At 45.4% G+C, this 72,089-nt stretch overlaps 1 protein-coding gene across 3 annotated transcripts; it reads right to left on the bottom strand.

Annotated features, from left to right (window-relative positions):
• Nucleotides 1–33,844: 33,844 nt before the first annotated feature.
• On the bottom strand, nucleotides 33,845–71,771 carry ANKRD46 (ankyrin repeat domain 46). 3 transcript variants are annotated; one of them, XM_073550444.1, is made up of 5 exons: nucleotides 71,614–71,771; nucleotides 68,579–68,906; nucleotides 67,540–67,773; nucleotides 37,530–37,625; nucleotides 33,845–37,178 (listed from the first exon to the last, which is right to left on the bottom strand). In XM_073550444.1, exons 2-5 carry the CDS (start codon nucleotides 68,887–68,889, stop codon nucleotides 36,962–36,964), a joined length of 858 nt encoding a protein of 285 aa, XP_073406545.1. In that variant the 5' UTR covers nucleotides 68,890–68,906; nucleotides 71,614–71,771; the 3' UTR covers nucleotides 33,845–36,961. The 3 variants fall into 3 exon arrangements, with proteins under 3 accessions (XP_073406545.1, XP_073406544.1, XP_073406546.1); XM_073550443.1 differs by lacking the exon at nucleotides 71,614–71,771 and adding an exon at nucleotides 71,436–71,605; XM_073550445.1 differs by lacking the exons at nucleotides 37,530–37,625; nucleotides 71,614–71,771 and adding an exon at nucleotides 71,436–71,605.
• Between the last annotated feature and the right edge of the window lie 318 nt (nucleotides 71,772–72,089).

Genomic DNA, 72,089 nt, shown 5'->3' with positions numbered 1-72,089 from the left:
AGCAGATTAATAGGGTTAGGCACAGGTTTTTTCAAATAAACAGTCCATTTTGGTTTATTCAAGCATCATAAAGCACTGTATGCCATGTTACACTTCACAGGCTTAACACATAATCCAAAACATTCACAGGTTATGGCTTTTCCTTGCAGTCCCTAAACAGGCTGGACCTCTCTGTCCAGTGACCGTGGCCGACCGCACGCAAAACAGTTCATTAACGTTCATAGAGCCTCACAAGCACCAACAGTTATTTCCCCCTGTCAGGGGTTACCTCTTAGGAGCTCCTGCTCCGCACGCTGACTCCTGTCAGTACTCTCTCTCTCTCAGGGAAGCTGCCGAACGGGGGTCACCGTCCCGGACAACGCCTTGCTGATCAGGCCACCTGACAGTCCAGATCCACAGATGGACAGTAGCTCCCCCAATGCAGTGCCGTCACTGACTCTGCCAACACACGTGGCCTGTCTGTGTGCCATTCAGGATGTTCATCCCCACTTTGGAACCGTCCAACACACAGGCCTCACCAGGTGCTATTCAGGGATCCAACCCTCCTCCCAGGGTCTCTCAACACACCGGCCACCAGGTCCAGGGCCTCAGTGGGTGCTATTCAGGACGTCCGTCCCCTCCTGAGACCGTCCAACACTCACGCCTCACCAGGTCCAAGGTCGCAGCATGTGCTCCAGGGATCTGATTCTTCTCCCAGAATCTCCCAACACTGACCCTCCAGGACCTTGCACCCTGAACCACTCAGGTACACACTCTCTCTCCTTGTGACCAGACCTCAGGCACATTATATGGTACATAACCACACCCACAGGTGAGATATGGATCACAAGGTCATGACCTCACTACAGGTCCTATTCCACACATACAGCCACACACACACACACAGGTTTTACTTTGGGCATTCAGACACATGTCCCTGGGTGGGTTTGTAGGTGACTGGTCCTACCCATCTCACCAAGTCACCTGGAAGCTTCCCTTATACACAGTAACAAACCCTCAGCAGTACCTCTGCTGATAAATGCATTGCTGAATTTCCACCACTTTCTCATGCTCCTGAATGCCCTATGTGAACTGCATTGTATTCTATATGGTATGCATAGCTTACCCATCTTCTTGTATCCATAATTGTACTCCATCTTGTTATCTTTGCCACACATCTAAATGGTCTGTATAACCCCTTCCCCCTTTTATGACCTCTGCTTAACTCTGTGCATTTGGCCTGGGCAGTCACACCCCACTTTCACTCACACCAGATTGTCTTTAGCTGCACATATATTCACCACCATGGGTCTCCTCCAGAAGTAGTCGGCTCCATCAATTTCAAAGTACTAATTTCTAAGTACTTTGAATTAGACTTGAATTGGACTGGAATTGACTGTAAGGTAACGGACTATAACACCACAACAATGTTTCGCCTTCTTTTTACTATCACCCCCATACTACTCTATTTCTCCCTAACTCCTGTAATCCATCCACCCAGTAAGGAACTAGTCTTTTCCCCCTCCATCCTTCACAGCCATCTCACCTCTTCGTCACAACTGTTCCTCCACATACAATCCTTTTTCTCCAGACACACACGGCCACATCATGTCCTATCCTGCTCCCACCTTCTAATGCTCTGTCTACTACTCCTTATTGCTGGCGACGTATCCCCAAATCCTGGCCCTCCTCAACACCTCCCTACACTCACTTCTACCATCCTGCCACGATCCTCTACACGTCTTTGCAACCATGATAACCTCATACCCATTAATCCAGCCCCGACTCCCTCAACTCCCTTACCTGGAGCCCTAGGGAACGCACGCTCTGTCTGCAACAAGCTATCATTTATCCATGACCTCTTTATCACCAACAAACTCTCCTTCCTCACCATCACTGAAACCTGGCTCACTCACTCTGACACAGCCTCTCCAGCTGCGCTTTCCTATGGCGGATTCCATCTCTCTCACACCCCTCGCCCCAGCAACAAACGTGGTGGAGGAGTTGGCTTGCTCCTGTCTGATACCTGCTCCTTTACCCCAATTCCTTTGCCACCCTCCGCTACTCTTCCCTCATTCGAGGTGCACTCCATCCGCATCTATTGCCCCTCCAACCTCCAACTGGCTGTCATCTACCGCCCCCCAGAACTAGCCATCTCCACCTTTCTCGACCACTTCACCACCTGGCTACTCCATTTCCTTTCTGCTGACATCCCCACCATCATCATGGGCGACTTCAACATCCCCATTGACACTTCCACCCCGGCTGCCTCTAAACTTCTATCACTCATGGCTTCCCTCGGCCTCACTCAATGGTCCTCTGCGGCCACTCACAAAGATGGTCACACGCTGGTCCTTATCTTCACCCGACTCTGCTCCCTCACTAATCTCAATAACTCACCCCTCCCCCTGTCTGACCACAGCCTACTGACATTCTCCTCCCTCTCCTCTCCTACTGCGCAACCCCCGCTCCATAAACTCATTCACCCTCGCAGGAATCTCAAACACCTCAATTTACAATCACTCTCTGAATCCCTTCTCCCTCTTACAGACATAGCTTCCCTTCATGAAACAGATGCTGCTGCCACCTTTTATAACACCACAATAACAGCAACGCTTGATTCGGCTGCCCCCTCACGCAGAGCAAAACTCGAACAATCAACAGGCAGCCCTGGCTCACCAGCCTGACCAAAGAACTGAGACGGATTTCCAGGGCCGCTGAGCGGAGATGGAAGAGAACCCATTCTACTGAGCACTTCAACGCATACAAGCAGTCCCTTGCCAGCTTTAAGTCCACGCTCTCTGCCGCAAAACAAACTTACTTCGCATCTCTCATATCCTCCCTGTCTCACAACCCTAAACAGCTCTCCAACACTTTCAATTCTCTACTCCGTCCCACAGCACCTCCTCCCCCTCCTCTCATTTCTGCCGAAGACTTTGCCTCCTTCTTTAAGCAGAAGATCGACACGATCAGACAAAACTTTGGCCCGCAGCCCTCAATGCCCCTCTTAGCCGCTCAGCCCTGTTCTGCAAAAGCCAGCTTTTCCACCATGACAGAAGATTAGCTCTCCACCCTTCTGTCAAGATCACACCTCACCACTTGTGCCCTCGACCCACTCCCGTCTCACCTCTTCCCTAACTTGGCCACAGTCCTCATCCCATCTCTAACACACCTTTTCAACCTTTCACTTACAAATGGTGTCTTTCCCTCATCCTTCAAACATGCCTCAATCACACCCATCCTCAAAAAGCCCTCCCTTGATCCATCCTCTGTGTCTATCTATCGCCCAATATCTGTTCTCCCTTACGCCTCAAATCTACTGGAACAGCATGTATATCTTGAACTGTCCTCCCACCTCTCCTCCTGTTCCCTCTTTGACCGGTTACAATCTGGCTTCCGACCGCATCACTTAACTGAAACTGGCCTAACTAAAGTGACTAACGACTTACTAACCGCCAAGAGCAAGCGACACTACTCTGTCCTCCTCCTGGACCTGTCCTCTGCCTTCGACACCGTAGACTATTCCTTCCTGCTACAGACTCTCTCATCTCTTGGCATCACAGACCTGGCCCTATCCTGGATCTCATCATACCTAACAGACCGAACATTTAGTGTCTCCCTCTCACACACCACCTCCTCACCTCGCCCCCTGTCTGTCGGTGTTCCCCAAGGCTCTGTCCTAGGACCCCTACTATTCTCCATCTATACCTTCGGCTTGGGACAGCTCATAGAATCTCACGGTTTGCAGTATCACCTCTATGCTGATGACACGCAGATCTACCTATCTGGACCCGACCTTGCCTCCTTACTGACTGAAATCCCACAATGTCTGTCTGCTATCTCAGCATTCTTCTCTGCTCGCTTTCTCAAACTGAACATGGACAAGAGTATTCATCATCTTTCCCCCATCTCACTCTACCCCTCCACCAGACCTATCCATCAATGTCAACGGCTGCTCTCTTTCCCCAGTCCCGTACGCTCGATGCCTTGGGGTGATCCTCGACTCTGCGCTCTCTTTCAAACCACATATCCAAGCCCTCGCCTCCTCCTGCCGCCTCAAACTCAAAAATATTTCCCGGATCCGCTCATTCCTCAACCATGAAACCACAAAAACACTAGTGCATGCTCTTAACATCTCCCGCCTCGACTACTGCAACCTCCTACTCTCTGGCCTCCCCTCTAACACTCTGGCTCCACTCCAGTCCATCCTACACTCTGCTGCCCGACTAATCCACCTGTCTCCCCACTATTCCCCAGTCTCCCCCCTATGCCAGACCCTTCACTGGCTTCCTATTGCCCAGAGGCTCCAATTCAAAACCCTAACCATGACATACAAAGCCATCCACAACCTGTCTCCTCCATACATCTGTGACATGGTCTTTAGATACCTACCCGCACGCAACCTTCGATCATCTCAAGATCTCCTTCTCTACTCCCCCCTTATCTCTTCTTCCCACAACCGCATACAAGACTACTCCCGTGCTTCCCCCATACTCTGGAACTCCCTGCCGCAACACATCAGACTCTCACCATCAACAAAAACCTTCAAGAAGAACCTGAAGACCCACCTGTTCCGACAAGCCTACAGCCTGCAATGATCCTCGGTCTACTGAACCACAGCATGACCTGCTCTACCCTCTCCTACTGTATCCTCACCCATCCTTGTAGACTGTGAGCCCTCGCGGGCAGGGTCTCCTCTCCTTATGTACTTGTGTGTCCCTTGTCTTCCACATGTTTACTATACTTGTCTATATTTCCCCTTTTCACATGTAAAGCGCCATGGAATAAATGGCGCTATATAAATGCATAATAATAATAATAATAATAATAATAATAAATACACGTTCCAGCTTCCATCACAAGGCACCCACCCTTGTGATACATATCGGCCATTTACAATCCTGCCGCTCACCATTTCCCCATCACAATAAAGGAAACGTCTGCATGCATGTCCTTGGAAGCCCATACAGCGCCCCCTAACTGTCACAGGGGTCACTGCATCACAATGTATATATATCTATTCTATGACTGTACGCGGCAGATGAATTGCTGGCTTTTCTAAGGACATGGGGGATCTTACGCCTTTTTATTTCCGAAAGGAATTTATTTACTAAAAAAAACCATGTACAGTAAACTACACGCAAAGCACTGATTATATATCTCATGTTTTGTGTATATATCTATCTATCTATCTGTATTTATATCTAATCTCTTGCTCTCTATATATGTACATCTTCAAGAATATTTTCTTGGAAAATGATGAGTGAATGACAGAGAATTAATGTTAAAATCCCATTGCAATCTGATGTAAATCAGATGCTCGGTGTGAAAAATTGGATTGTACTTACATGAAAGACGCATGACACACATCGGACTTTGCAGGAACAAAATCGGACCAATTTTAAAATCGCTAGTGTGACTCCGGCCTGACTGTGCGTCTGAGGGTGCATATTCGGCCGGGGTCACACTTGCGAGTGCAATGCGAGAAACCCACGTGAGTCTCTCACCTCAATACCCGGCACTGCCGCTGGCACTCGGGACCGGAGTGTGCGGCTGCATATCTTTCTATGCAGTTGATCGCTCCGGTCTGAACCGCTGGCGGCAGTGTCGGGTATTGAGGCGAGAGACTCATGCGAGTTTCTCGCATTGAACTCGTGTGACCCCGGCCTTCGGCTGAAAACGGCACTGGTGTCAGCATGACCCATGATACCATGGGCCCGGTTGCACCCATTGCGACAACGATCATTACGCCCCATTATAGATAGAAATAGACAAATAGCTAATATTATGCCACCAAATCTACATAATTATGCCAAGCTTTGGCACCCAGGACATGACGCTATTTCCCAGTGAACTGCCAAAAATCAACAACTTTTTTATATAATTAATTTCTTATCTATGTTCACATCATGTTCTAACTTACGTTCAGTGACTCCGTCTGGGCTTAAATCGGAAACCCTGCAAAACAGGATTTGGGCGTATGCGCCAACTGGGCCATTGACTATAATGATGCAGATGGAGTCACAGTGTGCTCTGTCGTATGTCATTTTCAGCCTTTTACGCCTATTGGAGGCGGACAGCAATACATAGTAAATTATGTCTTTCTGCCTGCCTCTACTAGGCATGTATGCCCAAAAATGATGACAGAGCATACCTTGACTCCATGTGTATCATCACAGTCTAAGGTCCCATTCCCGTGTTTGAGGGTTCAGATGTAAGTCCCAACGGAGCCTCTGGGCGTAGTGGCAAACACCACGTGAACCCAGCCTTAGTTATAGCTACACCTGGGAATGTCGGGGAAGAAACAAGCTCATCATCACAATGGCTGCCACAGGCGTTGATTTTCAATTAACAATAGATCTATTTTTTCCAGTTAATTTTGTACATTTTTACTTAATTATCTTTTATAATAGAATATCCCTGATGCTGGTTGACTTCAATGACTACACTTGGCATGTTGGGCTTACTGCGCCCTTGGGGTATTAAAGAATTTTTCATGCGCCAAATATTTTTAATTTGTGAGTCTAGAGGTATGAGAGGATTATCCATTTAATTAAATATCCAAACAAAGGTACTAAATAAAGCAGATCAAATGTCAATTGGATTTACCATGTATTATCCACAGGAATGTGACAAAGTATTATGTCCAACTCTGTTACACGAGTGCAGCCGTTTTTTATGATTCTTTAAGGCATTTAAATGAAACATAGGAACCAATTCAAACTGTCTAATAGTATTAGGCCGGCGTCACACTAGAGAGGAATGCGGACGAGTGAGAGGCGATAGAACAACGCATTGCACACCAATGATTCTCTATGGGGCAGCTCCCATCAGCCGTATTTTTCACTTGTATTTTCTACGGTCCGTGACAATCGCAGCATGCTGCGATTGTCAGCGTATTACGACCGTAGTACACCAATGCAAGTCTATGGGTGCGCAAAAACATCGCATTACACACGGACCACCCGTGTGACTTGCGAGGAATACGCCAGACTTTTCCTGGTGACAGGAAATGGGCCAATCCATCATCAGGAAGCCTAGACATGCAAATGAGCTCAAAAAGCGCTCCAGACATACAGGAAGTACGCCTCCACGGAGTACAGTATCATGGCACCCTACCAGAATCTCAATGTGGAGATGCTAATTGTTCTTGTGCATGATCGCCCGGAATTATGGGACCAACGGGATGCACATTATGCCGACCGGGCAAAAAAGGAGGCTGCATGGAGGCGCATATGTTGCAAAATGTTCCCTGATTTTGGTGATCGGCCACGTGAGGAGCAGCAGCACATAAGTACGTGCACATAAATTATGTAAGTCAAATTACTTGCCATCACAAAAAAATGTTATAAGTAGGCCCCCCACATCCTGTGCTTCTGATATTGGGCTCTTGTGTCTTGTAAATTATTTTTGGACACACTTTGACCCTGAGAGAAAGTTACCCTGTCCCCAAGCTCCTCATAATGCCTAGCAAAAACAGTTTAAAGAGTTGCTAATTGCCACATGAGCTACTGTGACCCTGTGCATCTGGCCTGGTTGCACCAATGCTATATGCCACCCTGGGTAGAACTCACACCCTAGTAGGCCACATGACTTTGATACTAGTTCAAAAACTTGTTTTACGCAAATTGTAAGTTTTCATTCTTTTATGTCACATTGCAGTCGAAGATGTGATGAGACGCTGGTGCAGCATCTGTGACCAGTATCGCCGTGAGCGCCAGCAGCGGGCAAGAAGTGGTTCAGGGGCCCACACAAATCGGAAATATGTTTATTTCGACCGCCTCTCGTTCCTCGCTCCAATTATGGATCTCAGACCGTAAGTATGACAAAAACACCACATGACACAAATGCTTTATAGGGCCCGATCAAAAATTTCCTTTTTCTACATTTTATATTTAATCACAGAACTCACTCTAACATCACGGAAAGGGAGACAGGGTCTGAATCAGAGGCCATCGATCCTGTAGGTGGAGGGGTTGAGCTGTCTCCACCATCTTGTGAGCTTCCAAGTAGCCAGGCCCAGGTCACTTCTCCGGCTTGACCTGATCCTGCCCTAGAACCTGGGCCGCCACCAGAAACACCACCACCAGGAACAGAGCCACAACAAAGACCGTCAGCTGCATCACCACCCAACATCCATGATGAACAGGGCAACAGCAGCAGCCCAACTGTTTGCCTAGAGGGCTCCCCCCAGCCTGCTGTGCCATCCAGGCGACGTAGACAAAGGCGCCATATCCCTGCCACTGATACCACGACCAATGTGGATACAGGGGTCCAAAATTCTCATAACAGAGTTGCCACTGATGATGGGGAGGAGGAGTACTCACGCAGCCTTGCCCATTATCTACGTTCCCTTCCCCGTGAGGTGCGGCTACATGTGCGAGGATCCATTCAGATCCTAATTGACGCAAGCACACCCCCCAATACCCCTTATGAGCTGTTTGAGTTTCTGGAGAGGTGGCAGCTGTCACCCAGAAATCTCATGCGTCTTAACCCACACCCCCAAGTGCTTGCTCATTCAGGGTCTGAGGATCCTCCTACACGTGGGCCTACACCTCCCCCCCTTCCAAACATTGGCAACATCATTCCCAAATGTCAGGGTATAACCCAACACACCAATATGGCCACTTGGTCCAAGCCAATGTCAGAGGCTGGTCCCAATCTGGTTGGGGACGACATGGCCATTTTGGTAGTTTAGACTCACGACCCTACCAGCCTCAACAGGAGAGTCCTCTCCAATATAGTGCCCAGTATCCACCTCAAGCCCATGAGCCGGCCAACTACCTCCATCATGGGAAAGAGTATGCCCCCACACAGGCCGAGGGCCAAGGTGGACACACTAGCCATCAGGCAACACAGGCTGGGCCTTCTCCACCCCCTACATACTACAATTTATAACTTTGTGTGTGTTTTTGTGGTTAAATGCTGTATTTTAACATTGGAAACATTTGTTTGTGTTCTAAGACCAATTTTGGCCATTTTGATAAATAACATAAGGCTTCACAAGGCCTTTAAAAAAGGATTCTTAAAAAGTTTTCACTTTCAATTGTTGTTGTGTTTATCAATGATGCAAGAAGTTTCCCCCTCAGTTGACATAAAGTAATTTGTGAAAATATCAGGCACTTTGAGCCCAGAGAGCGTTCTACGTTGATAGGTGGTCTCGCCCTACGTACATTGTCTGACCCACGCACAACACCAGCAGAGGAGGAACAATCAGGTATCCTGGTGAAGTTATGGCCAACGCCACATGCTTTAATTACTTCATTTACATTTTGTTCACTCAGCTGAATGGCAGACTGGAGGACCCGCCATTTTGGCCAATGAATGCCAAAGGAACACTCCACCAGTCGCCGAGCATGTGATAGGCGCAAGTTACAAATTCAGCGCCGGTGGTCCAGCTTGCGCCGGGGATATGGCCTCATGACATTGCGCGTTAACTGAAAAGCCTCATCTGTGACAAGGACATAAGGGACTGGTTCTTGAGTGGATCCTGGTAGCTGGCGTGGTGGTGGTAGATCCAACTGGTTGTTGCATAGCCGCGACCCATGATGGAAGTATTGAAGACTCTGAAGTCTCCCGTCCTTCCATAGGCCCCAATGTCAACAACTATAAACTTGTATAGAGGGTATACCAGAGCCAACAATACAACAGAAAAGTATTGTTTCTAATTGAAGAATTGGGAGCCAGAGTTTGGCGGCTTACGCACCCGGATATGTTTGCCATCAAGGGCCCCAATACAGTTAGGAAAGTGGCATTCCTCCTCAAAGTCCCTTGATATCCTCAACCAGTCTTCCATCCTGGGCTGGGGCATGACGAGTTGATGTAGTGTTGACCATATTTGACTACATGTCGACCTGACTATGCCAGAAATGGTAGATCTTCCAATGAGAAAATCATGGTGGAGGGCGGCAGAAGACAGGCCAGTGGACAGGAAGCTGAAGAACAACAGAAATGGAACATTTTAGAATGCACAAATTAACAAAACACCAGGTACATACATACCAAACTTGTTAGTGATTCATATCTACTAACACACATATATTTGGTCGCACAATCACTACGTGATATTCAGTACATATTACACATAACATTCTGGTCTGTAAGTTTATATATATCTGGAATAAGATGAGGGCATTAACCCCTTCCTGACATGAGACGTACTATCCCGTCCACGGTACCCGGGCCCGTATGACCGGGGACGGGATAGTACGTCTACCGCGATCAGCGGCGCCCACGTGGTGAGCGCCGCTGATCGCGGCCGGGTGTCAGCTGATTATCACAGCTGACACCCGGCACAATGTGTCAGGGGCGGTCACGGACCGCCCCCGACACATTAACCCCTTGCACACCGCGATCAAACGCGATCGCGGTGTACCGGGAGTTAAAGGGAAGCATCGGCAGGGAGGGGGCTCCCTCCGTGCTTCCCTGAGCCCCCCACGGCAGCGCAATGTGCAGCGCTGCTGCGGGGGACTCCTATCCTCCAGGCCCCCGAATCCAAGATGGCGACGGGGGCCTTCGGGGGCCTGGGGAAGCTGGCTTCCTCAGTGCCTGCAAAGCGCAGGCATGAGGAAGCCTTGTGCACTGCCTGTGACAGATTGCTGATCTGTCACAGTGATCTGTGATGTGACAGATCAGCGATCTGTCACAGGACAGTGATGTCCCACCTGGGACTATGTAATAAAGTAAAAAAAAATTTTAAAAAAAGTGTAAAAATAAATTTAAAAAAATCGCCAAATAAATTAGTAAAAAAAAAAAAAAATATTCCCCAATAAATTCATTTTTTTAAAATAATAAAAAAAAAAAACAATAAATGTACACATATTAGGTATCGCCGCGTCCGTAACGACCTGCCCTATAAAACTGTCCCATTAGTTAACCCCTTTAGCGAACCCCTTAAAAAATAAAAATAAAAAACGAAGCAAAAAATAATGATTTATTATCATACCGCCAAACAAAAAGTGCAATAACGCGAGATCAAAAAGACGCATATAAATATCCATGGTACCGCTGAAAACGTCATCTTGTCCCGCAAAAAACAAGCCGCCACACAGCATCATCAGCAAAAAAATAAAAAAGTTATAACTCGCAGAATAAAGCGATGCAAAAATAATTATTTTTTATATAAAATAGTTTTCATTGCATAAAACCGACAAAAACATAAAAAAAGACCTAAATGAGGTATCGCTGTAACCGTACTGACCCGAAGAATAAAAGCGCTTTATCAATTTTACTGCACGCGGAACGGTGTAAACGCACCCCCCCCAAAAGAAATTCATGAAACGCTGGTTTTTGTTCATTCTGCGTCCCAAAAATCGGAATAAAAAGCGATCAAAAAATTTCACGTGCCCGAAAATGGTACCAATAAAAACGTCAACTCGTCCCGCAAAAAATAAGACCTCACATGACTCGGTGGGTCAAAATACGGAAAAATTATAGCTCTCAATATGTGGTGATGCAAAAACTATTTTTACAATAAAAAGCGTCTTTTAGCGTGCGACAGCCGCCAAACATAAAAACCGCCATAAATAGTAAATCAAACCCCCCGTTATCACCCCTTTAGTTAGGGAAAAATAATAAAATAAAAAAAATGTATTTATTTCCATTTTTCCATTAGGGTTAGGGCTAGGGTTAGGGCTAGGGGTGTGTTGGGGTAGGGTTAGGTTAGGGCTAGGGTTAGGGTTAGGGCTAGGGTTAGGGCTAGGGTTAGGGCTAGGGCTAGGGTTAGGGCTAGGGTTAGGGCTAGGGTTAGGGCTAGGGTTAGGGGCGTGTTGGGGTTCGGGTTGGAGTTAGAATTGGGGGTTTCCACTGTTTGGGCACATCAGGGGCTCTCCAAATGCAACATGGCGTCTGATCTCAATTCCAGCCAATTCTGAGTTGAAAAAGTCAAATGGTGCTCCTTCCCTTCCAAGCTCTGCTATGCGCCCAAACAGTGTTTTACCCCCTCATGTAGGGTATCAGCCTACTCAGGACAAATTGCAAAACAATTTTTGGGGTCCAATTTCTCCTGTTACCCTTAGGAAAATAAAAAATTGGGGGCAAAAATATCATTTTTGTGGAAAAAAAATGATTTTTTTTATTTTCACGTCCGAGTGTTATAAACTTCTGTGAAGCACTTGGGGGTTCAAAGTGCTCACCACACATCTAGATAAGTTCCGTGGGGGATCTAGTGTCCAAAATGGGGTCACTTGTGGGGAGTTTCAATAGTTTAGGTACATCAGGGGCTCTCCAAACGCACATGACAACTGCAGACCATTCCATCAAAGTCTGCGTTCCAAAACGTCACTGCTTCCCTTCCGAGCCCCGACGTGTGTCCATACAGTAGTTTTCTCCCACATATGGGGTGTCAGCGTACTCAGGACAAATTGGACAACAACTTTTGGGGTCCAATTTCTCCTGGTACCCTTGGGAAAATAAAAAAAATGGTGACTAAAAGATCATGTTTGTGGAAAAAATACGAATTTTTTATTTTCACGCCCGGGCGTTGTAAACTTCTGTGAAGCACTGGGGGGGTCAAAGTGCTCACCACACATCTAGATAAGTTCCTTGGGGGGTCTAGTTTACAAAATGGTGTCATTTGTGGGGGGTTTCCACTGTTTAGGTACATTAGGGGCTCTCCAAAGGCAACATGACACCCGCAGACCATTCCATCAAAGTCTGCATTCCAAAACGTCACTACTTCCCTTCCGAGCCCTGACGTGTGCCCATACAGTAGTTTTCTCCCACATATGGGGTAGCAGCGTACTCAGGACAAATTGGAAAACAACTTTTGGGGTCCAATTTCTCCTGGTACCCTTGGGAAAATAAAAAAAATGGTGACTAAAAGATCATGTTTGTGGAAAAAATACGAATTTTTTATTTTCACGCCCGGGCGTTGTAAACTTCTGTGAAGCACTGGGGGGGTCAAAGTGCTCACCACACATCTAGATAAGTTCCTTGGGGGGTCTAGTTTACAAAATGGTGTCATTTGTGGGGGGTTTCCACTGTTTAGGTACATTAGGGGCTCTCCAAAGGCAACATGACACCCGCAGACCATTCCATCAAAGTCTGCATTCCAAAACGTCACTACTTCCCTTCCGAGCCCTGACGTGTGCCCATACAGTAGTTTTCTCCCACATATGGGGTAGCAGCGTACTCAGGACAAATTGGAAAACAACTTTTGGGGTCCAATTTCTCCTGGTACCCTTGGGAAAATAAAAAAATGGTGACTAAAAGATCATGTTTGTGGAAAAAATACGAATTTTTTATTTTCACGCCCGGGCGTTGTAAACTTCTGTGAAGCACTGGGGGGGTCAAAGTGCTCACCACACATCTAGATAAGTTCCTTGGGGGGGTCTAGTTTACAAAATGGTGTCATTTGTGGGGGGTTTCCACTGTTTAGGTACATTAGGGGCTCTCCAAAGGCAATATCACACCCGCAGACCATTCCATCAAAGTCTGCATTCCAAAACGTCACTACTTCCCTTCCGAGCCCCGAAGTGTGCCCATACAGTAGTTTTCTCCCACATATGGGGTATCAGCATACTCAGGACAAATTGGACAACAACTTTTGGGGTCCAATTTCTCCTGGTACCCTTGGGAAAATAAAAAAATGGTGACTAAAAGATCATGTTTTTAGGGAAAAAATACGAATTTTTTATTTTCACGCCCGGGCGTTGTAAACTTCTGTGAAGCACTGGGGGGGTCAAAGTGCTCACCACACATCTAGATAAGTTCCTTAGGGGGTCTAGTTTCCAAAATGGTGTCATTTGTGGGGGGTTCCACTGTTTTGGTACATCAGGAGTTTTCCAAACGCGACATGGTGTCCGATCTCAATTCCAGCCAAAAACGTCAAATGGCGCTGCTTCCCTTCCGAGCTCTGCCATGCCCCCAAATAGTGGTTTACCCCCACATGTGGGGTATCAGCGTACTCAGGACAAATTGCACAATAACTTTTAGGGTCCTGTTACCCTTGGAAAAATAAGAATTGAGGGTGAAAAGATCATTTTTGTGGAAAAAATATGATTTTTTAATTGTATGGCTTTATGTTATAAACTTCTGTGAAGCCCATGGGGGTTCAAAGTTCTCACCACACATCTAGATAAGTTCCTTAGGGTGTCTAGTTTCCAAAATGGTGTCATTTGTGGGGGGTTTCCACTGTTTTGGTACATCAGGGGTTTTCCAAACGCGACATGGTGTCCGATCTCAATTCCAGCCAAAAACGTCAAATGGCGCTGCTTCCCTTCCGAGCTCTGCCATGCGCCCAAATAGTGGTTTACCCCCACATGTGGGGTATCAGCGTACTCAGGACAAATTGCACAATAACTTTTAGGGTCCTGTTACCCTTGGAAAAATAAGAATTGAGGGTGAAAAGATCATTTTTGTTTAAAAAATATGATTTTTTAATTGTATGGCTTTATGTTATAAACTTCTGTGAAGCCCATGGGGGTTCAAAGTTCTCACCACACATCTAGATAAGTTCCTTAGGGGGTCTAGTTTCCAAAATGGTGTCATTTGTGGGGGGTTTCCACTGTTTTGGTACATCAGGGGTTTTCCAAACGCGACATGGTGTCCGATCTCAATTCCAGCCAAAAACGTCAAATGGCGCTGCTTCCCTTCCGAGCTCTGCCATGCGCCCAAATAGTGGTTTACCCCCACATGTGGGGTATCAGCGTACTCAGGACAAATTGCACAATAACTTTTAGGGTCCTGTTACCCTTGGGAAAATAAAAATTGGGGTGAAAAGATCATTTTTGTGGAAAAAATATGATTTTTTAATTGTACCGCTGTACGTTATAAACTTCTGTAAAGCCCTTGTGGGTTCAAAGTTCTCACCACATATCTAGATAAGTTCCTTGGGGGGTCTAGTTTCCAAAATGGGGTCACTTGTAGGGGGTTTCCACTGTTTAGGTACATCAGGGACTCTCCAAACGTGACATGGCGTCCAATCTGAATTCCAGCCAATTTTGCATTGAAAAAGTCAAACGGCGCTCCTTCCATTCTGAGCTCTGCCATGCGCCGAAACAGTCGTTCCCCCCCACATATCAGGTATCTGCGTACTCAGGACAAATTGCACAATAACTTTTGCAGTTCAATTTCTCCTGTTACCCTTGGTAAAATAAAAAAAATTGAACCTGAAGTATTTTTTTTATGAAAAAAAGTTAGATGTTCATTTTTTTTTAAATATTCAAAAAAATTCCTGTGACGCACCTAAAGGGTTAATAAACTTCTTGAATGTGGTTTTGAGCACCTTAAGGGGTGCAGTTTTTAGAATGGTGTCACTTTTGTGTATTTTCTATCATATAGACCCCTCAAAGTGGCTTCAAATGTGATGTGGTCCTAAAAATAAAATGGTGTTGTAAAAATGAGAAATCGCTGGTCAACTTTTAACCCTTATAACTTCCTAACAAAAAAAAATTTTGGTTCCAAAATTGTGCTGATGTAAAGTAAACATGTGGGAAATGTTAGTTATCAAGTTTTTTGTGTGCCTTATCTCTGTGATTTAAGGGCATAAAAATTCAAAGTTGGAAAATTGCGAAATTTTCAAAATTTTCGCCAAATTTCCGTTTTTCTCACAAATAAACGCAAGTTATTTGAATGAAATTTTACCACTAACATGAAGTACAATATGTCACGAGAAAACAATGTCAGAATCACCGGGATCCATGGAAGCGTTCGAGAGTTATGACCTCATAAAGGTACAGTGGTCAGAATTGTAAAAATTGGCCCGGTCATGAACGTGCAAACCACCCTTGGGGGTGAAGGGGTTAAACTTCCGACCAAATAAAAAACAGAGTTTGGGCAACACATCCTGAACATAGAGAATGTGGTTGTGTAGTACATACCGTAATGTGAGAAGTCGCCCCTCTGCAGATCTAGCTTGGCGCATCCTTGTGTCCTGAAAGGTTATCCCAGGGCGCACTGTCTCCAAGAGTAGATCAAATGTTGCAAGGCTCATGTGACAGTATTTGTAAAATTTCGCCGGGTGATCCCGCAGAGAAGAATAGAGGGGCTGAAAATGACCTCTTGTGAGTCGTTGCCTCAAAAGTGGATAGACCCACATGCGTCGTCTCCTCCTCGGATCCACAATCACTGGGTAGGGCTGGCCAAAGCGCCTGGACAAAACCCAGTTGAAGAGAACACGGTCAGTTGGGGTGAACTGAAGTGTGTCAGACATGTTTGCTAACAACCAGAAAGCCCCCCACACAAGCAAAGCACCAAAATGGGTAGATTGGAGGCTGCCACCTGATGTTGAGGCAATAAATAGGGTTGGTGCTGATGATTTAAATTATGTGCAGGCCTCAAAAACTGTTAAATGTCCGTTTTGCAAGGTCGCAAGAAAAAAACGGTATACGGATGCCATACGGATGCTTACATGAGAAAAATACGCGGCCACACCCTGACAACATACGGAGCACTATTTAGGGACCATTTATGCGTATTACGGACGTACAATACGGTCCATATTGTTCTACGTTGTGTGTGACTCCAGCCTTAATTGCATAATTTACATAATTTCATATCCTTAGGATGGGTCATCAATATCAGACCGATGGGGGTCCAGCACCAGACAATTGAATCGGAGATGAACTGCAGTTCTCGGCAGCGGCCACTACGCAGGAGACAGAACCGCACGCTTCAAACACCATCATCACTATGCCCATTGGGGCTTATATTCTAAGTTCCCTTTCAATATGTTTTTGGAAAAACTGCTAGTTTTTTTCTTTATTATTGAATGATCCAAAAAATACCAGTAAAAGCAAACGCACCAGAAACACTAGAAAAATGCTGGTGGTTAAAAACGTTTAAAAAAAACCTCTCAGGAAACTACAAAAAAAAAAAGTAAAAGACTCCATGTGCACATACCCTAATGTTGGCACATTCCAGGAGGCAATATTTTCTTTATGTTAAGGTTAAAATAGCTTTATTGGCCTTGTTTTGTAGGACAAGTTTTTTTTTCTCCCTTACAAGACCAGGCAATTTTCATTTTTGTGCTTTTTGTATTTTTATTTATTTTTACTTTTTCCACTGACATAGCTAAATGAGGGCTTGTTTTTTTGCAAGACAATTTGTATTTTTGAATAACACTATTAATTTTACCGTGTAACGTACCGAAAAATGGAAGAAAAATCGGAGGTGGGGTGAAATGGTTATAAAACCCCTGCAATTGTTCTTTTTTTGACTGGGAATCGTATATCTTCTTGTGTTGACGTTTTTCTGAGATGGGTAACGTTTTGAGTGCCAACCTGAGATTTTTATTAATACCATTTTAAGCTACATTTGACGTTTTGATTACTTTTTATTGCATTTTTTTGGGGAAGTGTGACAAATGACAAAGGGCAGTTCTGGCCTTTTTTTTTTTTTTACCTTTTTGGCTTTTAACATTCAGTTTAAATAATTTTACATTTAGATAGGTCAGAATTTTTCAGACGTGATGATGGCAAATATGGTTTTATTTATTTTTGAACTGAGGAAAACATGGGTGATGTAAATTTTTAAAAATATTTTTTAACACTTTTTTTTTTTTACTTTATTTCTTAGTGCCCTTAAGGAACTTGAACCTACAATCCATATACCCGCACCTGACTTACGACGTAATATTATTAAAAGGTTAATAAAATTCATTTTGGGATATATAGAATGTATTGAATAAATTTCTTTTTTTTTGGATCCAAAGGCTTTTTCTTAAATTTTATATTTATTCTATTTTTCTTTTAGAATTTCAACAAGACTTAGTTCAATTTTGCTTGTGGTTGCAATCCAGTCCCAAAAATCTCTCGTCTTAATAAAAGTACCAATCGCTTCTTCCCTCCCCCTGTGTTTGCCTAATAGCCATTTTTGGAAAATGTCTTACAAACCATGTCAGATCTCACCAAAGAGACAGTTTTCTCAAAGATGTTTACAGAATTATTGCAAATCTATTGTGCTGGCGGGAACCAACAAGACAAAGAGCGAAGCGGATGGTTGTGTCTGCCTGACACACAAAGGAAGAAAATTAAATATCTGAGGCTTGCTAAGTTGTGTAATGGGCGATTTGTCCTCGGGCCTCACTCCGTAATGTATTGCATAATTGGACTTCTTTTGTCCCCACCGTAGCGGCCTCAGGAGGTGACCCACTTCATAATAAAGATTTATCGAAATCAACTTCAGTTTGTATGGTTTTTCTTTTTATCTCCACATTTACGTTTCTATGTTGTTCAAATTATGGTGGCAGTAACAGAGGACACAGTGACCCACATTTAACACGACCTGTTCTTTGGCGTGTTTTGAGCAAAATTTTAAAGCCAAGCGTTCTTTAACTTTTGTGCCCAAAAAAGAGGGACCTTGTGTGCCACGCTCAACACTTTTCTTTTTGTTTTGGACAGAATGCGATTGTGGCAAAGCAGAGCCATATTTGCGGTGAATTTCAAATTGTTATCCGCCATTTTTTACTCAAATTAATGGCCTAAAGTAAGCTGAGTAAGGTAGAGAAAGACCCTGATTTATTGAGGACTTTTCGCCAGCTTGCTTGAAATTTTCTCAAAACTTTTTGCACAACATCAGGCTGCGCAAAAATCTGGAGTTTTTCTTTTTTTTAACATTTGTGCTACAATTCTGGCCAGCTCCACCAACTGTTAAACCACTTTGCGACCTTTGACGTACTTTTACATCAAAAGTCGTGCCCATGCCTTAACACGTGTCGGCAGGGGCGCACATCATTCCGCACTCTCATCGACATGCCCATGGCACCATTGTGGGGCACCGATAGGTTTTCATGATAGCCAGGGGTCTGCTGAAGACCCTAGTGCCTGTAAATTACGATCCTTCCGAGAACATTGGCTCCTGGCCGGCGTTCATAGGAAATGGTGATTTCTCCATACATAGCAGGGCTGAAGCACTGCTATGTGTAGCATCGCTTCAAGTCCCCTAAAGGGACTATTAAATACAGTTTAAATAGAAAAAGTTTTAAAAAGTATGAAAAAAATGAAAAACCCCCCACAAATGCTCAAATCTTCCATTTCCTCAATTCCCACAATTAAACAAAAAATACACATATTTAGCATCACTGTGTTCAGAAATGTCCAATTAAGCAAAAATAAATTAATCCAATTTGGTAAATGGAGTAACAAAAAAAGGAATCAAATTGCCAAAATCAATTTTTTTTTGGCCACCGCAACATTGCAATAAGAGGCGATCAAAACCTAATATCTACCCCAAATTGGTATCAGTAAAAACGTCATCTCAAGGCGCAAAAAATAAGCCCTCAAACGGCCACAGATCCAAAAAAATGAAAACATTACGAGTCTCTGGAAAAATCTCCAATTTTTTTTCCACCATTTAAATGAAAATTAGTAACCCCCCCCCCCAAAAAAAGATATAAAATATGATTAAAAATGCACTCAAGTCATGGAGTGGAGTTACATTTTTGGCGGAGACGCACAGAAGTTGAAACATGCGTCAAATTTATTAAGAGGCACTCACTCGCCTCATAATGAATTTGGGCCATCTTATGCCAATAAACATGTCCTCAAGGCTTGGGCGCACAACACCAATCTTAATGAATTGCAGCAAAAGTGTGTAAACGGCCCGTTACACACAGAGATCTCGCCGTCGCTGATTTTGTGACACATCAGCGATCTCTCCAGTGAGATCGCTGTGTGTGACATCCAGCAGCGATTGCCCCCCCCGCGGGGTATCGCTGATCGTGCTGGATTGTCCTGGCCCGTTTTTTCATCGCTGGTCTCTCGCTGGCCAGCGCGCATCGCTGTGGCAGCGGGAGCCAGCGATGAGCGATGCTGCATGCTGGTTACCAACGTAAACATCGGGTTTCTAAGGGCCGCGGGGCCCTTAGAAACCCAATGTTTACCCTAGATACCAGCGTGCACTGCAGGCAGGGCAGGAGGTGGAGGCAGAGCGGCGCACAGACCGGAGTAGCAGATAGCAGAGCTACGCCGGTCTGTCTGACAGCTCACCAGCGATCAGCTAACAATGTCGCAGCGATCCCATCCACGTTGGATCGGTGGTGGGATCGCTGGGACATCGCTATATGTAACGGTACCCTAACATCTATTAAAGGATATTACTGTAATTACGATTAGCAAATGTGGGCCCCATATCGCTATGTCTGTAAGGCCTCATTCAGACGTACGTTTTCGCATACGAGTGCTATCTTTGGTTTTCTTACAGTTTGCATTTGTACTTGTGAAAGTGAATGGAGCCCTTCCCTTGTCCATGATTTCCGTGGTCCATGGAAAAAAGCAGAAACATGTATAATTTTGATCCTAGAGTCAAATCACAATCCAAAATACAAGTCTACAGGTCCATGATAAAATATGACAGCACTTAGATGACATCCGAGCGTGGCCCGATTTTCACGGACAGTCACATAAGAGAGGGTGGAAAACCTTTTTTTTTTGTTCTCTGCGCACGAGAAAAACTGATGACACTGATTAAAGTCTGATCAAAATAATCGGCCCATTTTATTTTTCTCACATTTGAGAAAAACAGATGTTTGATTGAAGCCTAAAGGCCCCGTCTCACTAAGCAATCTCGGTAGCGAGATCGCTGCTGAGTCACAACTTTTGTGACGTAACAGCGATCTCACCAGCGAGATCGCTGTGTGTGACAGCGATCAGCGAGCGGCCCCCCTGCCGGTATCGCTGATCGCTGCAAGAAATCTCTGGACATTTCTTTGGTCGCTGGTCTCCCGCTGGCCAGCACGCATCGCTGTGTGTGACAGGCGGGAGACCAGCGATCAGGTGTAAAAAATAATTAAAAAAATAAAAAATATTGTTATTCTCACCTTCCGACGTCGCGTTCAGCCATCCCGCCTCTCTCCACGCTCCGGCCCCAGTGATCCTTTGCACGAATGACCGCGAGACTTTGTTATCCCGCGAGACCGTGACATCTCGCGGTCATTCGTGCAAAGGATCACTGGGACCGGAGCGTGGAGAGAGGCAGGATGGCTGAACGGGACGTCGGAAGGTGAGAATAACTATATTTTTTATTTTGATTCTATTTTTTACAGCGATGGCCAGCGATGCCGGGAGCTCGGCATCGCTGTGCTGATCGCTGGTGAAGCTGTCTGTGTGACAGCTCACCTGCGATCACATAGCGACTTACTAGCGATCCTGACACCTTGATATCGGTGTCGGGATCGCTGGTAAGTCGCTTAGTGAGACGGGGCCTTTAGAGTCTAACTGGGACTTAGTGCATTGAAGCTTGTGTGGGGGGAGACATACTTAGGTGTCACCTTTGTTAAAAAAGAAACAGAAGCAGAGTAGATCACCTGCCTTAAAGGGGTTGTCCTGGATTAGGTTACAAATCTGCAGTCATTCTCTGTGACTTCAGACTTGTGAATATTCACATCACACACTGCTCACTCTGAGCATTTTCTGGTGCAGGGAGCGGGCGGTCATGTGACCGCAAATATGTGATTTTCATATTTCTGGCTACATTCCAACTAGACTGTGTCCAGTCTCGCTCACTGCAAGTCTTCCATCTAGTCTGCATGTGACCGTATATATGCAAATCACATACTTGTGGTCACATGCTCGCAGCTCCCTGTGCCCTACAACTTTACAATATACTGTGTCTTATCAGAGAAATCTGCTTCTGTCTCCATTTATGAGCCACTTCTTGCCCTCCATCATCATTGACAACTTTTCAGTAAACTTTACTATTCCTCATGGCAACAAGGAGGGATAACACATGGATTGGACCGTGTCAGAGGGTGTAAGGGACAAGGCAAAGAGGATGCCAGAGAGGTGATTCACAGTGTCACCCACCATTCATCAGGGATGAGGCTGTCTGTGGGTTGTCATGTTTGGTGGGAGAACAATGAAAGACAAGTTAAAATTGTGAAGCATATGGTCATATCTTACAGGTGATTACCCTGTTAATAGTGAGAAAAATAAATCTAATATTTTAAAATCCTCCTCAGTTCTGTTGCATCAAATGAGTTGCTAGATAATGAAGGACATACTATTAGTAATACTGAGGTATAAAGAAAGTAATTATAGCGCTCCCTCTTGTGGAATTAGCAGGGGATTTCTTGACAATCACCTATCCATTTAAAGGAAATTTGTTGCTAACCCATCTGAGAGCAGCATGATGTAGGGGCAGAGACCCTGATTTCAGGGATGTATCACTTACTGTGCTGCTTGCTGCAGTTTTGATAAAATCAGTTTTATCTGCTGCAGATCTAGCAGTTCTCTAAGCGTTGGCCCATGTATAACCCCGCCCACACCACTCATTGGCAGATTTATGCCTACGCACAGAAAGCTGCCAATCAGTGGTGGGGGCGGGGTTATACAGAGCTCATGAACCTGGAGGACTACATGGCAGCAGGTTTACTAGTCCTCAAGAAATAATTTCCTGCCAATAAAAGGGATTTTGATCAAGCAAGCAGCCCAGTAAGTGATACATCACTGGTATCTGTCTCTATAATATTACTTCTCAGGTTTTTAATTCATTCCCATTGCGACCAGGGTATAACCCTCAGCTCCTCATCATGCAGTCTGTCTTTACTAACACTTAAAGAGGTTGTCCACTACTTTTACCTTGATGGCCTAGCCTCAGGATAGAGCATCAATGTCTGATCGGCCAGGGTCCAGCACTCGTCATTCCCACTGATCAGCTGTTATCGGTGCCAGCGGTTGGGAGTCGCCGGCTGGCAGTACTTACTTGCGGAGCTTGGCCGTCTACATGTAGCGTCCACCGTAGAGTACTACACATCTGCCTACTATTCAATTCAATAGGAGGCGGATGTGCAGTAAAAAGCCCTGGCCACTACAAGTAGATGCCGCCGGCGGCACCAATAACAGCTGATCAGCGAGGGTGCCGAGTGCCGGACCCCGGCCGATCAGACATTGATGTCCTAACCTAAGAATAGGGCATCGATGTAAAAAGTAGTGGACAACTTCTTTAAGAGAGAATGGCTCATTCTATAAAGCTCACGGATTCCCAACTGGTCCTGTAATAGGAGCCAATGGTGTAAGATAACATTTCTTACCATCATCAGTGAACGGTATTGAAAAGTGGAAGAGACTGCAGCAAAGCAGCCACAAAGTGGAGACCATTGGGGTCACCACTGCTCTGCTGACTCCATAACTGCAGAGCCCAAACTTCCTCTGCTATTAATGTCAGCTAGGTGCTTCGTATTATGGATTTCCATGGCCAAGCAGCTACATGCAAGCCTTACATCACCAAGGACAATGCCAAGCGTCGGATGGAGTGGTGTAAGGCTAAGCTCACACGTACCGGAACTCATGCGGAAATTAACATAAACATAGTGTTTGACGTGTGTGACCAACTTTTTACTATTGAGGTCGCCTATGGGCCATAAATAGTAAAAGATAGCATGTAAAAAATAATTAAAAAAAAAAATGTTATTCTCACCTTCCGATGTCCCGCGCTGCCTTCCCGCCTCTCTCCACGCTCCCGGTCCCAGTAGTCCTTTGCGCGAATTACTGCGATGACGTCCGTTCTCGCGGGATCGCGACGTCTCGCGGTCATTTGCGATGAAGTCGCGCGAATGACCGCGAGACTTCGCGATCCAGCGAGAACGGACGTCATCGCGGTAATTCGCGCAAAGGACTACTGGGACCGGGAGCGTGGAGAAGCGTGGAGAGAGGCGGGAAGGCTGCGCGGGACGTTGGAAGGTAAGAATAACAATATTTTTTATGTTAAATTCTAATATTTACAGGGATATGGTACCCAAAGCCCGGAGGACAGTCTCCTCTCCTCCGGGCCGTGGGTACCATCCGCAAATGTTCTGCTTACTTCTCGCATGTTGTGCACAGCCACATGCGGAAAGTAAGCGGAACAATGCATTCCTATGGGTGCGGGATCGCTGTGATTCCGCAAAATTAATAAGCATGCTGCGGTTTTTACCGCGAAGCAATGCCGCCGTGGTAAAAACCGCAGCATTAGCACAGCATTGCGGAATCCCATAGGAATGCATGGGATACTTATTTTTCGCGTTTTCACGGCAAAATCGAGCGGTTAAAACTGCCGCGAAAAAAACGCCACGTGTGAACTCAGCCTTAAGCTGAATTAGACAGGAGATTCTGAGTCTGACCCTCTCCCTCAACATCAGTGTCTTACCTCAAAAATGCTCTCCTGGACGAAAGGGTAAAATTTCCTACAGACGCCTCCAAAATCTTGCAGAAAGCCTTCCCAGAAAAGTGAACGCTGCAAAAGGGACCAACTCCATATTATCGCTGGAAGATTATTATGGTATGGCATGAAAACTTCTGCAGGTGAAATGTATGGGTGTCCCAATACGTTTCTCCCTTTAGTGTAATATAATACACACAGAGGCTGTATATATATATATATATATATATATATATATATATGTGTTTTGTATACATACACCATGACATTAATCATCCATGACATTAAAAGCACCTGCCCAACATACAGTGCGGAAAATAAGTATTTAATATACACTGCCGATTTTGTAAGTTTTCCCCCCTACAAGGAATGGAGAGGTCTGTAATTTTTATCGTAGGTACACTTCACCTGTGAGAGAATCTAAAAAAAAAAAAACAAAAAAAAAAAACAGAAAATCCCATTGTATGATTTTTACATAATTATTTGCATTTTATTGTATGAAATAAGTATTTGATGCAATAGAAAAACAGAATTTAATATTTGGTACAGAAACCTTTGTAATTACAGAGGTCAGAAATTTCCTGTAGTTCTTGGCCAAGTTTGCACACACTGCAGCAGGGACTTTGGCCCACTCCTCCATACAGATCTTCTCCAGATCTTTCAGATTTAGGCGCTGTCGCTGGGCAACATTGAGTTTCAGCTCCCTCCAAAGATTTTCTATTGGGTTCAGGTCTAGAGACTGACTAGGCCACACTAGGACCTTGAAATGCTTCTTACGGAGCCACTCCTTAGTTGCCCTGGCTGTGTGTTTCAGGTCACTGTCATGCTGGAAGACCCAGACACGACCCATCTTCAATGCTATTACTGAGAGGAGGATGTTGGCCACAATCTCATGATACATGACCCCATTCATTCTCCATTCAATACAGTGCAGTTGTTCTGTCCCCTTTACAGAAAAGCACCCCCAAAGTATGATGTTTCCCCCACCATGCTTCACGGGTTGAGACAGTGTTCTTGGGGTTGTACTCATCCTTCTTCCTCCAAATACGGCGAGTGGAGTTGATGCCAAAAAAAATCTATTTTGGTCTCATCTGACTACATGACCTTCTCGTATGCCTCCTCTGGATCATCCAGATGGTCATTGGTGAACTTCAAACAGGCCTGGACATGTGCTGGTGTGAGCAGGGGAACCTTACATGCCACGCAGGATTTTAACCTATGACGGCGTACTGTGTCACTAACCGTAATGTTTAAGACTGTGGTCCCAGTTCTCTTCAGGTCATTGATCAGGTCCTCTCATGTACTTCTGGGCGGATTCCTGACCTTACTCAGAATCATCCTTTCCCCACGAGGCAAGATCTTGTATGGCGTTCCAGACCGATGAAGAACTTAACCCCTTACCTACAATTGACGTAATATTCCGTCCATGTGACCATGGACCTAATTACCATGGACGGAATATTACGTCATCGCGATCAGCGGCGCCCACGTGGTGAGCGCCGCTGATCGCGGCCGAGTGTCAGCTAATTATCATAGCTGACACCCGGCACAATGTGTCAGGGGCGGTCACGGACCGCCCCCGACACGTTAACCCCTTGCACACCGCGATCAAACGCGATCGCGGTGTACCGGGGGTTAAAGGGAAGCATCGGCAGGGAGGGGGCTCCCTCCGTGCTTCCCTGAGCCCCCCACGGCAGCGCAATGTGCAGCGCTGCTGTGGGGGGCTCTTTCCCTACAGGCCCCCGGATCCAAGATGGCGACGGGGGCCTGCAGGGAGCTGACTTCCTCACTGCCTGCAAAGCGCAGGCATGAGGAAGTCTGCAGCAGTGCCTGTGACAGATCGCTGATCTGTCACAGTGATCTGTGATGTGACAGATCAGCGATCTGTCACAGGACAGTGATGTCCCACCTGGGACAAGGTAATAAAGTAAAAAAAAAAAAAAAAAAAGTGTTAAAAATAATTTTAAAAAAATCGCTAAATAAATTAGTAAAAAAAAATAAATATTCCCCAATAAATCCATTTTTTCAAAATAAAAAAAAACAAAAACAATAAAAGTACACATATTTGGTATCGCCGCGTCTGTAATGACCTGCCCTATAAAACTGTCCCATTAGTTAACCCCTTTAGCGAACCCCTTAAAAAATAAAAATAAAAAACGAAGCAAAAAATAATGATTTATTATCATACCACCAAACAAAAAGTGCAATAACGCGCGATCAAAAAGACGCATATAAATATGCATGGTACCGCTGAAAACGTCATCTTGTCCAGCAAAAAACGAGCCGCCATACAGCATCATCCGCAAAAAAGTAAAAAAGTTATAGCTCGCAGAATAAAGCGATACAAAAATAATTATTTTTTATATAAAATTGTTTTCATTGCAAAAAACCGACAAAACATAGAAAAACGACCTAAATGAGGTATTGCTGTAACCGTACTGACCCGAAGAATAAAAACGCGTTATCAATTTTACCGCACGCGGAACGGTGTAAACGCAATCCCCAAAAGAAATTCATGAAACGCTGGTTTTTGTTCATTCTGCGTCCCAAAAATCGGAATAAAAAGCGATCAAAAAATGTCACGTGCCCGAAAATGGTACCAATAAAAATGTCAACTCGTCCCGCAAAAAATAAGACCTCACATGACTCGGTGGGTCAAAATACGGAAAAATTATAGCTCTCAATATGTGGTGATGCAAAAACTATTTTTACAATAAAAAGCGTCTTTTAGCGTGCGACAGCCGCCAAACATAAAAACCGCCATAAATCGTAAATCAAACCCCCCGTTATCACCCCCTTAGTTAGGGAAAAATAATAAAACTAAAAGAAAATGTATTTATTTCCATTTTCCCGCTAGGGTTAGGGTTAGGGTAGGGTTAGGGCTAGGGTTAGGGCTAGGGTTAGGGCAAGGGTTAGGGTTAGGGCTAGGGTTAGGGCTAGGGCTAGGGTTAGGGCTCAGATTAGGGTTAGTGGTGTGTTGAGGTTAGGGTTGGAGTTATAATTGGGGGTTTCCACTGTTTGGGCACATCAGGTGCTCTCCAAAGGCAACATGGCATCTGATCTCAATTCCAGCCAATTCTGCGTTGAAAAAGTCAAATGGTGCTCCTTCCCTTCCAAGCTCTGCCATGTGCCCAAACAGTGTTTTACCCCCACATGTAGGGTATCAGCCTACTCAGGACAAATTACAAAACAACTTTTGGGGTCCAATTTCTCCTGTTACCCTTAGGAAAATAAAAAATTGGGGGCAAAAATATAATTTTGTGGAAAAAAATGTTTTTTTTATTTTCACGCCCAGGCGTTATAAACTTCTGTGAAGCACTTGGGGGTTCAAAGTGCTCTCCACACATCTATATAAGCTCCGTGGGGGGTCTAGTTTCCAAAATGGGGTCACTTGTGGGGAGTTTCAATAGTTTAGGTACATCAGGGGCTCTCCAAACGCACATGACACCCGCATACCAATCCATCAAAGTCTGCATTCCAAAACGTCACTACTTCCCTTCCGAGCCCCGACGTGTGCCCATACAGTAGTTTTCTCCCACATATGAGGTATCAGCGTACTCAGGACAAATTGGACAACAACTCTTGGGGTCCAATTTCTCCTGTTACCCTTGGGAAAATAAAAAAAATGGGGACTAAAAGATGATGTTTGTTGAAAAAATACGATATTTTTATTTTCACGCCCGGTCGTTATAAACTTCTGTGAAGCACTGGGGGGTTCAAAGTGCTCACCACACATCTAGATAAGTTCATTAGGGGGTCTAGTTTCCAAAATGGGGTCACTTGTGGGGGGTTTCCACTGTTTAGGTACATCAGGGGCTCTCCAAACGCACATGACACCCGCAGACCAATCCATCAAAGTCTGCATTCCAAAACGTCACTACTTCCCTTCCGAGCCCCGATGTGTGCCCATACAGTAGTTTTCTCCCACATATGAGGTATCAGCGTACTCAGGACAAATTGGACAACAACTTTTGGGGTCCAAATTCTCCTGTTACCCTTGGGAAAATAAAAAAATGGGGACTAAAAGATCATGTTTGTGGAAAAAATACGATTTTTTTATTTTCACGCCCGGACGTTATAAACTTCAGTGAAGCACTGGGGGGGTTCAAAGTGCTCACCACACATCTAGATAAGTTCCTTGGGGGGTCTAGTTTCCAAAATGGTGTCATTTGTGGGGGGTTTCTACTGTTTTGGTACATCAGGGGCTTTCCTAACGCGACATGGTGTCCGATCTCAATTCTAGCCAAAAACATCAAATGGCGCTGCTTCCCTTCCGAGCTCTGCCATGCGCCCAAATAGTGGTTTACACCCACATGTGGGGTATCAGCGTACTCAGGATAAATTGCACAATATCTTTTAGGATCCTGTTACTTTTGGAAAAATAAGAATTGAGGGTGAAAAGATCATTTTTGTGGAAAAAATATGATTTTTTAATTGTACTGCTGTACGTTATAAAGTTCTGTGAAGCCCTTGGGGGTTCAAAGTTCTCACCACACATCTAGATAAGTTCCTTGGGGGGGTCTAGATTCCAAAATGGTGTCATTTGTGGGGGGTTTCCACTGTTTTGGTACATCAGGGGTTTTCCAATCGCGACATGGTGTCCGATCTCAATTCTAGCCAAAAACGTCAAATGGCGCTGCTTCCCTTCCGAGCTCTGCTATGCGCCCAAATAGTCATTTACACCCACATATGGGGTATCAGCGTACTCAGGACAAATTGCACAATAACTTTTAGGGTCCTGTTACCCTTGGAAAAATAAAAATTGGGGGTGAAAAGATCATTTTTGTGGAAAAAATATGATTTTTTAATTGTACCGCTGTACGTTATAAACTTCTGTAAAGCCCTTGTGGGTTCAAAGTTCTCACCACATATCTAGATAAGTTCCTTGGGGGGTCTAGTTTCCAAAATGGGGTCACTTGGGGGGTTTCCACTGTTTAGGTACATCAGGGTCTCTCCAAACACGACATGGCGTCCGATCTGAATTCCAGCCAATTTTGCATTGAAAAAGTCAAACGGCGCTCCTTCCCCTACTGAGGTCTGCCATGCGCAGAAACAGTGGTTCCCCCCCACATATCAGGTATCAGCGTACTCAGGACAAATTGCACAATAACTTTTGCAGTCCAATTTCTCCTGTTACCCTTGGTAAAATAAAGAAAATTGAACCTGAAGTATTTTTTTTGTGAAAAAAAGTTAAATGTTCATTTTTTTTTAATATTCAAAAAATTCCTGTGACGCACCTAAAGGGTTAATAAACTTCTTGAATGTGGTTTTAAGCACCTTAAGGGGTGCAGTTTTTAGAATGGTGTCACTTTTGGGTATTTTCTATCATATAGACCCCTCAAAGTGGCTTCAAATGTGAAGTGGTCCCTAAAAATAAAATGGTGTTGCAAAAATGAGAAATCGCTGGTCAATTTTTAACCCTTATAACTTCCTAACAAAAAAAAATTTTGGTTCCAAAATTGTGCTGATGTAAAGTAAACATGTGGGAAACGTTATGTATTAAGTTTTTTGTGTGCCGTATCGCTGTGATTTAAGGGCATAAAAATTCAAAGTTGGAAGATTGCGAAATTTTCAAAATTTTCACCAAATTTCCGTTTTTTTCACAAATAAACGCAAGTTATTTGAATGCAATTTTACCACTAACATGAAGTACAATATGTCACGAGAAAACAATGTCAGAATCACCGGGATCCATGAAAGCGTTCCAGAGTTATGACCTCATAAAGGTACAGTGGTCAGAATTGTAAAAATTGGCCCGGGAGTTAACGTGCAAACCACCCTTGGTAGTGAAGGGGTTAAAGGGAAGGTGCCATCCAAAAAATTTTTTTTCAGCAATTGAAAAAATGTAAAGAATTAATGTTTACATTTTCTTAAAAAATATTATAATTTGTTTTTAATTTTGCAAAATATGAAAAATAATTTTAAAAAGTTTGGCATTTCCACTTGTTAACACTAGGGGGAGCAGCTACTGAAATCTGGCATAAAAACCTATGACATCTAGGAACACAGTGAGCAGCCATTTTGATGGGGCCTGCAAAGTTACTGACTGTCTTTGAATGTAAAGTCTGGATCAGAACAGGTCACCAATCAGCAGAAATGTTTCCTGGATTTCTGTGGAGCAGACAAGCAGATGGTCCATCCATGTGTATAAAACACAGCGCTCTATGTACAATCCTTGGCACCGAACAGGGTGCCCCCCATAGACCAGCACACTGCTCTCCTGAAATACTCTGTGCTGCTGTCACTCTGCTCCTTCCACCATATATCAGGCCCCTGTCGCCTCGCTTTAACACATCGCCAGGACAGGATCTGAGGAGAGGAATGGGGTCTTCGGTTACCGAGGATGGCATGCAGCAAGGTTTCTGGGAGCAGGGTGACAGCAGCACAGAGTATTTCAGGAGAGCAGTGTGCTGGTCTATGGGGGCACAGAGGGAGATATATGGGGAGGAGCAGGGAGACAGCAGCACAGAAATCCAGGAAACATTTCTGCTGATTGATGGCCTGTTCTGATCCAGACTTTGCATGCAGAGACCCCATTCCCCTCCTCAGATTCTGTCCTGGCGATGTGTGAAAGCGAGGCGACAGGCGCAGTCCGGGGTGACGCTGTGAAGCAGGCTGGGGGGGAATGGAGCCATACAGTAACGATAAAAATGAGACCCCTCTCTTCAGCTGCCTCACCAGCCCTCCCCTGACTGCACCTATTACCCCTGAGCCGTGTGCAGGTGCTCAGCCAGAACCACCCTAGAATGCTTTTAGCAGTTAATACCGCCATATACTTCACACATAATGCCGCCATATAGATCATACCACCATGTAGATCACGCATAAAACCAGCAGGGTGACAGCAGCACAGAGTATTTCAGGAGAGCAGTATCACACGGGATAGGATTAGATGCACAGCTCTGCAGACAGTATCACACAAGAGAGGATTAGATACACAGCTCTGCAGTCAATATCACACAGGAGAGGATTAGATACACGGCTCAGCAGACAGTATCACACAGGGGAGGATTAGATACACGGCTCAGCAGTCAGTATCACACAGGAGAGGATTAGATACACGGCTCAGCAGTCAGTATCACACAGGATAGGATTAGATACACGGCTCAGCAGTCAGTATCACACAGGATAGGATTAGATACACGGCTCAGCAGACAGTATCACACAGGATAGGATTAGATACACGGCTCAGCAGACAGTATCACACAGGATAGGATTAGATACACGGCTCAGCAGACAGTATCACACAGGAGAGGATTAGATACACGGCTCAGCAGTCAGTATCACACAGGAGAGGATTAGATACACGGCTCAGCAGTCAGTATCACACAGGAGAGGATTAGATACACGGCTCAGCAGTCAGTATCACACAGGGGAGGATTAGATACACGGCTCAGCAGACAGTATCACACAGGATAGGATTAGATACACGGCTCAGCAGACAGTATCACACAGGAGAGGATTAGATACACGGCTCAGCAGTCAGTATCACACAGGATAGGATTAGATACACGGCTCAGCAGACAGTATCACACAGGAGAGGATTAGATACACGGCTCAGCAGTCAGTATCACACAGGGGAGGATTAGATACACGGCTCAGCAGGCAGTATCACACAGGGGAGGATTAGATACACGGCTCAGCAGGCAGTATCACACAGGGGAGGATTAGATACACGGCTCAGCAGGCAGTATCACACAGGGGAGGATTAGATACACGGCTCAGCAGACAGTATAACACAGGAGAGGATTAGATACACGGCTGAGCAGGCAGTACCACACAGGATAGGATTAGATGCACAGCTCAGCAGACAGTATCACACAGGAGAGGATTAGATACACGGCTCAGCAGACAGTATCACACAGGAGATTAGATACACAGCTCAGCAGTCAGTATCACACAGGAGAGGATTAGATACACAGCTCAGCAGTCAGTATCACACAGGAGAGGATTAGATACACAGCTCAGCAGTCAGTATCACACAGGAGAGGATTAGATACACAGCTCAGCAGTCAGTATCACACAGGAGAGGATTAGATACACAGCTCAGCAGACTATCACACCAGACAGTATTACAGATATGCCCACACTGGTGAAACTTCCAGCCCCCCCAATTATACACTAGACTATGGGCTGTATATGTCACTGTCCTCAGACAGCCATAAAAGCTGTCATAAAAAGGAAGGTGTCAGATTACCGGAGATCACTGGGGCTGTGTGTGAGTGAGGAGGCGGAGACAGAGCAGGAGGACAGTGGAGCTGGAGCAGGAAGCACGGTGCAGAAAGTGGAGCTCAGCAGATAGCACTGGTCTACAGTAAAATGGCGCCCAGCCACACCTACAGCAGTGAATGGTGCAGCCCACAGGGGCGTGCCCAGTTCACTGCTAATGAGGCTGCATGGTGGGGTCGGGAGCCGACCACAGTCTCCTATGTCCAGGGACGGCCATATTTGCAGACTGTATGAGTCTTCCACAGATCTGCAAATCAATATGGCAGCGCCCAGTGGGTACATTAAAACATTATTACAAACAAGCCATAAATCCTAGTTAGTACAACATTTGCTGAAACGACATGTTTTGTTACTTACTCTTTTTTTGCAAATTATATAAAATTGTGGCACCTTCCCTTTAAGGTCCCGTTACATTTAGCGATGCACCAGCGATCCCGACCACGATATGACCCGGTCAGGATCGCTGGTGCATCGCTAAATGGTCGCTAGTGAGCTGCCACACAGGCAGAACTCACCAGTGATGCAGCAGCGGTCGTCACTTACCTGTCACTTGCAGTGAGGGTGACGTCTTCCACCCGCGTCCATGGAGTCGCTCGTCGGCGCCAGCAGGAAGCCGACGACGAGAAATGGACCAGGACGATCTTGCGCGATCAGCGATATCCAGCGGGGAGCTGTGTCCAAGGTAAGTGTCACATGTAGCGAGATTGCTAGCGATATCGCTGTTGCATCACAAAATCGGTGACGTGCTAGCGATCTCGCTATGTGTGAAGGGGGCTTTACAGTCATCTTGTGTTTCTTCCATATTCTGATTGTACTAACAGCTGTTGACTTCTCACCAAGCTGCTTGTCTATTGTCCTGCAGCCCATCTCAGCCTTGTGCAGGTCTACAATTGTGTACCCAGGGTCCTTAGACAGCTCTTTGAACTTGGCCATGATGGAGAGGTTGGCATGCGATTGATTTGAGTGTGTGGATGGGAGTCTTTTATACAGGTAATGAGATCAAACAGGTGCAATTAATACAGGTAATGAGTGCAGAGTAGGAGGGCTTCTTACAGAAAAACTAACAGGTCTATGAGAGTCAGAATTCTTGCTGGTTGGTAGAAGATCAAATACTTATTTCATTCAATAAAATGCAAATTAATTATGAAAAAAAATCATACAATGTGATTTTCTGGTTTTTATTTTTAGATTATGTCTCTCACAGTTAAAAAAATAAATAAATAAATGGTAGACTTGTACGCTGTGAGAGGTGACCTCCATAGACTGGACTTGTTTTTCCAGCACGACACATAAGCTTGGTCACACTTAGGCCTGGGGAAATTGGAGGCCAGTCCATCACTGTAAACTCTTCGTGTTCCTCCAACTATACATTTAGAGGATTTGGGGTGCAGCACGTTATCCTGCTGAAAGAGGTCATGCCTATTAGTCGGCCACATCTTTGTATTTGCAGTGACAGGGAAGGGGCAGGTTCTCTAATGAACTAAACATACCAGCCAGCCGCTCCATCAAGTCACCAACACACCAGGATGAGGAAGAAAACATCACCACCACCAGAAACCACAACTATTAATCAGTTTTTTAATTCACCTCATACACAGACAAACCAACTGTTATCTACCACGTTATTATATCAGACCATTATTATACTGATGCAATTTATCTTCTGTGAATCAGGCACCATTACATATGATTTAGTAAGCCTCGCCACACACTCTAAGCCTTTCACAAAACTATTACTGGACTTAATGCATAAAAAAACTGATACCCGTATATACTCGAATATAAGCCGAGATTTTCAGCCCGTTTTTTTGGGCTGAAAGTCCCCCTCTCGGCTTATATTCCAGTCATATACACCGGGGGGTCGGAGGGGGAGAGGGGGTGGGGGTGTCAGGTCACACTTACCCGTCCTGACGCTGTCTCTTGAGCCCCCAGCTTCTCCGCGCTCTCTGTTCCTGCCTTCAGCGGTCACGTGGTACCGCTCATTAAAACTCATGAATATGCGCATATTCATGAGTTTTAATGAGCGGTATCACATGACCGCTGAACGCAGGAAGAGAGAGCGCGGAGAAGCTTGGGGCTCAAGTGACAGGACGGGTAAGTATAGCGATACTCACCTGTCCTGCGTCCATGGCTGCTTGCTGCTGTCTGTCATTGGTCAGTGACTTCAGACAGCAGAGGGTGCGGTGACGTGGTTAGTGCGCGCCGCGCCCCCTGCAGTCTGAACGTCACTGACTGATGACGTAGCAGATAGCGGTGAGCAGCCATGGACGCAGGACAGGTGAGTATCTGACACCAAGCGACGGAGAGGTGAGTATGTCATTTTTTTTACTTTTACATGCTGCAGCAACGGCAGCACATGGGGGAATAATCTTTAGGAGCTTCTAATGGGGGCAGCACATGGGGGAATAATCTTTAGGAGCTTCTAATGGGGGCAGTATATGGGGGAACAATCTATGGAGCTGCTTATGGGGGCAGTATATGGGGGAACAATATGGAGCTTCTTATGGGGGCAGCATATGGGGGAATAATCTATGGAACTTCTAATGGGGGCAGTATATGGGGGAACAATCTATGGAGCTTTTAATGGGGGCAGCATATGGGGGAACAATCTATGGAGCTTCTTATGGGGGCAGTATATGGGGGAACAATCTATGGAGCTTCTTCTGGGGACACCATATGGGGGAATATTCTATGGAGCATTTCCCACCCTAGGCTTATACTCGAGTCAATAAGTTTTCCCAGTTTTTTTGTGGCAAAATTAGGGGGTCGGCTTATACTCGGGTCGGCTTATACTCGGGTATATACGGTAAAAATAAAAGGAAAATGGGGTCATTGATGCTCCCAGGAACTAAAGCAGACCACTTTCCCTTTTATAAGTGATCTGATCGATAGCTAAAGAAATCAAACAATTGTTTTAATGTATGACGTCAATAGGCAGCCTTACAATAATACATTATTGACCATAGATTTGTCCATGAAGTTAATGGTCCAAATACAAAAAAAACAAGGACATAAAAAAAAAAAAAGAAAAAAAAAATTACACACATTTGAGAAGCAAAAAAAAAGTTAAATAAACGCACAATGGAAGAAAAGCAGAAAGTGACAATGTGTATATACATTACAATAAACACTGCAGTACATTATCTATGTACAAAAAACAAGGTCTGTTACCAGTAAGTAAAAAAAAGTTTCAAAAACAGTTTAGTATAGTCAGTGGAAATATTAGGAATTACCAGCTGCTCCAACTTTACATAAACGGGGAACTTTTTTTTTTTTTTGGGGGGGGGGGGGGGGGTGGTGGTAGATTGAGACTAGTGAGTGATTATCACTTTTTGGGGGTCTGACTGCATGAATCCACCCCATATCGGAGCTGATGTATTAAGATTGACTTTGTACATGCCAGTATTAATAAAGAGGCGTGGTGGGGTAAGATGTGCCTAATTCTTTAAGAGGCGCTCTCCGCCTAATGAATTCAGAGCATCTTCTCACTGGCGTGCACCTCCATAAGATGCTACTCTAGTCAGGGCCTGGGGTAATGCTTCTGGTGTAGGTTAAGTCACTAAAATGACGTAAAATGTCAAGTCCACATTGGAGGAGCTGCCTGGGTCTAGCTTGAAAATACCAAAAGTCATCACAATTTTGAGCAAAAAGTGTGTGACTAAGTTATTTTACACCAAAAACCTTGTTGAATTGACCCCTTAGCAAGAATTCTATTTATTTATGGGCTCTGATTTAGAAACGGAGTAGCAGGAACTTGGGGTGGGATGTATAAAGGCTATTTAAAATTGTATGTGATGTATGTTAACAGGATACATGATAGAGAAATGATAAAGGTTGATCAAAACCCTGGGACCCCCACTGAATAATTACCCCAAATCCTCTGTGTGAATAGAGCAGTAGTGAGCATGTGCGACCTTTGCACCAATTACTTCTGTAGGAGTGGTGGTCACACATGCTCACTACTGTTTCATTCAAATTGATGAATATGGGCCTCACATTTTCGAGATCTATGGGGGTCTCAGCAGCAGGACCCCGTGCAATTATACATTTATCGCCCAGCCTGTGGATAGAGGATATGTTGTTTGGAGACAACCCTTTTAAGCCTCAGGTCGAAGCGTTGAAAGATAGCGTAGTTAAAAATGGAAGCTTGGTTACCAACTCAACAGCCATAGCGGCAAGCCTGTGTGGATACAATTGGTAAATATTCCATTATTACAGACTGATAGGTGAACCTAAGTGGCGATCATGTAATATTATGTGACAAAACCGACATTTAATAGGAAATTAATACAGGAAAACGAATAAACGTAACACTTCAGGTTATGAGACCACACATGGTAAGAGGGAACGAAATGTTAATGAAATCCAACTAGAACGGTGATCTTCATCTGCAAGGCCGTTCGTCCGGAGCCAAAGGAAGTAGAAATCCTCCATATGAATAGGAAAAGGTAGTGAGACTTAACCCGAGTCTTGTTCCATCTAATGCACAGTAAAATAGAGCACGTCCTATGTCCTTCAATATGGAGAAACCTTGCCATAGACCTTCTGATAACGTCCCATCATGTAATGAGAAGTGGGGTGATGTAAAGTGGTTCAATCCACAAGCAGAGCGCGCACAGTCAGCACCGCACCGGCACGGATCGAGAAGCTGGACTCGCGAGCAACCTCAGCTCCTCTTCTAGTGAACTAGTTCGGGCTGATTCTCCACAAATGGCAGCACCCCGCTGACATAATATGCAATGCCCAGGGAAAGTAGGGCGATGACAATGAGAAGGAGGAGCACTCTCCAAAATCCAAGATCCTCCACAAATTCCTGCCAGGTGGTGCGGAAACTGGACAGGACTCCTTCTCCCTGTTGAAGGTTTGGATTCAAGAGGGAATGACTTTCCATAGCGCTGCAAGAAACAAAAAAAAAAAAGACACGTCAGCACACGGCCATTCGTACATATGCAACTCATTAGAACAACTTGAACTGGATATTAGATTATAATGTCACTCGGCATGCCAATTTTGACAGATATGAAAAAGATAAAGGGGTACTGAACCTAAATACTATTTCATATCCCACAGCTATGTGAGGAACGCAGGAGGTTTATCCAAGAGGTCAGAACATTTTTTTTCTTAACACTTCCAATTGTGGAAATTATTTAAAGATTTATTAATCAAAATGTACTTTGTTCGTGGGAAAAGCCCTTTAATGCTGCCCAAACCACAGTACAATTGCAACCCGTGTATGTTTAACTTACAGTTTGAAAAGCCAGTCGGGTACTGTGTGTCGGATGACTAATCCCGGTGTAAGGCAGAAGCCCAGCGATCTCTCCCCTAGACTGACAGGTCTCCCCCTGTACAGACAGAGACCGATCAGTTTTGGAGCACAGAGCGAAGTCGCTGTGGTCCTGCCGCGGACTTGTCATTTGATGCGCACATTAAAAACAAGCAACTTTGCAATTTACTTAATATTAAAAATTCTCTCGATTTCCAACCACCAAGTGATTTTTTTAGCTTGTTGCCTAGGTTGCTGGCCACCTCTGCAGTCTAGCAACAGTGGTGAACATTTGCAATGCTTATAAGCTCTTTGCAAGAGGGCTTGTAAGTGCTGCTCTGAAGATGGCTTGATCGCATAGTGGTTAGCTAAAAACCCCAGTTGGTTTCAGTGAAACTTCACACCTCTGATGCTGCAAAGGTAAAGATGCCTCATACAGCAGCATCCAGAATGCAGTTTGGGTCAGCGGCAAAACGATACCACAGGTCTGAACTGTCAATCAAGCAGGAGCACACTGTCAATCAAGCAGAAGCGCACTGCCAATCAAGCAGGAAGTAGGGAGACAGTGAAGCGGTGTACTCCTGCCGGAGACAAAGAAGTAAAAAATAGATCCACATACAAGTCCATAGCTTGTGCATTACATATTGTAATGCTTTGTTGGTCGTATGTAACATTTTCTGCTGGATCCTCCCACAGATCACAGTTGATCATTGGTATCCCATGCCATCCCAGCAGCAGGAAACCCCTCATATCCAGCTCATCATCCAATGACCCATTTCATAAAAAAACTTATTTAGTCTATGGCACAGTTCACAAGTGATCGTTTTTTTGGGGGACCAAATTTCTGCAAAAAAACGAGATCTGAGACATGTCTGTGTTTTCATCAGTCATGGATCAAACCCATCCATTCAAATCAATGGGTCCAAATTTTACTGTTTAATGGAAAGAAGAAGCCTGGAATTTTTTTTCTTTTTTCTTTGCATAAAAGGGATGACACAGTGATGGTAAAAATGGGCACATGGATGAAAAAAAAGGATGAAAATCAAATCCAACTTTTTGCTGAAAAACTATCAATTTAAGACCTCTTCCCCCAACCCCCATGAAAGAGCAAAAAAACCCCAAAACAAACAGATGTCTGAATGACTGACCTAACCAACACGTTCTCCTCGTTTTCTGCAGTTTTCTTTATCTTGTCTCATTATGTAAAAATGAAGTGCCGCTGTCATGTTCCACCAAGGAGCCAGATGGGAAGGGAAGCAATGCAACTAGGGAAGGATTAGTGGGACACCCCTGAATCTTGCCCAGCAAAACCCTGAGCTCCCTGATGTCCCTAGATGGGTTATTTCACCCCTCGCGGTGATCACGTCCCTAATCCCTGTCTTTCCCTAAGCACAGCCCTGTCTAGTGGGTGAGGCAGCAGGAATGCTAGTCCTGTTCAATAGATGTAAAAGGAAACTGACAAGGGTAAAGAAAACAGCAATCACTCTCAGCGCACCCAGACTAAGGAATGGTATATAAAAGGGAGAGGAAATAAAAGGCAAACCAAAAGGGAAATAAGGAGAACAATAACACCAGACAAACTTCCAAACAGCAATCTATGGAGACAACTTCTCTTTCCATAGCTCACAGCTCCAAACCAATTCCAAGGTATAGCAAGTGATCACTGGCAACTACCCCAGCTAAGAGGTGAGTACTTATACATGAGGGGAGTGGAGAAAGTCAGAACAGGTGAGATAACTCAGGATGAAATGCTTTAGGAGACAAGCAGAAGAGTTTAATCCATGCAACCAACGAACAAGGGCAATCTGCATTGCTAAATGGAAAGCAAAGCATATCCAACCAGTGCAGGCGTGCGTGTAGCCAAATGCTGTGATCTTCGACCCCTGAAATAGAGGAAACCACTCTGTCGCGGTACCCCCATGACAGCAGAGTACTGCACAACATTGGAGGATCTGTTGACAATTTACAACTTAGCCAATGCTGTCATTTGATAACTGCAGTAATAAATGGACACCAACTCTCCTTTATGAGACTTGCAATGTGCATTATTTTTTGGTTCCAGCAAAGTATTCCTGTAAATTACGACCCGACACTTCTTGCCAAGAACGGTTTCAGTAATCTGCCGTTATGCAGTCCGTCATCCGAAAATTCAAAGCAAGTTTGCAACAGATAATTGTGAGAGTAGAACGCAATGTTCCCACCATGAAGACGGTCTGCTACCATGACACAGGGATGCTCAGCCGATTGCTACTGGGTTCCCTTAGGAGGGAGCTGCTGCAGGGACACGCACAGCCCCTATCTTCCCAGACACGCACAGCCCCTTTCCTCCCAGACACGCACAGCCCCTTTCCTCCCGGACACGCACAGCCCCTTTCCTCCCGGACACGCACAGCCCCTTTCCTCCCGGACACGCACAGCCCCTTTCCTCCCGGACACGCACAGCCCCTTTCCTCCCGGACACGCACAGCCCCTTTCCTCCCGGACACGCACAGCCCCTTTCCTCCCGGACATGCACAGCCCCTTCTCTTTAGGATACGTACAGCCCCTTCCCTTCCAGACACGCTCACCCCCTTCCTTCCGGGACACTCTGGCAGCAGTTCATTACTGTTCAGATCCTTCTCGCCCAACCGAGAGATCAGTTGAACTTTTCAACAGTGCAAAAAAAAAAGTAAAATCCAATGGTGCTACCAACATGCAGTTTAATGCTGGACTGTAGAGACAGTATAAAACACGTCTTGAAGTTGTTTCAACCTTTTTCAGACAATTTCAAGCACATAAGGGGCCCTATTCATTATTGCATTTGAGCCTGTTTTTCTTTAATGTTTTGCAGTTTTTTTATTTGCACCTTTGCTTTAAGTTCATTCTAGTTATGTTCGCGTTTTTTTGCAATGGTCACCATTGTATACAGACGTAATGGTTTCCAGATGTTTTCGCCCAATTCATCATTAGCGGCTTTTTGAAAAGTCCCCTAAATATATTGTTAATGTGCTCCAGTCCCCTTGGGAGTTTATGTATGCCAGCTATCGTTGCAAATTAGTTCCAATTTTTGAACCAAACTTTACTTTAAAACAGTTAAAAAAAAAAAACCAAAGTAAAAAAATAAATAAATAAAGAGCCGTTTTGAGCTTGCAAAATATTCATGACCGGTGTACGGATAACCACAAGACAAGAAAAAAGTGAATTTTTTACTACTGTTTTAACACGCCTTAAGATTCCAACAAAAGTGTTACATTTTATTGGGGCTGTCAAGTTCTTATGTGGTTAAAATTGCATAATGCTTTGAAAAACAAGCAACTTTGCAATTTACCTCTTATTATAAACCCTTTCCTTTCTCAAGAATGCAGGATATTTTTCTTTACTTTACAGCATACAATTTGTTGCAAATGTAACAGGCCACCGCTGCAGTCTCAGAGTGGCCGGTTACCTAGGTAAACAGATCATGCTACTTTCGGGCTCCTTAGCGAAGTAACTTCAGGAGCGCACCGCTCCCAGCACCCTGCTTTGCCGGTTGAAAACCACTTTTATAACTGTTCTTCGTCAGTATAATATCAACATCATTTGCAGGAAAAGAGATAGCTGGATAGTAAAGTATCCCCTGCAGTATACACCCTCTCGCTGGATGAGATATCTCCAGTTCAGTGAAAAAAGCAGTAGGAGCTTAAACAGTCAACAATAACTATAACTATGTCAAAACCTAAGAATGCTACAAATGAGCCAGTAGGCTAAACAGGGCGGGTGCTGTGTCCCCCAATGAATGGCTTGGAGAAAAGGATTTTACGGTGAGTGCACAAAAATCCCTATTTCTCCTACGCCTCATTGGGGGACTCAGACAATGGGACGTCCTAAAGCAGTCCCTGGGTGGGGAGCACACATCTGCTAATACCTCATGTACCACTGAGTCAACACTGAGGTACTGCCGATTGCAGGATGCGTATACTGAGAGCTGCATTCGCAGAGGCCTGAGAATGAATTTGGTAATGTTTTGTAAAAGTATGCAGACTGGACCAAGTCGAAGCCTGGTGCCGAATGGCCCAAGAGGCGACCACTGACCGGGTAGAGTGCGCCTTAATCCCCGCTGGGACAGGCGCGTTCCTGACATGGTAGGATTCCTGAATCGCTGAGCGAATTCACCTGGCTAACGTTGCTTTTGAAGCGGCTAGACCCTTCCTATGCCCCTCTGGAAGTATGAACAGGGCATCTGACTTGCGGAAGGGAGCCGTCCGCGAGATGTACCGTCTCAGCGCCCTAACCACATCCAGGGTGTGGAGGGCCTTCTCAATGCGATGGACTGGCGCCGGACAAAAGGAAGGCAAAACAATTTCCTTGTTGAGATGGAAAGAGGAGACGACCTTGGGCAGGAAGGATGGGGACGTCCTGAGAACTACCTTGTCCTGATGAAAATTCAGGAATGAAGAGCAGCAGGACAGGGCTGCCAATTCCAAAACTAGTCTGATTGACGTAATTGCCACTAGAAAGACCACTTTCCAAAAGAGAGCGGTCAATGACACGTCCTGCAGTGGTTCGAAAGGAGCCTCCTGTAAGGCCCCAAGAACCAGGTTAAGGTCCCATGATTCCAATGGCCTTCTATAAGGAGGCGCCACATGGGAAACTCCTTGAATGAACGTCTTGAGCTGAGGTTTGGTGGTAATCTTGCGTTGGAAAATCACTGACAAGGCCGAAATTTAGCCCTTGAGCGAGCTAAGCGCAAGGCCTGATTTTAATCCGCATTGAAGGAACTCCAATATAGCCGGAAACCAGGGGAAGAGTCTTGAGATCATTTGCATATTCCCAGTGCCTTCTGGGATAAGTGAAGAGTCTCCGCGAGCTCAACGATCACTGGGTTTTGGCCGTTGCAGCTGAAAAGAGGAAATCGGAAAACCAGGGGAAGAGTCTTGAGGAGATCATTTGCATATTCCCAGTGCCTTCTGGGATAAGTGAAGAGTCTCCGCGAGCTCAACGATCACTGGGTTTTGGCCGTTGCAGCTGAAAAGAGGAAGTCGGAAAAACCGCGCGCCGAAATTTGGCTCATCTTTCATCGTTTTTAAGAAATCTCAAGATGGAAGAGGCCAGGAGCCATTTGGTGAGCTGCATTTCTTGCTACATGTTCACAGATTTACCAGTGGAAAAGCCAAACTTCACATGCCACAAATGCAAGCTTGTGTCCCTGTTGGAGGAAAAGTTGCAAAATCTCGAAGAGAGGTTAGCTACGTTGAAGATCATTAAGGAAGGTGAAGAGTTCTTGGACAGAGCAGAATTATCTCTTCATGTTACAGAAAGAGAAGAAATTCGAAGTGCACCTGAAGAAACAGAGGAATGGAGACATGTGACCCAGAGAAGCAGGAGGATCAGGAGGCAGTCAGCACCCATACTGCTCAGAAACCAGTACCAGGCTCTCACGCAGGAAAACGATGAAGAAATACATCAGGATAAGACTCTGCCAACAAACAGCAACCTTGTACGCCTTCAGAGTCCTCCTGGATGGAGAAAGAAAAATGTTGTGAAGAAGAAACGGAGAGTGGTGGTCATGGGGGATTCCCTGCTGAGAGGAACAGAGGCCGCTATCTGCAGACCGGATATAACTACAAGAGAAATGTGCTGTCTTCCAGGTGCAAAAATTAAAGATGTGTCTGACAGGATATCAGGACTCTTCAGACCTACAGATGACTACCCATTCCTGCTACTACATGTGGGGACAAATGACACCGCAAGAAACGACCTGGAAACCATCTGCAGAGACTTTGAAGACTTAGGCAAGAAAGTGAAAGAACTGGGAGCGCAGGTGGTCTTCTCTTCCATCCTCCCAGTGGATGGCCATGGAACAAGGAGGTGGAATAAGATTCTGCAGGTGAACAACTGGCTACGTCAATGGTGCCGTCAGCAACGATTTGGATTTCTGGATCACGGAGTGAACTACTTATACGATGGACTACTTGCTAGAGATGGGGTGCACCTTACGAAGACTGGAAAGCATGTATTTGGAAGTCGCCTTGCTACACTTGTAAGGAGAGCTTTAAACTAGAACAACATGGGAAGGGAAGCAAAAGACCAGAAAAAGCCATACACCTGACAAATGCTATTGAGAAATCTGCTATTAGAAGTGGAAAGGAAGAACAAAGACGAAAGAATCTAATTAATAAAAATATTGGAGAAAGAGAAACCAATCACAAACTAAAATGTTTCTATACTAATGCACAAAGCATGGGCAACAAACAAGGAGAATTGGAACTACTAACACAGGAAAAGAAATATGATGTCATTGGAATCACTGAAACTTGGTGGGACAATACACATGATTGGAATACAAGACTAGAAGGATACAACTTATTTGCAAGAAACAGACTTGATAAACGAGGAGGGGGTGTCGCATTATATGTTCGAAACGCGTATATCTGCACAGAGATTGAAGCTTCAGAGACTGGGAGTTCTGTGGAAACTGTTTGGGTAAGAATACAAGGACAGAACAATGGAAAGGACACCATTGTAGGCATTTACTACAGGCCGCCTGTGCAAGCCGAAGATATAGATGAACTCTTTATGCATCAGATGGCCAAGTTCTCCAAAAAATATGACATGGTTGTCATGGGAGATTTCAACTATCCAGACATTTGTTGGGAATCTCTCTCAGGCAAAACTAACAGGTCAAGGAAATTCTTATCCTCTCTTGCTGACAACTTTATCTTCCAAAAGGTAAGGGAGAAAACAAGGGGAACTGCTACCTTGGATCTAATCCTTATAAACAGGGAGGAAATGGTTGAGGAGGTAAAAGTGGCTGGGACCCTAGGAGGTAGCGACCATGCTATTTTAGAATTTTGGATAACTAGAGGTGGAAGACCTGTGAAGACTCAGACGTCAAGGTTAGATTTCAGAAAGGCAGATTTTAAGGGATTCAGAAAGAGAATTGGAGGGATCCAATGGCTGGATATCCTTAAAGACAAAAATGTCCAGGAAGGATGGGAAATCTTGAAAAATGAAATTCTCAATGCACAGTTGTTAACAATTCCGAAAAGAGGGAAGAATAGGAAGCATTTAAGGAAACCAGGATGGATGAACACAGAACTTAAGCACATGCTAAAAAGGAAGAAAAAAATGTTTATAAAATGGACAGAGGGAGGCATATCTAAAGAAGAATATAATGCTGTCTGCAGAACCTGCAGGGCACAAATCAGATTAGCTAAAGCTGAAAATGAACTGAGGCTTGCAAGAGATGTCAAAAGCAATAATAAAGGATTTTGGGGATATGTCAAAAGTAAAAGAAAAGTCAAAGATGCTATAGTATTTTTACAGGATGAAAATGATGAAATGGTAAGACAGGATGTTGAGAAGGCTGAACTTTTAAATTCCTATTTTGCATCTGTTTTCTCTCAGAAAGGAAATGCAACATCAACTGTTATTCACTGTCCTATTAAGGGAATAGAAGAATCCAGGATATCTATAAACAGAAAGATAGTGAGGAAACACTTAGCTAACCTAAATGAATTCAAGTCTCCAGGTCCAGATGAATTACACCCCAGAGTACTGAAGGAGATAGCAGAAGAAATTTTTGAACCCCTCTCCATAATCTTTGAAAATTCTTGGAGAACAGGAGAAGTGCCAGAAGACTGGAGAAGAGCAAATGTTGTTCCTATCTTCAAAAAGGGGAAGAAGGTGGACCCAGGCAACTATAGGCCGGTGAGTCTGACTTCTATACCAGGAAAGATCTTTGAACAAATTATTAAACAACATGTATGTCAATACCTGGATAAGAATGAAGTGATTAAACAGAGTCAGCATGGGTTTGTAACTAATAAGTCATGTCAGACTAACTTAATTTCCTTCTATGACGGTATCACTGATTGGGTGGATCAAGGAAATGCTGTAGATATAGTATATCTTGACTTCAGCAAAGCATTTGACAAAGTCTCTCATACAATCCTTATTGAAAAAATGACTAAGTATGGAATGGACAAGGCAACTGTTAGGTGGATTCATAACTGGCTTAGTGATCGGACCCAAAGAGTGGTCGTAAATGGCTGCACATCCAGTTGGAAGAATGTCTCAAGTGGGGTACCACAGGGCTCTGTCCTGGGCCCTGTATTGTTCAACATCTTTATCAACGATTTAGATGAAGGAATTGAGGGTAAACTGATTAAATTTGCTGATGACACAAAGCTAGGAGGGATAGCTAATACTAGAGAGGAGAGAGATGATTCAAAAAGATTTAAATAAACTGGAGAAGTGGGCAGCAACTAACAGAATGGTTTTTAACAGGGAGAAATGCAAAGTACTACATCTGGGCAATAAAAATGAAAAAAGCATATATAGAATGGGAGGAATAGGGCTAAGTGACAGCACATGTGAAAAAGACTTGGGTATTCTAATAGATCACAGACTGAATATGAGTCAACAGTGTGATGCAGCAGCAAAAAAGGCAAATGCAATTCTAGGATGTATTAACAGAAGCATACAGTCTAGATCACGTGAAGTCATTATTTCCCTCTACTCCTCTTTGGTCAGACCTCATCTGGAATATTGTGTCCAGTTTTGGGCACCACATTTTAAAAAAGACATCAACAAACTGGAGCAAGTTCAGAAAAGAGCGACCAGAATGGTGACCGGTCTGCAAACCCTGTCTTATGAGGAAAGGTTGCAGGATTTGGGAATGTTTAGTTTGCAAAAGAGAAGACTGAGAGGAGACTTAATAGCTGTCTACAAATATCTAAAGGGCTGTCACATTGTAGAAGGATCAACTTTATTCTCATTTGCACAAGGAAAGACTAGAAGCAATGGGATGAAACTGAATGGGAAGAGACACAGATTAGATATTAGAAAAAACTTTTTGACAGTTAGAGTGATCAATGAGTGGAACAGGCTGCCACGAGAAGTGGTGAGTTCTCCTTCAATGGAAGTCTTCAAACAGAGGCTGGACAGACATCTGACTGGGATGATTTAGCGAATCCTGCTTTGAGCAGGGGGTTGGACCAGATGGCCCAGGAGGTCCCTTCCAACTCTACGATTCTATGATTCTATGAATGGAGAACACCAGAGGGGGATCGACCATGATCCTTGCACCATGAAAAGATTTTCCAGGTGTGGTGATAGATACGCCTGGACACAGGCTTTCTAGCACTAATCATGGTGGAAATCACGTCGTGAGAGTACCCAGCCTGTGCTAAAATCCAGGATTTAACGGCCACGCCGTCAAAGACAGGGTCCCGGAGTTCTGGTGGTAAATTGGGCCCTGAGAAAGCAGATCCGTGCGATCTGGAAGTTGCCAGGGGATGCCAGCGACTAGTTGTATTAGTTCTGCATACCATGCTCGGCACGGCCAATCTGGCGCGACTAGGATCACTGGTACACCCTCCGCTCTGATCTTCTTGATGACCCTCGGAAGCAAGGGAAGAGAGGGAAAGATGTACGGGAGCCGGAACCGGTGCCATGGCAGAACTAGGGCGTCCGCTCCGATGGCGCATGGATCGAGCGATCGGGCAATGAACCGAGACACCTTGTTTAGTCTGGAGGCCATGAGGTCCACATCCGGAGTCCCCCAACGATGACAAATCTGCTGAAAGACTTCCGGATGAAGAGACCACTCTCCCGAGGCAATGCCTTGGCGACTAAGGAAATCTGCCGCCCAATTTTCTACGTCCGGGATGTGAATTGCTGAGATGGGCGAATGGTTGGTCTCGGCCCAAATGGAGGATGTGACTCACTTCATGAATGGCCATCCTGCTCTGGGTACCTCCCTGGCGGTTGATATACACTACAGCCGTGGCGTTGTCGGATTGGATCCTGATGGGGTGACCTGCGAGGAGATGGTGGAAACTCCGTAGAGCAAATCTGATCGCTCGTATCTCCAAAATGTTGATGGGGAGACGTGACTCTCGGGTCGACGAAAGACCGCACCCCAGCCGAGAAGACTTGCGTCGGTGGTTACTACCAACCATCTTACAGGGAGAAAAGACCTCCCTTGATTCAGGGAGGACCTCAGTGTCTACCACCTGAGGGCTTGCCTGACCTGCAGGGACAGAAGGATCCGACGGTCCAGGGAGAACGGGTTCTTGTCCCAAGCTAACAGCAACGCATGTTGTAAGGGACGGAGATGGAACTGTGCAAATGGAACTGCTTCCCTCGCAGCCACCATCTTTCCGAGAACTCTCATGCTGAAACGAATGGAGTAGGAAGCTGGTCGGGAAAGAGTCCGCACTGCCTGTTGTAAGGCTTGCGTCTTTTCTGGAGGGAGAATGACAAATCCACCGGAAGTGTCCAAGATCATTCCTAAAAAGGAAATCTGCTGAGCTGGTTTTGGGGAAGACTTTTCGAAGTTTATCTTCCACCCCAGGCGCGAAAGTGTATTTACTGTTATCTCCACGGATTCCTCGCAGGCTGGGACGGACCCTTGATGAGCAGGTGGTCCAGATACGGTAACACCACTACTCCCCGAGTATGGAGAATGGCCATGACAGCCGCCATGACATTGGTAAAGACCCTGGGGGCAGTGGCGAGTCAGAAGGGCAAGGCAACGAACTGGAAGTGTTCCTCGTGAATTGCAAAACGCAGGAACTGCTGGTGGGACGGGCAGATCGGAATGTGAAGGTAAGCGTCCTTGATGTCGATGGATGCTAGGAATTCTCCTTTTTCCATGGAAGCGACAACTGATAGGAGAGATTCCATTCGGAATCGCCGTACCCTGACAAACTGATTTAACAGTTTGAGATCCAGAATGGGTCGCATCGTCCCGTCCTTCTTTGGAACCACAAAAAGGTTTGAATAAAATCCTCTGAACCTTTTGTGATGAGGGACCGGAATGATGACTCCGTCCCTTAAAAGAGCCTGAACAGCCCGAAGGAAGGCTCTTGTCTTTCCCTTGGGGGGAGAGGAAAGGAAACAGCGAGTTGGAGGGGGAGAGGAAAACTCTATCCTGTATCCGGAGGACACTAGCTCCCTGACCCATTTGTTGTGGACGACCGCGAGCCAGGTGTGGCTGAAGGAAAAGTAGGCGACCGCCTACTCTGTCGGTGACCGCCGGATACCGCAACAAGTCATTGGGTAGATCTATGAGATCTGGCTCCCCTAGATCCAGAAGCCCTAGGCCTGGGTTTCCAAGAGCGGTTAGGTCTGTATGAGACCTGGGAGCCTCTGTCTCCGCGTGGGGACGGACCTGATCCGGAAGAGAAGGTAGAGGAGGACCAACCAGAATTGTTGCGAAAAGATCAAAAGCGTGTCGGCTGTTGGTTGCGAAACGGCTGAACCGCCTTTTGTTGAGGAAGGAATTTACTTTTTCCCCCGGTAGCATCAGTAATGAGCTGATCCAGTTTCTCTCCAAAAAGACGACCCGTTTGAAAGGGGAGAGAAGTCAACGATCTTTTAGATGTGGCATCCGCCCGCCAGTTGGGGAGCCATAGGGCTCTTCTAATGGAGATCGCATTAGCGGCAGTTTGAGCAGCGCAATTGGCGGCATCAAAAGAGGCGTCCACTACAAATTCCGCTGCGTGAATTATCTGCCTGGCGACCGTGGTTGCCTCCAGAGGAAGATTGGTGCCCTGGAATGAAGTAATCAAGACTTCTGCTCAAGCGGCCATTGCCTTAGTGACCCAAATTGCCGCGAAAGATGGAAAAAGTGCTGCTCCTGAAGCTTCAAAAACTGAACGGGCAACTTAGTCAATCTGACGATCGGAGGGGTTTCTGATTGAGGAACCCTCAGAAACGGATAGGAGCGTTTTTGAAGCAAGACGCGATACAGGAGGGTCCACCGGAGGGGACTGTAACCAATCCTTCATTAGGTCTGGATCAAAAGGGTATTTAGCCCGAGTAGACTTTTTCCCTGTGAACCGCTTATGCGGACGAGCCCTATGTTTCTGGACAATTTCCTTAAAGTCCGGATGGCTGGTAAATAACTGGCGCACACGCTTGGTTTTCTTAAGTGAGATAGGATGTGCTGGCGTGTCAGATTCGAATTCAGAGTCGTGCTCGCTGAGAACTCCAGGAGAGGGAGAGCGAGAGACAGGAGTCGCAGAAGCTGAGGCACGAACGGGACTAGGGGACGCGTCATGGATCCGCTTTCTAGAGACCTGACCATCCCTTGAACGAGTACGGCCCCTGCTGGTGGATGGTTCCCGGCCGACGCCAGAGCCTTCCTCGGGGGGTAAGGACGCCTTCTGGCTTAAAGAGTCATCCCGGAGGGAGAATATAGCCTGGGTCAGAGACTCCACCGACCGTGACAGGGACGCAGCCCACTCAGGGGTACTAAACGCAGGAGGCCCGTCAGCAGCGGCGGCGAGGGGCAACTGAGCGCAGGTCGGGGCGCAGTCCGTGCATAACAGATTAGTCTGTGCACTGGGTAAGGCAGACTTGCAAGTGGTACACGGTAAAAAACGCAGTGTGCTTTAGCAGCCCATTTAGCCTCCCTAGATTGAGACATAGCGCTCCTAAAAGGGTTAACGGCAGAGTCTGTCTGCAGCTGCAGGGAATGTGCCGGGAAGGGGTTAAGCTTTATTCTGAGGGCAGATGCAGTTTACCCGGTCCTGTGCTGTGTCCCCCGGGAGGAATAGCGGTGGCCCTGCGGTGTCACCCGGTATCTGGCAGAATGCTCGCCTCACAGCTCGTGTCCAGAGCAGGCTGAGGTAAAAAGACATGGCCCCCGAGATTAGAATTACGCGTCTCGTCAGGGATGAGAGGCGCCAAGACGAGGGGGCGGCGATAATAGTGCGGACGGCGCTATTCAAATTGTGGCCTAGTAGGCCGGAAAAGCAGGGGACTAAATTTTTCGGGCTACCCGCGGTAGCGCCGAGGATGGCCCACGATGGGGGGCCGGTGCACCGCCGCTGACGCTAAGTCAGCTATGGGGCTGATTCAGGGTTTCGGAAGCGCTGTCCAGTCTTCTCCATTCCGTGCGCCTGCCCTCATATCCGTGGATTACCGGAACTTTTCCCCCGGTCGTAAGAATCATCGCCATTTTTGTCAGAGGAATCAGCCCCAAACGTCGCAGGAAAGTGTACTGGGAGGTATACTCCGCGTGCTTGCCTGTTGTTGGTTCGGGGGAGAGCGGGCCGTAGAAAGGAACCGTCGCCCCCTTCACTCCGTTAATTAAAAAATAAAAATTTACAGAAAATTCAAAAATAAAATAAAAACGGTGGGGTCTGAAACCAGACCCAAGTGCCTCCCACAGACACTAAGCATGAACTGGAGAAATCTCATCCAGCGAGAGGGTGTACACTGCAGGGGAGGAGCTAACTTTTTTTCTGGTTTACTTAGTGTCCTCCTAGTGGCCAGCAGCATAACACCCACTGTCTCTGTGTCCCCCAATGAGGTGTAGGAGAAAGAAACTTTTTGACTGAAGAGATAGCAGATACATGTATTTGCAGTATATTGTATATCGTACAGATTTTCCTTGAAAACTGATTAATAGAGAGTGACTCTCCAGTGACATCAGTGCAATTTAATGAGCAGACGCCAGAGAGAATAAGAATCTAAAGCTGGAAAGTATGAGCACCTAGAGCCACCTGGTGGCCACAAAAGACATGGCATAAAACACACTGGGCTCCTCTACTGTCAATGCAGCAGTCAGAACGGATTCACTATTGCGACTATTGGGGGCAATTTTGTACTGAAATACATTTGTGGCTAAATCTTGCAAAAGTGTTTTTATTATTAAAAAATAGTGAACCTTTTGGCTTTTATATCCTCTGTACTTGGGTACATAGCAGGCTGCAGAGTGAATTAACCTGTAACCTTTATCTCTCTTCTCCTGTCCCATCATCCCAGCTGATTAATTAGAACATTAAAGTTAGTTGTGGTCATACAGTTGTGGCCAAATGTATTGACGGGGTGCAATTCTGTCAGATAATACTCAGTTTCTTCCTGAAAATGATTGCAAACACAAATTCTATGGTATTATTATCTTCATTTAATTTGTCTTAAATGAAAAAACACAAAAAGAATTGTCCTAAAGCCAAATAGGATATAATTCCACACCAAACATAAAAGAGAGGGTGGACAAAAGTATTGGCACTGTTCGAAAAATCATGTGATGCTTCTCCAATTTGTGTAATTAACAGCACCTGTAACTTACCTGTGGAACCTAACAGGTGTTGGCAATAACTAAATCACACATGCAGCCAGTTGACATGGATTAACGTTGACTCAACCTCTGTCCTGTGTCCTTGTGTGTACCACATTGAGCATGGAGAAAAGAAAGAAGACCAAAGAACTGTCTGAGGACTTGAGAAACCTAATTGTGAGGAACCATGAGCAATCTCAAGGCTACAAGTCCATCTCCAAAGACCTGAATGTTCCTGTGTCTACCGTGTGCAGTGTCATCAAGAAGTTTAAAGCCCATGGCACTGTGGCTAACCTTCCTAGATGTGGACGGAAATGAAAAATTGACAAGAGATTTCAACGCAAGATTGTGCGGATGTTGGATAAAGAACCTCGACTAACATCCAAACAAGTTCAAGCTGCCCTGCAGTCCGAGGGTGCAACAGTGTCAACCCGTACTATCCATCGGCATCTGAATGAAAAGAGACTGTATGGTAGGAGACCAAGGAAGACCCCACTTCTTACCCCGAGACATAAAAAAACCAGGCTGGAGTTTGCCAAAACTTACCTGAAAAAGCCTAAAACGTTTTGGAAGAATGTTCTCTGGTCAGATGAGACAAAAGTAGAGCTTTTTGGGCAAAGGCATCAACATAGAGTTTACAGGAGAAAAAAAGAGGCATTCAAAGAAAAAAAACACGGTCCCTACAGTCAAACATGGCGGAGGTTCTCTGATGTTTTGGGGTTGCTTTGCTGCCTCTGGCACTGGACTGCTTGACCATGTGCATGGCATTATGAAGTCTGAAGACTACCAACAAATTTTGCAGCATAATGTAGGGCCCAGTGTGAGAAAGCTGGGTCTCCCTCAGAGGTCAAGGGTCTTCCAGCAGAACAATGACCCAAAACACACTTCAAAAAGCACTAGAAAATGGTTTGAGAGAAAGTACTGGAGACTTCTAAGGTGGCCAGCAATGAGTCCAGCCCTGAATCCCATAGAACACCTGTGGAGAGATCTAAAAATTGCAGTTTGGAGAAGGCACCCTTCAAATATCAGGGACCTGGAGCATTTTGCCAAAGAAGAATGGTCTAAAATTCCAGCAGAGCATTGTAAGAAACTCATTGATGGTTACCGGAAGCGGTTGGTCGTAGTTATTTTGGCTAAAGGTTGTGCAACCAAGTATTAGGCTGAGGGTGCCAATACTTTTGTCTGGCCCATTTTTGGAGTTTTGTGTGAAATGATCAATGTTTTGCTTTATTCTCTTTTGTGTTTTTCATTTAAGACAAATTAAATGAAGATAATAATACCAAAGAATTTGTGATTGCAATCATTTTCAGGAAGAAACTGAGTATTATCTGACAAAATTGCAGGGGTGTCAATACTTTTGGCCACAACTGTAAATCACCCTAGAAGACCATTCATAATAACAGACGTAGAGTCTCTAACCCTGATATTTGACCTTCTAAGCCAATTTATGACCACATCCAAGTCCAACTTTTACAAGGTCAGAAATCAACTTGGATCATAGGCCAGGAGAGATAAGAGTTACAGATTCTACTGTCAGAATGAGCTCACTGACAGATTCACTGCTAGCTCCCTCTGCAGCCAGTTATATACTGTGATACAGAGAATAGGTGGTAGTCCAACATTTCTAATTAAAATCACATTGCAAATATTATTCTAGCCAGAAATATCCTTTATTCAATTGGGGTTTTCCGGTTTCATAAAAAAAACATCCCCCATATATCTAAAATTGGCTTTACTCAGCGGCTCTTGCCATCAACTCAGACGGAGCTGCTGAGCCCACTGATTGGCTACAACACTGTGGATGTGACGCCGGCGCTGCAGGCAATTACAGCGGCTGAGACTCGTGCTGAACCAGGCGAGGGCACATTGTTTTCAACCTCTTTGAGACGAAGCCTGTTTTCAACTTAATGACCCGAAATTTATGAGGTTATAACTCTGGAACGCTTCCATGGATCCTACTGATTCTGAGAACATTTTCTCGTGACATATTGTACTTTATAATAGCGGTAAATTTCTTCGATATGACTTGCGCTTATTTGCAATAAAACGGAAATTTGGTGAAAATTTTGCAATTTTCAAACTTTTAATTTTTATGCCCTTAAATCAGAGAGATATGTCAGACAAAATAGTTAATAAATAACATTTCCCACATGTCTACATCAGCACAATTCTGGAACTTTTTTTTTGGTTAAGAAGTTAAAAGGGTTAAAAGTTGACCAGCGATCTCATTTTTTTCAACAAATTTTACAAAACCATTTTTTTTTTTTAGGGACCACTTCACATTTGAAGTCACTTTGAGCAGTCTAAAAGGCCATGTGCACACGTTGCGGATTGCACTGCGGATTTTTCCGCGCGGATATGATGAAATCCGCAGGACAAAAGTCCTGCGGTTTATCTGCGGATTAGCCTGCGGTTTTGCCCTGCGGTTTCACACCTCAATGATACAGTTGTGGCCAAAGCTATTGACATCCCTGCAATTCTGTCAGATAATACTCAGTTTCTTCCTGAAAATGATTGCAAACACAAATTCTTTGTTATTATTATCTTCATTTAATTTGTCTTAAATGAAAAAACACAAAAAGAATTGTCCTAAAGCCAAATTGGATATAATTCCACACCAAACATAAAAAAGAGGGTGGACAAAAGTATTGGCACTGTTCGAAAAATCATGTGATGCTTCTCCAATTTGTGTAATTACCAGCACCTGTAACTTACCTGTGGCACCTAACAGGTGTTGGCAATAACTAAATCACACTTGCAACCAGTTGACATGGATTAAAGTTGACTCAACCTCTGTCCTGTGTCCTTGTGTGTACCACATTGAGCCTGGAGAAAAGAAAGAAGACCAAAGAACTGTCTGAGGACTTGAGAAACCAAATTGTGAGGAAGCATGAGCAATCTCAAGGCTACAAGTCCATCTCCAAAGACCTGAATGTTTCTGTGTCTACCGTGCGCAGTGTCATCAAGAAGTTTAAAGCCCATGGCACTGTGGCTAACCTTCCTAGATGTGGACGGAAAAGAAAAATTGACAAGAGATTTCAACGCAAGATTGTGCGGATGTTGGATAAAGAACCTCGACTAACATCCAAACAAGTTCAAGCTGCCCTGCAGTCCGAGGGTACAACAGTGTCAACCCGTACTATCCGTCAGCGTCTGAATGAAAAGGGACTGTATGGTAGGAGACCCAGGAAGACCCCACTTCTTACCCCGAGATATAAAAAACCCAGGCTGGAGTTTGCCAAAACTTACCTGAGAAGCCTAAAACGTTTTGGAAGAATGTTCTCTGGTCAGATGAGACAAAAGTAGAGCTTTTTGGGCAAAGGCATCAACATAGAGTTTACAGGAGAAAAAAAGAGGCATTCAAAGAAAAGAACATGGTCCCTACAGTCAAACATGGCGGAGGTTCCCTGATGTTTTGGGGTTGCTTTGCTGCCTCTGGCACTGGACTGCTTGACCATGTGCATGGCATTATGAAGTCAGAAGACTACCAACAAATTTTGCAGCATAATGTAGGGCCCAGTGTGAGAAAGCTGGGTCTCCGTCAAAGGTCATGGGTCTTCCAGCAGGACAATGACCCAAAACACACTTCAAAAAGCACTAGAAAATGGTTTGAGAGAAAGCACTGGAGACTTCTAAGGTGGCCAGCAATGAGTCCAGACCTGAATCCCATAGAACACCTGTGGAGAGATCTAAAAATGGCAGTTTGGAGAATGCACCCTTCAAATATCAGGGACCTGGAGCAGTTTGCCAAAGAAGAATGGTCTAAAATTCCAGCAGAGCATTGTAAGAAACTCATTGATGGTTACCGGAAGCGGTTGGTCGCAGTTATTTTGGCTAAAGGTTGTGCAACCAAGTGTTAGGCTGAGGGTGCCAATACTTTTGTGTGGCCCATTTTTGGAGTTGTGTGTGAAATGATCAATGTTTTGCTTTTTGCTTCATTCTCTTTTGTGTTTTTTCATTTAAGACAAATTAAATGAAGATAATAATACCAAAGAATTTGTGTTTGCAATCATTTTCAGGAAGAAACTGAGTATTATCTGACAGAATTGCAGGGGTGTCAATACTTTTGGCCACAACTGTATGCTGCGGATTATAATCTGCGGCTAAGCCGCGCGGAAAAATCTGCAGCATCTGCACAGCGTTTTTTGTTTTGCATAGGCTATAATGGTACTGTACTCCGCTGCGGAAACCGCTGCGGGTCCGCAGGGCCAAATCTGCTGCGAATCCGCAGAATCTGCAACGTGTGCACATAGCCTAAGGAAGCAAACACCCAAAAGTGACACTATTCTAAAAACTGCACCCCTCAAGGTACTCAAAACCACATTTGAGAAGTTTATTAACCCTTCAGGCGCTTCACAGGATTTTTTGGAATATGGAAGGAAAAAACATTTACTTTTCTTTCACAAAAATTTTCAATTAGACCTATCTTTTTCTTACATTCGCAAGGGTAAACAGGGGAAAATGGACCATACATTTGTCATGATCTGACAGTTTTAAATTGCACTGGGTGAACTTTTTTTACTTTGGAAAGTTCCAAGGTGTCTTGACTGTCCCCGGTGGTGGTTTTTGGTATTGCACTCTAGGTTTTTGTGCACTTAATTATGGATCAGGTGTGACACCCTATAAAGGTGTGCTAGGGGTGTGCAATCCCTGCCTGTGATATTGTGAGTTTGTTTTCACTTTGAGTTTGAGAGCCTGGAGGAAGGATGGAGCTGGTGAGGAGTCCTGCGCAGCTTAGCCAGGGGGGACGTGTTTCAGCTATGGTGTCTGGACGAAGGGCTGGCATGGCGTGGTGGGGTCGCAGTGATGGTGTCAGCGGGAAGTGTCTGCATGGACTGGTGGAGTGGCGACTATGGAGAGTGGCACTCACCATGTGGGACTTGGCCGCTGAGCTGGACTCAAGCATGCTCAACTTCGTGTCAGAAGCTGAACTCATCCTTGGGACTCTGGTACTAAGCAGCTGCAACTGGTGGTGGACTCTGCTCCAAGGCTGCACTAAGGTGAAGGGTCCTGTTATGGTGATGGATCCGGGTGGAGAAGGCGCACGCAGGTGGTGGGCTGTTGCTAGGAGCGCACGCAACAGAGCAAAGCTAAGTGGTGTTTCCCCTGTATTGTCTCTTTCCTCATGTGTGTTATTAGTGCAGTGGTGGGATTAGTCTCCGCACCGACCCATTCCCTAGTGAGGGTTTAGGGTCAGGGTGAGCAAGGGCGTTAAGGTACGCGTGCGGCGACAGGTGCGGAGCCTGTATAGGGAATGTAAGGAGTGCAGGGACACTGGCTCAGGGGAGCTTAGGAGGTCTCCACGTCCCCCATTCCCTATCGCAGGGCCCACCATTGTTAAAGTTTCCCAGGTTCCCCCTTTATTATTTAAATTCGCCGTACTGGAGGCGGGGTTTCCAGAATGTTTATTAACGTGTAATTCCTAAATTCGCCAGGTGGAGGCGGCGTGTCCACCTGCACGTGTTATTATTTAAATGCGCCCCACTGGAGGCGGTGTATCCAGGGTCACGTGTGTCACATGGGTTCGCCTTGCGGAAACATCTGCGTCCAGACACACGTGACCATGACAACATTTTGCTGTGCAATTTCTCCTGATCATGCCGATACCCCATATGTGGGGGGAATACTACTGTTTGGGTGCACGGCAGGGGTCGGAAGGGAAGGAGCGCCATTTCACTTTTTGAATGTAAAATATGCTGGAATAATTAGCAGTTTCCATGTTGCGTTTGGAGAGCCCCTGATGTGCCTAAACAGTGGAAACCCCCAACAAGTGACACGATTTTGGAAACTAGACCCCTTAGCGAACTTATCTAGATGTGTATCGAGCACCTTCAACCCCCAGGTTGGTTCTTTACAAAAGTTTATAGTGTAGAGCCATGAAAACAAAAGAAAACAAAACAAAAATAAATAAAATTTTTCCCACAAAAATCTTTTTTAGCTACGAATTTTGTATTTTCAAAGGCAAAAGGAGAAAATGGACCCCAAGGTTTATTGTACAGTTTCTCCTGAGTTCACTGATTCCCCATATGTGGATGAAAACTACTTTTGAGGCACAGTGCAAAGCTCAGAAGGGAAGTAGCGCCATATTACAGTGCAGATTTTGCTGCACTTGTGTGAGGGTGCCATGTTACATTGGCAGAGCCACTGAGGTGCCAGAACAGCAGACCCCCCCCATAAGTGACCCCATTTTACTAATGAAACCTCTCAATGAATTCATCTAGGGGTGCAGTGATCATATTGACACCACAGGAGTGTCACAGAATTTTATACAATTGGGCAGTGAAAAAAAAATAATTTACATTTTTAACCACCAAGATTGTGTTAGCCCCAAGTTTTACATTTTGACACTGGGAAATGGGTAAAAATGGCACCAGAATTTGTCCCACAATTTCTGCTGAATGTAGAAATACCCCATATGTGGATGTACAGTACTATTTAGCCATACGGCGATACTCGGGAGGGACGAAAAGCTATTTGCCTCCTAGAGCATAGATTTTCCTAGAATAGTGTAGTGATGATTTTGACTCCATGGGTGTTTTCCAGAAACAAGCAGCAATGAATGTACGTACATTGTAGTGCCCAGTACATTATGCCCATCTCATGCTTCTGGAGACACGCACCTGAAAATTAGGCGGGTTCTCATTACTACAGAAATGTCAAACATGTGGGTGCTATATGTGGTTTAGGCACAATGGGGCTCAGAAGGGAGAGGGGCATTTGGATGAGGAGAATTTGCTGAATTTCTTTTGGCGGGTGAGGAGCCATTTTGCTTTTCCAGAGCCTTTGTGCTACCATTAAGGTGGAAGCCCCCTATATTTCCGTTAATAGATGGCGGACCTGAATAGAGACTTGCTTTTTTGTGGATTGAATTGAAACTTTTATTGGGAACATTTTACATAATGTTTGGGATCACAGTAAGGCTACTTTCACACTTGCATTACGAGGCGCAGCGTACGCTCGGCGTGAAGCTCCGCCCCCTGCCGCACCTCCTCCGGTCAGCTACGCCTATGGGCGCATGCCAGCCGCTGCATGCGACTTGCGTACCCTATCTTTAGCATTGGGTACGCAGGCCGTGCGCAGGTATGCTTTTGCCAGCGCATGCGTCCTTTTGACGGTGCTCCGGCCGCACCAAAATGCAACACAAAAGCATACCTGCGCACGGCCTGCGTACCCAATGCTAAAGATAGGGTACGCAAGTCGCATACAGCGGCATGCGCCCATAGGCGGAGCTGACCAGAGGAGGCGTGGCAGGTGCGGAGCTTCACACTGAGCATACACTGCGCCTCCTAACGGGCTCGGCGCCTCCTAACAGAAGTGTGAAAGTAGCCTTATCCGGTGCTCTAAGCTGAGCACTTGCTTTGGGGTTTCCATCTTAATCTGAGTGACATGATTCAGATGAAACCCCCGATGGATCCATTCACTATAGTGAGGCAGCAGAGTTAGTTTGGACTCCGTCTGACCTCTGTTCAGCGGTGTGCTTCTTTTCAACAGTGCACAAAACTGTGGCTGATGGCACTTTTACACAATTCTAAAAAGACGGACTCTGACGGATCACAGGTCATACGGCGTCCACAGTGCCTCCCCCATCTGCCTCATTATAGGGAATCTTCAGCCAGAGGTTCTGTCTGAATTTCAGAGATTTACATGGAAACCTCGGTGTAAGCGCTCAGCTCCGAGCCTTACTGCGATCTGTGGGAGGAAGAAAGTTTTATTTATTTTTTTATGCCGTTCCTCATGCGGTATAAGCGATTAGGCAACTTTATTCTTCCGACGATTACAGTGATACCAGATTTATATCGGGTTTTTATGTTTGGCTGCTGTCACACACTAAAAGACGCTTTTTATTGCGAAAACTCGTTTTTGCATCACCACATTTTGAGAGCTATAATTTTTTTATATTTCGGCTGACAGAGTCATGTTATGGCTTATTTTTTGCGGACGAGCTGAAGTTTCTATTGGTACCATTTTTGGGCACATGACTTTTTTTGTTCGCTTTCTATTCCGATTTTTGGGAGACAGAATGAACACACACCAGCAATTCAGGATTTATTTATTTTTTTTATACTGTTCCGCATGTTGTAAAATTGATGAGGAAGTTTGGGTCAGTACAATTACAGCGATACACCATTTATATGTTTTTTTTGTGTTTTGGTGCTTTTACACAATAAAAACTTTTATAGAAAAAAACATTTTTGCATCGCTTTATTCTGAGAGCTTTAACTTTTCTGCTGATGGAGCTTAACGGCGTCTTGGTTTTTTCAGGACAAGATGACATTTGCAGCGGTACCACTTTTATTTATATCCGTCTTTTTGATTTTGTTTTATTGCACTTTTTTTTTTTGCTGTATGATAATAAAGCATTTTTTTTGCCTTTTTTTTTTTTTTTTTTTTTTTACAGTGTTCACTAAAGGGGTTTAGTGGGACAGTTTTATAGAGCAGGTCGCTATGGGTGCGGCGATACCAAATATGTACTTTTTTTTATTTATATAAATGTATTTTTTGGGAAAATATTTATTTTTTCTTTATTTAGGGATTTTGAAAAAAAATATTTTTACACTTTATAATATACTAGCTGAAGAGCCCGGCATTGCCCGGGCATAGTAACCAACTGTGGTTAGTTAGAACAAATTATAATGGTTATATTGCACATAAAATCTGTGCATCTAATCCTATTCTGTGTGATACTGACTGGTGAGCCGTTTATCTAATCCTATCCTGTGTGATAATGTCTGCTGAGCCGTGTATCTAATACTATTCTGTGTGATACTGTGTGCTGAGCTGCATATCTAATCCTATCCTGTGTGATACTGTCTGCTGAGCCGCGTATCTAATCCTATCCTGTGTGATACTGTCTGCTGAGCCGTGTATCTATTCCTATTCTGTGTGATACTGTGTGCTGAGCTGCGTATCTAATCCTATCCTGTGGGATACTGACTGCTGAGCTGCGTATCTAATCCTATCCTGTGTGATACTGCCTGCTGAGCCATGTGTCCAGTCCTCTCCTGTGTGATACTGGGCTCCCCCTGCAGTCTGTGTCAGAGGGTGGTCTGTGTTGGCACGGTAATAAATTGTGTTATTTCCAGCTTTACAGAAGGACGATAACACCATAGAAATGATAAGAATAATAGGCCTCAGTTACCAAAACTGTCTACAAATAAAACTGTTGCTGATAGCAACCAATCACAGCTCATTTTTCATCTGTTAAACAGCTCTGGGAGAGCGTGGCGAGTTTTGAGTGGCGACTATTGTGTTTCGACTTTTATGTGGCGAGATTGGTGTATGTGTGGTGAAATGTGTGCTGAGGGTGGTATATGTGTTGAAGCACATGGTATTGTGTGGCGCATTTTGTGTGTGTGTTCATATCCCCGCGTGTGGCGAGTATCCCATGTCAGGGCCCCATTATGTAGATAGGGGCAAAATTGTTTGGTGAATTGGAATGCGCGGGGTTAAAATTTCGCCTCACAACATAGCCTATGACGCTCTCGGGGTCCAGACGTGTGACTGTGCAAAATTTTGTGGCTGTAGCTGCGACGGTGTGGATGCCAATCCCGGACATACATACATACATACACCCCACATTGAGCTTCAGGGTGTGTGCACACGCTGCGGATTCTGCTGCGGATACGCAGCGGTTTTGGCCCTGCGGATCCCCAGCAGTTTCTGCTGCGGTGTACAATACCATAATATCTTATAGGAAATGGAAACCGCAGTGCAGACGGTACAGATTTTTCCGTGCGGTTTTTAATCGCTAGGAAGAGATTTTTCCGTACAAGATCATCCAGAGACCGGGGCAGATGGGAAGATAAAAAGAAAAAAGGTACCGGGTTTATGTTTGGATGGGGATGCCAGGAAGCATTCCGTGAGACCAAGAAACCTCCCCAATGACTAGCGGCTCCGGTGGGAGGTAGACAATCAGCCTTCTACCAAGCCTGGTCACGGATCTCAAACAGTAACTGGATCCTGGGGTTGGTAGCCTCAGGTCTAAGGCTAGAATTTTCCTGGGCCCCCCTGGAACAGTTTTAAGGTCACCCCGCTCAGGTCTTCCCTGTCGGAAAAGGCTGCCCTAGAGACCGAAATCCATGACCTGTGCCATAAAAAAGTATTGATAAAAGGTACCAGAGGCAGAGAACGGCGAAGGCTTCTACTCCACGCTATTTTTGGTCCATAAACTGGATAGTTCTTACAGGACCATAATCAACCTGAAGGCACTCAATAGATACCTGATCATTCGGCCATTTAAAATAGAAACGATCAATTCCACAATAAAGTTACTGTTTGAAAACTGCTTTATGGTGGTGTTGGATTTAAAAGACGCCTACTACCATATACCCATCCATGCGTCTCATCAGCGTTTCCTCAGAGTGGCGGTTCATTTAGGGGGGTCGGTACAGCATTTCCAATACGTCGCCCTTCCCTTCGGTATAGCAGTCGCCCCCCGAGTGTTCACTAAAGTTATAGCGGAGTTATGGTCCATCTACGAGAAGCAGATATCCTAGTAATCCCCTACCTGGATGACTTCCTTATTGTAGGCAGAACAGCAGACCATTTTCTGGATCAATTGCAAAAAGCAAAATCAGCTCTGGAACGATTAGGGTGGCTACTAAACATTAAGAAGTCCCGTCTACAGCCCATGATAGTTCAGGAGTTCTTGGGCCTAATCCTAGATTCGCAGAATCAGGAGTGTCGTCTTCCACCCGAAAAATTAGTTCGCCTACGACATCAGGTCTTGAACGCCTTCAATAACCCCACCATGTCTCTTAGGAAGGCAATGTCCCTCCTGGGTTCTCTCTCGCCCTGCATCCCCGCGGTCTGGTGGGCCCAGTTCCATACAAGGGTGCTACAGGGCGAGGTTTTATGTCATCACAAAATCCTGGGCGGCTATCTAGAAGGCCAGTTGACTTTGTCCCAACATGCTATAAGATCCCTTGATTGGTGGCTAGACGAAAACAATCTAGCCAGTGGGGTGCCCTGGGAATATAATGTAACCCGGGTAGTCACCACAGACGCAAGCCTTACGTGTTGGGGGGCCAACATGGGGGAGGTCTTAATCCAGGACTTATGGGATTACCATCAGCTAATAATGTCCTCCAACCTGAAAGAACTAACAGCGGTAGAGCAGACAGTTAAAAACTTTCTTGTGTATCTACAGGGTCACCATGTTCGAATATTCTCCGACAATCAGGTCGCCGTGGCTTACGTCAACCACCAAGGTGGGACTCGTTCCAGACCCTTGATGAAGGTAGCAGAGCGGCTGTTTCAATTGGCAGAGCAACATCTTCTGTCTTTAACAGCTCTGCACATAAAAGGAAGAGAAAACACCACAGCGGACTTCCTAAGCCGCAACCTTCTAAGACAAGGGGAATGGTCCTTAAAAAACTCCATCTTCGACCTGATCGTACAAAAATGGGGGCAGCAAGAAGTGGACCTCTTCGCCACCAAAGAGAACAGGAAAGTGCCTCAGTTTTGCTCTCTAAAGCTCTTCTGATCAAATGGGACTTCGGGCAAGCATACGCCTTCCCTCCCCTGTCTCTACTACCCCTGGTGATGAGGAAAGTCAGGAAGGACAAGGCGAGGATTATAGTGATCACCCTCTTTTGGCCCAGGAGGGCATGGTTCTCATGCCTCAGGACCATGTCGGTGTCCAACCCTTGGGTCCTACCAAACATCCCAGATCTCCTATCCCAGGGCCCAGTTTACCATCCTCAGGTGGGTGGCCTACATCTGACAGCGTGATTTTGAAGGGCACTACTAAAGGAGAAAGGTTTCTCCCCAGCCCTAATTAACACCCTGCTCAAAAGCAGAAAACCGATTGCAACCAAAATCTACGTTAGGATCTGGAAAAGATTCCTTCAGGGTTCAGGGGTAGTAGCTGGGCAGTCCACACCAATAGCACAGATCCTAGAATTCTTACAAAGAGGTCTGGACATGGGGCTTTCCACCAGCACCCTTAAAGTAAAGGTGTCAGCCTTAGGGGCCCTTTTTAACTGCAACATCGCCAGTAACTATTGGATCAATAGGTTTATTAAGGCAACAGGCAGGTCCAGACCGGTAGTAAGAAATAAATTTATGCCATGGGATCTAAACCTAGTCCTCACGGCCATGACGGAGGCCCCGTTTGAGCCTATCTCATCAGCCTCCACAAAAAACCTGTCTCTTAAAGTGGCTCTTCTGGCTTGACATCAGCCCGTAGAGTAAGTGACATCCAGGCGTTAGCTAGACTTACATACAATTCAGGGACGACAGGGTAATTCTTACACCTGATCGAGCATACCTGCCTAAAGTAGCCTCCAGTTTCCATAGAACTCAGGAGATAGTCCTTCCATCCTTCCTCCCTAATCCAACGAACGAAAAGGAAAGGAAACTACATACTCTAGACGTTAGGAGATGTCTCCTAGAGTACCTGGCAGTTACCGACCCCTGGAAAAAAGAGAATGCCTTGTTTATCTCCTATCAGGGCACTAGAAAGGGTCTTAGGGCTTCAAAAAGCTTGCTAGCGAGGTGGATTAGGGAGTCCATTTCATTAGCATACACCTCAAAGGGCAAACCGGCTCCTGGCAAGCTGAGGGCGCAATCCACGAGGGCCATGGCAACTTCATGGGCAGAGATCAGAAGTCTTGATCAACCAAATATGTAAGGCAGCTACTTGTTCCTCTCCGAGCACCTTTTACAATCATTATAGACTAGACCTGGGTGCTTCCTCAGACCTCTCCTTTGGTGTCAGGGTTCTGCAGGCTGTAGTCCCTCCCTAAGGTAATTATTACTCTCTGTAATTCTCTCAGGTGGTGCTGTCATGGACGACCGAATAAAGTCGTAGTTACTCACCGGTTAACGGTATTTTTCGGAGTCCATGACACAACCCGTATATTTCCCTACCTTTAGTTTAATTTGGGTGTGCACTCCTTCCTCTTATATGTACACTGGTAATGAATAGTTGTGTAAAGTATTGTACATAAATTATGCTATTAACCTTGGTGGTCCTCTTGTGCTCTGTAAACCAACTGATGCGTGGGAGAGGTGCCGCCCTTATATATCTGTAGGATTTCCTGTTCCTGAAGGGCGGATCCCCTCTCTCAGGTGGTGCTGTCATGGACTCCGAAAAATACCGTTAACCGGTGAGTAACTACGACTTTCTCCTTTACTATAGAGCTTGTGAGCGCTGCTCTGAAGCTGGCAGTATTGCTGGTTCTCGACAGCGTCAGTGTTCCACCACTCCTCCATTGCAGCAGGGAGAGCACAGAGTCTGGACTTTCCATCATCTTCATCCATATAGGGAGACTTGTGATTTTCGTTGCATATTAAACTCTGCACTTTGTGTTTTGTACTTTGAATCTTAGTAAATAGCTGACATAAAATAATATCCTCATTTCATCACTCTCCAGCATGCTCTAATTTTTTTTACAGTACTCCTAAATTACAAGACAGATAGCTTTACTTGGTATTCACAGTGAAAACGACCTTTGCTTCTCATACAGACGCAGTTACACATTAGCTCGTAAGTGCCCATGTGCTGCACACTCAGTGTCTAATGTGTTGTGTTATTTCCTGTACTTTTCCGTTCCATCCTAGAGTCTAAAGGTTTTCTTCCCTGTACTCCTAAACAGAATACAGGGTGACCAATTGCCTCCAAAAGTCACATAAATAGTAAATTGAGTCCAACAGTGTGTAATTTATTCTCAGTATAATTACAGCTGTTCTGTGAAGGCCTCAGAGGTTTGTTGGAGAATATTAGGGATCAAACAGCATCATAAAAATCAAGGAACACACCAGACAGGTCAGGGATAAAGTTGCTGGAAAAAGTAAAGGGCCTTTTACACATAGCGATATCGCTAGCTATATCGCTATAACGTCACTGGTTTTGTGACGCAGCGGCGATATTGCTACATGTGATACTTACCTCCGACTGGCTCCCCCGCTGGTTATCGCTGATCGCGCGAGAACGTCCTTGGCCATTTCTCGTCATCTGCTTTCTGCTGTGGCGACGAGCGACGCGTGGACGCGGGCGGGGGGACGTCTTCATCGCCTCGTCTGACAGGTAAGTAGCGACCGCCGACCGCTGCCATGTCGCTGGTGAGATCTGCCTGTTTGGCAGCTCACTAGCGACCACTTAGCGATGCACCAGCGATCCTGTCGGGATCGCTGGTGCATCGCTAAGTGTAACGGTACCCTAAAGCAGGGTTAGGTTATAAAGAAATACTGTGGATCAAGCTCTGAGCATCTCACAGAGCACTGGTCAAATCAACCATTCAATAATGCAAGGAATATGGCACAAATGCAAACCTATGAAAACATGGCCGTCTACCTTGACATCCCAAGCAAGGAAAGCATTAAAGAAGCAAGCAAGAGACCCATAGTCACTCTGGAGGAGCTGTAGAGATCCACAGCTCATGTGGGAGAATCTGTCCACAGGCAACTATAAGGCCACGTTCAAACGTTCTGCATTTGTAAGCCAAAATCAGGAGTGGAAAAATCAGAGGAAAAGTATAATAGAAATACGTGTATCACTTTTGCATTTTTCACCCAATCCTAGTTTTGGCTTACAAATACTGATGTAAAAAAAAACTTCACTACATAATGAACGTGTGATCGTAACCCTCATCGTATACACCATAAATCTTGTCTTCATGGCAGTTTGCAAGAAGTCATGTAGGGGACAGATCTAGCACGTGGAAAAAGGTGGTCTGATCAGATGAGACTAAAGTAGCACTTTTTTGGGCTACATGCAAAACGCTATCTGTAGCAGAAAAGTAACAGTGCTAATCTCCCTGAAAACACCATCCCCACCGTTAAACATGGCGGCATCAAGTTGTGAGGATGCTTTTCTTCAGCAGGGATAGGGAAGCTGGTTAGATTAAATGCAAAATGGATATAGCCAAATGCATAACAATCCTGAAGGAAAACCTAGGATGTAAAAGACTTGAGACTGGTAGTAGGATCAGCTTCCATCAGGAAAACAGCCCAAAACACTCTTCCAGCACTACAATGGATGGTTTAGATTAATGCATATTCATGTGTGTGACTGGCCCAGTCACAGTCCCGATTGAAATACCATTGAGAATCTGTGGCAATACATGAAAATTGCTGTCCACAGACACCTCCATCCAATCTGACTGAGCGAGAACGAGTTTGCAAAAAAAATAAAAAAAGATGTGCAAATATTTCAAACTGGCAGCAGTAATTGCAGCGAAAGGTGGACCTACAAAGTATTGACTCGGAGGGTTGAATGCAAATGTCTGTCACAATTTTCAGATTTATATCTGTTAAAAAAGTTAGAATCCCATGTATCATTTCATTTACAGTTCACAAATACTTGCTACTTTCTGTTGGCGTAACACTATGCACGTACTACAATCAATTAGCTTGTGGCCTATTAAACAGTCATATCAGAAGTTTTTTGAGAACATTATAAATCAAACGGCATCATGTAAACCAAGAAACCCACCAGACATGTCAGGGATAAAGTTGTGGAGAAGACTAAAACCAGGGTTAGGTTATAAAAAATAGCCCAAGCTCTGAACATCTCATGGAGCATTGTTCTGCACTTTTAAGCAGGTCAAGCACATTAAATGTACAATTGTGGAACTTAGCAAACTGGCCTAGCATTTAATATGTAAGGGGGCCTCTCAAACCACCCTCAATACTGGAAAGAGTTTCCTGATTACATTCTTTTCAGGGAGATGAGATCAGACTGGCAGTGGCCCATTTCTCTCACCCTAGCATGTGTGATTTGCTGAGCGTGCATGTGTATGGAAGAAGCGGGGACAGGAGAGATAGCCATCAGTTTGCCCCTCTGATAATGGTAATATATCACAGTTAATTCTGGAGTTGTTGACAATCTCTCTTTTCGTTACCACTTGGTGACACCATTTCAGGCACTTCTGTCGATATGTGGGCACTGAGGAGAAAATGTGTTAGATGAAAGACAGAAAATATGAAGGAACATGAAAGACTCCCAACATACCAATCTTCCTCAGTGGATCCTTCAGACAGAGTGCTGTGTCCCTTCTCCATTAGCAGCTCGGAGCATTGGACATATCTTTCGCTTTCAGCTGTTTGCATGGTTTCCATCTTCGAGTGAGTGCCCCTGTTGAAGCCCTTCACTTCTTGTTCTTCCAAGGACTCCAACATACGGATCACCTCCTTATTCACCCCTCTGCGCTTTGCCAGAACGAGCGGGGTAGCACCTTGGTGATTGCTAAGAAAACATGTGAATTACAGAACGGTAACGATGTCACCGATAGAAACTATTAAGAACATTACTGGAATTATGTGTTCCCTTGAAGTCATTAAAGGGGTTGTCACGCTTCTAAGATTAGTCTTCCATAGGCTCAGGGATGGAAAAATACAAACTGAGCTTTTATGCACCATCCCGGGGTCCAGCGCTGCCTCCGCTTTGGTCTTGTTGATCAGCTGCAGCAACCTCTACCTCACAGCACTAGACCCCAGAGTGTTATAAAAGCTTTTTTTTTTTTTTGCAACTTTTAGCCTATGAAAGAATAATAGTTGAAAAGAGAACCTGCACCTTCACAATCCAACTATAAAAATAATTTACATTCTTGCTTTCATTTTTTGTACTTTTTTTGCTGCAACTCCAGAAGAATTTTATTTTTTTTTTAAATTGTAAGAATCGTATCCAGACAACCATAAAGGTTATTTCATCACCTGCTCTATGGAGTAGAACTAAACCATGAAATCTTCTCTATCACCAGTCTAAATGATGCTTAAAAGGAGTCCAAGACAGAAAGGAGGACGCCACTTGTCACATGCAGTTACTTGATAAGTGACCATTGATCATGTCAAGTGATCGGCTCAAAATGCAAAAACAGGGAGACCTCACAAGCATTCGTTTTTGCAATGGTAGTGGGAAACAGATTGATGCCCTGATCTCCCGAAGTTGCAGGAGAATTAGAAAACCCCTGTAAAGCGAGGAGCCGATGCCCTAAACTGAACAGAATGTATTCATTTTACTTAGCACAACTCATTTGATATTATCAACTCACCAAATATCAATTTTGAGACCGTTGGAGACCAGGAACTGTATTGTGTCCACGTGACCGCAGAGGTGCAGGGCCGTGTTTCCCTGATAATCGGTTGCAAGGAGATCGGCTCCGAACTTGTGCAGCAGCTGGCAGATGTCTACATTCCCTCTAGCTGCGGCCAGGTGAAGCCCCGTACGACCCCGGCTGTCTCGGATGTTGGGATCAAAGCCACTTTCTAGAAGGCGCTTGGAGTAGTTGAAGTCCCCATCAATGCAGGCCTGCAGCAGGGGAACGTTGGTCTGGCATGAATCGTTCACAAAGACGTAGGACATAACTGGATCTGGATGCGCTAGAAGAAGCAAAAGAAAAAAAGAAAATCAGGGAATCGGTGAAATCAAATGATGGAGGGGACGATACGATTCACATGGATAATGAGAAACACAAAGTTATGATGAAATCCTCATTAAAAGGGATCTTGCAGCTATGAAAAGTTTGTGGCCCCTACAAGAGATTAGTGGACATCAGTTTTAAAAGGCTGGCTAACTTCTGAGGGTCACCGACACTATCCGAAAACGTGAGCGAAGAGACTTTCACCAATATATGAAGAAGGGGTTTTTAATCATTTAAAGGACCTGTCAGCACAGGACGACTGTTCAAACCAAGTGCAGGAGCTAGGTGCACCCTTGGTGTGGCCAAACATTTAATTGCACTTTGCCACCTACTTGTTTTCCCCTCTATCCCCAATTGACAGCTCTAACTTTATAGAGCCAGAGAAGGGAGCAGAACAATGGAAAACATTTGGAAGGTGCACTTAAATGTTTGGCCGCACCAAGGGTGCTCTGAGCTCCTGCACTTGGTTTGAACAGTTGGGCGCTGACAGGGTCCCTTTAAAACAATGTACATTTTAATGAGAGAGCCGCTAACTGGGATCTCCTCCATTAGCCAAAATGGTGCTGTAAGGAGCAGCCCGGACTCCCGAGGACTGGGTGTAATTATTACATGGTCAACAATCTATGTGAATGCGTTCAATATATCAGAATTGATCGAGATTATTGCTAGAGGGTTCGGATTTAGAAATAGAGGTGATGGGGAAAACCCTATAACATAGAATTAAGAAATCGCTACCTTTTTATATTAGAAAAAAGATCACATACTGGATACAGATTAAAGGGTTAGTCCATAGATAGTAGGCTATCCCATAAGTGTTTTATCAGGGATACCTTACTGATCTCTGGAGGTCCTTGCAGAAGCCCCCAGTAATCCTGAGAGCAGAGCCCTGCAGAGCTTGGTCTCGGATGGAGTGTAAGAGAGCATGCTCAACCTCTGCTTCATTCATTGTCTATGAGACTGACAGAAAAAGAAGAGTACAGCGCTCCAACGTATGCAGCCTCCTGTACCAGACATGATGGCCGAGAAGCGTCACTTAGTGACCTGACAGTTGCATTAGTTTATGTACAATTAGGTCTACACAGTGATGAGTAGTGATGAGCGAGCATGCTGGGATAAGGCGTTATCCGCCATGCTCGGATACTAACAGAGTGTCTTTGGAGCGCTCGAATAATCTGTTCGAGTTCCCGCAGCTGCATGTCTCAGTCTGTTCGACAGCTGCAACACATGCAGGGATTGCCTACCAAGCAGGGCTATTAGACAGGTAATGAGCATGGAGGCGTAAACTGTACAGGACAACGACCACAGATCCCATATACACACAGACTGCACTCCCTGCACTCGTACGGCGACATTCACACAACCGTCCATCTGGGAAAAAGTGGACATCACACGGACGGCCCGTTCAGCAGAGCTCACACAAGAGTCCACGCGAAAGAAATGTCTGTAAATATTATTTACTGCTGCCGTATAAAAACGGATGTGGTACGGAGGACAAGTTATCCATTTTTCCTGGAAGAAAATTAGACGATTTCTTTGTACGCTCGTGTGAATTTAGGCAAGTAACGAACATGGATGCCATAGATTATAGAGTGGCATACACGCCCCACATAACCTGCCGTGTCCTGTGCCTGTCAGACGGCGACAAGTGCCGTAACACAATATACACCGTGTATAAAGGACACGGGACTGTCCCGACATATCTGTACACAGTCCACGTCCAAGAAGCCACCAAGTCCTTTTTTTTTTTTTTTTACCTACCTTTTGCCCCTTATGTCTCGCACGTAACGCCCACTGAAGTCTACGGCAGCAAAGCAAAGCCTCACTTACAACAAAGCCTCACTCACAACGTCGCACGTCCTGCACATAACTCACAACATTGCATGTTTCGCCGCCTCTCTCATAAAACGTCGCCGGCTCACTACCAATGTTGCACATCGTCGCAGGCTCACTGACAACGTCTCAGGCTCCCTCACGTCGCCGCAGGCTCAGCCACAACGTCGCACATCGTCGCAGGCTCCCTCACAACGTCGCACGTCGTCGCAGGCTCCCTCACAACGTCGCACGTCGTCGCAGGCTCCCTCACAACGTCGCACGTCGTCGCAGGCTCCCTCACAACGTCGCACGTCGTCGCAGGCTCCCTCACAACGTCGCACGTCGTCGCAGGCTCCCTCACAACGTCGCACGTCGTCGCAGGCTCCCTCACAACGTCGCACGTCGTCGCAGGCTCCCTCACAACGTCGCACGTCGTCGCAGGCTCCCTCACAACGTCGCACGTCGTCGCAGGCTCACTGACAACGTCTCAGGCTCAGCCACAACGTCGCACGTCGTCGCAGGCTCCTCACGTCGCATGTCGTCGCCTCACTCACAACGTGGCATGTTGTCGCCACCTCACTCACTCACTGACTGACGCTCATTACATGCAGTGTCGCAGACTCATATCATGACTGCCATCACTGGGCACCAGCAGTCAGCACACAGGGTACATTACTGGCATCTGCAGCTCCTCCTGTACTGATCAGCTCCAGCCCTTCCTCTGGACAGACATGCAGGCCCAGACCGGCCATTCTTCAGAAATACCCGCCTCACCCGGTCGCAGTGCAGCAGAAGCCTCGGCCGCCCCCCTGCTGTATGTACACAACAGCAAAGGACACAGGACGACCACCTACCTGCACAATACACGACCACCGATACACGATGTTATTGGATCTAGGGAAGGAGGAGCGGCCACACTGTGCAAGAGCGGCGACACCTAGCGGCCACCAGACAGCATTACACACAAACAGCTCAGGGCACATAGAAGATGCAAGATCGCATCGAGCGTAACCATGAAGATGTCACGTGATCGAGCTGATGGCTTCTATTATTTTCTGTTTTAAATTAGCGTATGTATGGCAGTGTCCTCCACAGCAGGAGATAGAGGAGCTGTGTGCGCCGGGGGCTCAGTGCACAGATGTGCGCCGGGGGGGGTCAGTGCACAGATGTGCGCCGGGGGGGGGGGTCAGTGCACAGATGTGCGCCGGGGAGGCACAGTGCAGAGATGTGGGGGGGGGGGCTCAGAGCACAGATGTGCGCCGGGGGGCACAGTGCAGAGATGGGGGGGGGGCTCAGTGCACAGATGTGCGCCGGGTGGGGCTCAGTGCAC

The sequence above is a fragment of the Dendrobates tinctorius genome, unplaced genomic scaffold (genome assembly GCF_039654945.1).
Source record: "Dendrobates tinctorius isolate UK_male_01 unplaced genomic scaffold, ASM3965494v1 ptg000165l, whole genome shotgun sequence".
Classification (NCBI taxonomy): domain Eukaryota; kingdom Metazoa; phylum Chordata; class Amphibia; order Anura; family Dendrobatidae; genus Dendrobates; species Dendrobates tinctorius.
Note: the sequence above shows the minus strand (reverse complement) of the source record. Positions and strands in the feature narration are given on the sequence as shown.

Coding starts and splice junctions, on each gene's coding strand:
- ANKRD46 (XM_073550443.1), bottom strand. CDS start 71,511: ATGGCCGGTCTGGGCCTGCATGTCTGTCCAGAGGAAGGGCTGGAGCTG. Junction 68,907..71,435: donor AGGAGGAGCTGCAGATGCCA/GTAATGTACCCT, acceptor TGCTTCTTCTAG/CGCATCCAGATCCAGTTATG. Junction 37,179..37,529: donor CCCGACTGGCTTTTCAAACT/GTAAGTTAAACA, acceptor TGTTTCTTGCAG/CGCTATGGAAAGTCATTCCC.